A 69,658-nucleotide genomic window follows, 5' to 3' on the forward strand; every position below is an offset into this window, starting at 1 on the left:
ACCAACCCCACGAAGGCCTGATTTCCTCCCTCTTCTGTGGTACCATGGAGATCTCAGGTCTGTGACCTCCAAACCGGCTGAAGATATGATAAATCCTGACCACCCAGGAGTTATTTGATAAGAACTAGGAAGAACAAGACCTGGTTTGGATGTTTGTCCCCTCCAAATATCATGTTGAAATGTGATTCCCAGCTGGGCACAGTGGCTCACGCCTGTAATTCCAGCACTTTGGGAAACTGAGGTGGGTGGATCACCTGAAGTCAGGAGTTCGAGACCAGCCTGGCCAACATGGTGAAACCCCGTCTTTACTAAAAATACAGAAATTAGCTGGGTGTGGTGGCGCACACCTGTAGTCCCAGCTACTCGGGAGGCTGAGGCAGAAGAATCATTTGAACCGAAGAGGCAAAGGTTGCAGTGAGCCAAGATAGTACCACTGCACACCAGCCTGGGCAATAGAGTGAGACTCTGTCTCAAAAAAAAAAAAAGAAAATTAGCCAGGCATGGTGGTGGGCACCTGTAATTCCAGCTACTTGGGAGGCTGAGGCAGAAGAATCACTTGAACCCAGGAGGTAGAGGTTGCAGTGAGCCAGATCGTGTATTGCACTCCAGCCTGGGTGACAAGAGCAAGACTCCATGTCAAAAAACAAAAACAAAAACAAAAAACAACAACAAAAGAAAACATTAGCCAGGTGCAGTGGCACACAACGGTGGTGGTCTTGGCTACTGAGGAGGCTGGGGTGGGAGCATCACTTGAGCCCAGGTATTCAAGGCTGCAGTGAACCATGACTGTGCCATTGCACTCCAGCCTGGGCAACAGAGAGTGACCCTTTCTTTAAAAATAATAATAATTATTATTATTATACATATACATATACACACACACGCACACACAGCATAAAATTTACCATTTTAAGGCCAGGCACGGTGGCTCACGCCTGTAATCCCAGCACTTTGGGAGGCCAAGGCAGATGGATCTCTTGAGGTCAGGCATTTGAGACCAGCCTGGCCAACATGGTGAAACCCTGTCTCTACTAAAAATACAAAAATTAGCTGGGCATAGTGGCGCATGCCTGTAATCCCAGCTACTCAGGAGGCTTAGGCAGGAGAATCACTTGAACCCGGGAGACAGAGGTTGCAGTGAGCTGATATCAGGCCACTGCACTCCAGCCTGGGTGACAGAGTGAGATTCCATCTCAAAAATAATAATAATAATAATTACCATTTTCACCACTTTTAAGTGTACAGTTCAATGGCATGGAGTACATTCACGTTGTTGGGCAATCATTACCACAATCCATTCGCAGAAATTTTTCATCATCCCAGACTGAAAGTCCCTACCCATTAAACCAATAACTTCCCACTTTCCTTTCCCCAGTCCCTGGTAACCCCTATTATACTTCTGTCCCCGTGAATTTGCCTCCTCCAAATACTTCATATAAATGGAATTACACAATATTTGTCCATTTGTGTATGGCTTATTTCACTCAATGTAATATTTTCAAGGTTCATTCTGTGTTGTAGCATGTGTCTGAATTTCATTTTTCATGGATAATATTCTGTTGTATGTATGTACTGGATATTGTTTATCCATTTATTTGTTGATGGACATGCGGCTTGTTTCCACCTTTTGACTATTGTGAATAATGCTGCTATGAACATTGGTGTACAAATATCTGTTTGAGTCCTTGATTTCAATTACTTTGGGTACGTACCTAGGGGTAGAACTGCTTGATCACGTGATAATTCTATTTTAACTTTTTGAGGAACCACAAAACTGTTTCCTATGGCAATGGCATTATTTTACATTCCCAGAAGCAATGCACTAGGGTTACAATTCTTCACATCCTCACCCACATTTGTTATTTTCTGGGTTTTTTGTTGTGATTTGATTTTTAAATAATAGCCATCCTGGCCAAGCATGGTAGCTCATGCCTGTAATCCCAGCACTTTGGGAGGCCGAGGTGGGCAGATCACTTGAGGTCAGGAGTTTGAGACCAGCTTGGCCCACATGGTGAAACCCTGTCTTTACTAACAACACAAAAGTTAGCTGGGCGTGGTGTCACATGCCTGTAGTCCCAGCTACTCAGGAAGCTGAGGCAGGAGAATTGCTTGAACCTGGGAGGTGGAGGTTGCAGTGAGCTGAGATTGTGCCACTGTACTCCAGCCTGGCGACAGAGCAAGACTTCATCACAAAAAAGAAAGAAAAGAAAGAAAGAAGAAGGAAAGAAGGAAGAAGGGAAGGGAAGGAAGGAAGGAAGGAAGGAAGGAAGGAAGGAAGGAAGGAAGGAAGGGAAGGAAAGAAAGAAAGAAAGAAAGAAAAAAAAAGAAAGAAAGAGAGAGAGAGAGAAAGAAAGAAAGAAAGAAAGAAAGAAAGAAAGAAAGAAAGAAAGAAAGAAAGAAAGAAAGAAAGAAAGTTTTAAAAACCAATTGCATTTCTATATCCTACCAATGAAAAACTGGAAATTGAGTTTTTTTAAATGTACAGGGAGTCATAAGACAAATGTGTTTGAGAAGCATTGCTCTGAAGAACATCACTCACTAGAGATCACTGGTTTGGACCACTCTCTTTATGGTGAGGAACCTTTGAACCTTTGCTTCATAAACTCCATCTATGTTTGGCAGAGGCTGATACCTCTTTCCCAAAAATACTTCTGGTTTATCCCCTGGTTCTCTAGAGCAATGTTTCTCGAACTGTTTATGATAGAAGGCGAGTTTTCTCCGAATCTCTCACAAACTGATGTTTTATAAAATACATTAAATTAAAGAGAGTACCAGCAGAAATGAAATTAAGGACAAAGATACACAAAATGAAGCCCCATTTTAACAATATTTATTATTAGATTCAACAGACAAAAAATGACTCCATCAAATTGCTGTAAAAGTATCTAAATGCTTTCCTTTATTTTTTATGCTTATTAGCTGGGCGTGATGGTACACACTTGTAGTCCCAGCTACTCCGGAGGCTGAGGCAGGAGGATCAATTGAGCCCAGGAGGTATAAGCTGCAGTGAGCTGAGAGTGCACCACTACACTCTAGCCTGGGTGACAGCCGGTCTCAAAAAGAGAAAAAAAAAATTATTAGGTAGGTGCAAAAGTAATTGCAGTTTTTGCAATGACTTTTAATGGCAAACCCCACAATTACTTTTGCACCAACATAACAACAATTTTGTGCTTACCTCATCATGAACAAGTACAAAACGGTTTGTGCAGTAGCCTCAATCTGTGGGCCTTATCTCAAGTCTCCCCACCCTGGAGTTTTGCCAGCAAGGCCAAAGACGGTGTGGGGAGCTATTAAAAATGAGGAGCCCGGATCATGAGGTCAGGAGATCGAGACCATCCTGGCTAACATAGTGAAACCCCATCTCTACTAAAATTACAAAAATTAGCCAGGCGTGGTGGCAGGCGCTTGTCTTCCCAGCTACTCGGGAGGCTGAGGCAGAAGAATGGCGTGAACCTGGGAGGCGGAGCTTGCAGTGAGCCGAGATGGCACCACTGCACTCCAGCCTGGGTGACAGAGTGAAACTCCATCTCAAAAAAAAAAAAAAAAAAAAAAAAGAGCTAAGCATGATGGCAGGCACTTGTAATCCCAGCTACTCTGGAGGCTGAAGCAAGAGAATTGCAGAATTGCTTCAGCCCAGGAGGCAGAGGTTGCAGTGAACAGAGATCACGCCACTGCACTCCAGCCTGGGTGACAGAAAGAAAAGAAAATCAAGATTACTCAGGTATGCACACTACATAAAGACTTCTTGAAAATTGTTAAAACTGGCCAGGCATGGTGCCTCACGCCTGTAATTCCAACACTTTGGGAAACTGAAGCAGGAGAATCACTTGAGGCCAGAAGTCCAAGACCAGCCTGGGCAATATAGCAAGACCCCATCTCTACCAAAAAATAAATAAATAAACAAAATAATTAGCCAGTGTGGTGGGGTGTACATCTATATAGTCCTAGCTACTCAGGAAGCTGAGGGAGGAGGATTGCTTGAGCCCAGGAGTTCAAGGCTACAATGAGCTGTAATTGCACCACTGCACTCCAGCCTGGGTGACAGAGCCAGACCCTGTCTCCACAAAAAAAAAGAAAAAACTTGTTAAAACTTTCTTCCAATACCCTGCCCAGGGCACCTTTTAATGTATTGAAATAACCAATCCAGAATTATTTTTCCCTCCCTCTCTCCCTCTTGCTCTCTCTCATACATTTCATTTAAGCGAAACTTGGAAAAGGTAAACGTTGACCTTTGATACGCTCGTTATTCTGAAGTAACCTGAAGTCTTAATTTTCTTATTCTACCATTTTATCAGTGCCTGACAAGTTCCATTAAGCTGCTTACTTTAGTTCTGAAATATCAAATATTCACTGCTCAGTGAGAAGCTGAATGTCTCTGGGCCTGCTGATTATTTTGGAAATAGAACTCTGCTCTTCCATGAATTCAATCAAGGAGAAAATTCCCCCTGACTTGTGCTCATTGACTGTTTTCTGAAAGGAAATTCTTTTAAGATAGTGTTATGGATAAAGTGAATGAGCTGTCAAAGCATGGTTTTGAAAGACGTTGCTTGAGTCTTGTTTTGTGAGTAAGACACTGTCAGGATATAATTACAGTCTCTGAGTGCTGCTGAGGATTTAGAAATACAATTTACATGGAGTTTGACATTTTGCGACTTTACGAACTATATGCTGATGCTAGTCACTGAAATTGCACCAGGGATCTCCTGTTCTTAGTGAGGAACTAAAAATCAAGACTATTGAAAGAGTAAATTCAATACATCATTTTTTTTCCCCGTACAGGTAATTCTATATGTTTCCAAGGGAAAAATTACTTACTTTAAAAAAAAGTATTTCAGAATGCTTCACTAATACAAACCACAAAAAAGAATCAGAATAGATTGATTTCTGCTTCTTTTGGTCTCAAGGGTGGTTTGTAAGGAAATAGGCAACAAGAAGTGAAAGGATGAGATTATGTTTTTTCCCCCATCTTTCATCCCCAAAAAAAGGGGGGGAAAGTTAGTTGACAGTGGTCTCTCCTTATCTCTAGAGTAAGAAGGTCATGAAAGAGGAGAATAAAAATTTGTTTCTCAGATGGGCACAGTGGCTCACACGTGTAATCCCAGCACTTTGGGAGGCCGAGATGGGCAGATCACTTGAGGTCAGAAGCTGGAGACCAGCCTGGCCAACATGATGAAACCCCATCTCTATTAAAAATACAAAAATTAGCCAGGCATGGTGATGTGCACCTGTACTCCCAGCTACTTGGGAGACTGAGGCAGGAGAATCGCCTGAACCCGGGGGGCAGAGGTTGCAGTGAGCCAGGATGGCACCACTGTACTCCAGCCTAAGCGACAGAACGAGACACTGTCAAAAAATAATAATAATAATTGTTTCTCATAGATTCCAGAATGTTCCAGAATGACACATAACACATGAAATCTTCCCTCAAAGAGTCAAACCTGGAGAGAAGAGGAGAAATTTCTTCTGATCTCCCAAACTGCATCCCAGAAATAACTACACCAAGAATTCCTTCCCAGTTCCATAGGTAGGATGGGGTGTGTCTCGGCAGATATAGTGCAATTGAGGCAGGGCCCGGTAGCTCACGTCTGTAATCCCAGCACTTTGGGAGGCCGAGACGGGGGCAGATCATCTGAGGTTGGGAGTTCAAGATTAGCCTGACCAACATGGAGAAACCCCATCTCTACTAAACACATAAAAAATCAGCCAGGCGTTTTGGCACATGCCTGTAATCCCAGCTACTCAGGAGGTTGAGGCAGGAGAATTGCTTAAATCTGGGAGGCACAGGTTGCAGTGAGCCGAGATCACGCCATTGCACTCCAGGCTGGGCAACAAGAGCGAAACTCCATCTAAAAAAAAAAAAAGAAGAAATAGTGTGATTGGGGGTTTAGCATGGCTTTGCCTCCTGAAAAGCAGAGAAGACCCTGTATGAGACAAAGTGTCATTGTATGGTTTCCATTCGGATATAAAACCTTGAAAATTTAATATTATTGTTCTCACAAGTTTTCAGTATCCTTTGCGGTGAATGTGTCTCAGTGATTTAATCCCGGCAAGAAATCCCAGGTCTGAGTCCCCGCTCACAGCATGGCCTTGAGTGAGTCACTTTGCCAGTGTTTTCCAACTAGGAGGTAGGGAGAATGCCCAAATTTGCAATATTTTTGCACCATTTAAGTATTAAACATTTAGGCCAATAAGAAACATAATTATTTGGCCAGACACAGTGGCTCACACCTGCAATCTCAGCACTTTGGGAGGCCAAGGCAGGAAGATCACTTGAGGCCAAGGATTCAAGACCAGCCTGGCCAACAAGGTGAGATTCCATCTCTATTAAAATAATAACAAAAATAAATAAAAAGAAGCATAAATATTCCTTCTTGCTGTTTCTTTTGTTTATTTATTTTGGGTTTGTTTTTGTTTTTCAGAGAAAGGGTCTCGCCTTGTTATTCAGGCTGGAGTGCAGTGGAGCCATCACGACTCTGCAGTCCTGAATTCCTGGGCTCCAGTGATCCTCCCACCTCAGCCTCCCAAGTAGCTGGGACCACAGGCACACACCACCATGTCTGACTAATTTTTTATTTTTTGTAGAGACAGAGTCTCACGATTTCGCCGAGGCTGGTCTTGAACTCCTGGGCTCAAGCCATCCATCTGCCTTGGCCTCCCAAAGTGCTGGAACTAGACATGAACCACCACGTCAAGTTCTTTGTGATGTTTCTAACCAAGACACAGTGCACTCATCTTAACATTTCAACTTATTGTAGAAAAATTTCAAAAACAAAGGGCAATTTCATTGCTGTGTAATATTCATCTTAAGTAGGAAGAAAAACACAAGGTTATTTTTAAACTTATTTTTAAGCAGGATTGTCTCTAAGGTTCTTTGTTTTCAGGGTTTTTTGGTTGAACTTTGTTTTGTTTCATTTCATCTTTATTCCGGAGACTCAAAAAAATTAATGCGTTTGTTTTAAGCTGTATACGATAATGTTGCTACTGCTTTTGTTAATTACAATGTTTGGACTTGTCTTTCTCTCCCTTCATTCTTTAGCTCTAAGTCTGAGGCTTATTGTAAAGTAAATTCAATTACGAACAATGTTCCAAATAGGCAGTGGTTTTATTGGTTGAAAAAGGAAAGATGGCCTCAAGCATGTAACTGCATATATGCCATTTTCCATCTTCTTAAAGCAAACTTTATTGGTTATAAACATGAGAGAAAGCAGACACGATTCAAACCTGTATTTACAAAGGAATGAGAATGAAAAGTATGAAAGAAATAAAAATATATAAATACCTGAGAAAAAGTTTATCTTTATTTCAAAATAGCATTTTAATAATAATTCCCATTTTAGAATGCCTTCCCCAAGGAGATCAAAGGGACTTCAGGGCACTGTAGAATTTTAATAACATGCATCTGAGGTTGAAAGAAAGCATTGTGGTCCTCTAACTCTCACTTTACAAATGAAAAAGATGAAACTGAGAGATGACTTGGTTCACTAAATCTCGCTACTCAGTACAGAATCTTAGAATACATTGCTTTTCAAAAAAATTAGCTGGGTGTGGGGCATGTGCCTGTGGTCCCAGCTACTCAGGAGGCTGAGGCAGGAGGATGGATTGAGCCTGGGAAGTCAAGGCCCTAGTGAGCTGTGATCGTGTCATTGCACTCCAGCCTGGGTGACAGAGAGATCCTGTTTCAAAAATAACGATAACAAGTGTGGTGGCATGCACCTGTAATCCCAGCTACTAGGGAGCATGAGGCAGGAGAATCGCTTGAACCCGGGAAGTGGAGGTTACAGTGAGCTGAGATGGTACCACTGCACTTCAGCCTGGGCAACAGAGCAAGACTCTGTCTCAAAAAGTAATAATAACAATAAATAACAGAAAGAGAAGAAGGACATGAAGTCAGAGCAAAAGGAGGCAGAGTCAGCCAGAGGTGGAACCCCAGAGACGGCCTGAGCTATGGAGACTTGCAGATGGGCAGGAAATAGCAAGTCAACAGGCAGAGTTGAGGGTAAAATATTATCATCAGCAACAAAGGTCATTTCGAGGGAGCAGAAGAAATGGGGTTAAGAGCAAAACCCAGGATGGAAGGAAAGGTTCACAAGCTGGTCTGCTAATGCAAAATGTGCTGGAACTGTCTTCTGGGTCTCATGCTGCAAGTGCGTGCAGGAAGGGGCTGGTGGCTCCTTAAAGGTGCTGGACAGATGTGGGACACACAGATCAATTCCTGGACTTGGGGAAGCCCCATGGATTTGTCAGTATCTTAAGTAACATACACATTAGCCTGATACATGAACACTAAATCACAGAAGCAGTTATGTCTCAGCATTTTTTTTTGAGGGTCTTGCTTTGTCACCCAGGCTGGAGTGCAGTGGCACAATCATAGCTCACTGCAGCCTCAAACTCCTGGGCTCAAGCAGTCCTCCTGTCTCAGCCTCCTGAGTAACTGAAATTACAGGTGCATGCTGCCACACTTGGCTAATTTTTTAGTTTTTGTTTTTTGTAGGGACAGGGTCTTACTATGTTGCCCAGGCTGATCTTAAACTCCCAGCTTCAAGTGATCCTCCTGCCTCAGCCTCCCAAAGTGTTGGGATTACAGGTGTGAACCACTGTGCCCAGCTCCAGCATTTCTTAGTAAGGAACAATAAATGACTAGGTGTTGGGTTTATGATTTATACTACGATTATTAAAGCTGTATTGTGTTTTTAGTCCAGCAATTTTTTTTTTTTTTGGAGACAGCATCTTGCTCTGCTGCCCAGGCTGGAGTGCAGTGGCATGGCCTTGGCTCAATGCAGCCTCCACCTCCCGGGTTCAAGCAATTATCCCACCTCAGTTTCCCAGGTAGCTAGGATTATAGGCACATGCCACAACACCCAGCTAATTTCCGTACTTTTTACTAGAGACAGGATTTCACCATGTTGGCCAAGCTGGTCTCGAACTCCTGACCTCAGTTGATCCACCTGCCTCAGCCTCCCAAAGTGCTAGGATTACAGGCATGAGCCACCATGCCCGGCTAGTCTGGCAAATTTCTTAGAAGCCCAGATTCTCATGAAAACACACCTCACTCGGTTTATGAATTACAAGCATGCTCTAGAAAAACAGCAACAACAACAAATTTAAGAGAAGATCTCGTTCTGTTGCTCAGGAGGGAGAGCAGTGGCACCATCATCTCTCACTGCAGCCTCAGTCTCTCAGGTCCAAGCAATCCTCCTACCTCAGCCTCCTGAGCAACTGAGACCACAGGCATGCACCACCATGCCTAGCTAATTTTTAATTTTATTTTTTGTATAGATGGGGCTTTACCAAGTTGCCCAGGCTGGTCTCCAACTCCTGGGCTCAAGCAATCCTCTTGCCTTAGCCTCCCAAAATGCTGAGATTACAGGCGTGAGCCACCATTCCCGGTCTGGGACAAAATTTTAATTTGCCTCTTTCCTCCCTGTGAGACAAACTTTGCCAGCCCTTCACCTGGACCCCCAAGCAGAAAGACAGTGGCAATGCCAGGAGCTCACACCACCTGTGCTCCAGGCACAGCTGTCGCCTGGAACCATGACTTGGCCCCATCAGCAGAGCAAACAAGCACACTCAACAGCTGTGTATTCATTAATAGGATGTGCAAAAACAGGTATCTGTTGTAACATGGAGCAGATAGCGTGTCCTTCCTGAAGAGTGTTAAACTGTTCTGTGCTGATACCGCACGTCGTAACTGTTCCTAATATGTAACATTTTCCTGCAAGGGATATGGTAGTTTCAATATGTTTAAATAAAAATTAAGTACTTTCCTACTATCTTCAGCAAAATATAATCGTGGAAAGTTAAAGCGAATTCAAGACACTCACATTCACAAATGAAAAAGCTTAAACATCACCGGATCTTTTTTTTTTTTTTTTTTGAGACAGAATCTCGCTCTGTCGCCCAGGCTACAGTGCAGTGGCATTATCTTGGCTCACTACAACCTCCACCTCCCCAGTTCAAGCGATTTTCCAGCCTCAGCCTCCCAAGTAGCTGGGATTACAGGCACACGTCACCACGCCTAGCTAATCTTTTTGTTGTGCTTAGTAGAGACGGGGTTTCACCATGTTGGCCAGGCTGGTCTCGAACTCCTGACCTCAGGTGATCCACCCACCTCGGCCTCCCAAAAATGCTGAGATGACAGGTGAGCCACCGCGCCCGGCCTGGATCTTTGGGTTTACCTGAAGTCCAGTTCTTCCATTTGTAGAGTCAGCGTGGTGACCTCTATCATCTGTGTGTGTTTCCTAGGCATCGTGAGGGCTCATGAAGGAATGATACTTAATAGGAATGGTTAACTTTCATAGTGTTTTTAGGAACTGTGCTAAATCTTTATTTGTATTATCCCATTTAATCCTCACAACAACCCAAAGCGCTAATAAAGCCCAGGGTGGTGGCACAAACCTGTAGTCCCAGCTACTTGGGAGGCTGTGGTGGGAGGATCAATTGAGCCGCGAGTTTGAGGCTGTAGTGAGCCATGATTGCACTAGTGCACTCCAGCCTGGGCAACAGAGCAAGACTCTTTCTCTAAAAATAAATGAATAAAAACTTTAAAAAATAAAGTGCTGATAATATTATTACCTTCATTATGTAAGTGAGGAAGTTGAGAGGTTAATTAGCCCAAGGTCACACCACTAGTAACAGGCTAAGTCTGAACTTGAACCCAGGTCTCTCAGAGGCCGGAACCATACATATCCATAGCAGCTTGTTTTAGTTCATTGTTCATTCTCACACTGCTGTAAAGAACTACTTGAGACTGGGGATTTATGAAGAAAAGAGGTTTAACTGACTCAGTTCCACAGGCTTAATAGGAAGCATGGCTTGGAGGCCTCAGGAAACTTACAATCAAGGCAGACGGTGAAGGGGAAGCAAGTACTTTCTTCTCATGGTGGCGAGACAAAGAGAGACAGAGACAGAGAGAGAAAGAGAGAGAGAGAGACAGAGAGAGAGACAGAGACGGAGACAGAGGGAGGGAGAGAGGGAGGGAGAGGGAGAGAGGAGGTGGAGAGAGAGAGGGATGGAGAGGGGGAGAGAAGGGAAGAGGGAAAGAGGGAGGGAGGGGGAGGAAGAGAGAGGGGGAGGGAGAGAGAGGTGCCACACACTTTTAGATAGGGAATGGGAGGGAGGAGGAGGTAGGGAGAGGGAGAGAGAGGGAGGGAGAGAGAGGGAGAGGTGCCACACACTTTTAAATAACCAGATCTCATGAGAACTCACTCACTATTATGAGAACAGCAAGGGGGAAATCCACCCCCATGATACAATCACCTTCTACCAGGTCCCTCGCTGACAGGTGGGGATTACAGTTTGACATGAGATATGGGTGGGGACATAGAGCCAAACCATATTGCAACTATGAAGGCTTATAAAAACATTAGGATGTGGGCTAGGTGTGGTAGCACACACCTATAATCCCAGCACATTGGGAGGCCAAGGTGGAAGGATCACTTGAGCCCAGGAATTCGAGATCAACCTGGGCAACATAGTGAGACTCCCCATCTCTACAAAAAATTGTTTAAAATTAGCTGAGTGTGGTGGTGCGCACCTGTAGTCCCAGCTACTCATAAGAGTGAGGTGTGAGAATGGCTTCAGCCTGGAAGGTTGAGGCTGCAGTGAGCCAAGATCGCATCACTGTACTCCAGCCTGGGCGATAGAGGGAGATCCTGTCTCAAAAAGAAAAAAGAAATTAGGATAAGCACTTTCAGAAAAAGCTTCAGAAAAAAGGGCAGGTTCTTCTTTAGGCCAGGTGCAAAGGTGTGACTTCCCAGAAGAAACAGGAAGACCAAAAAAAATGGTCAATGTATTTTTCTCCAGATGAGGTATTTGTGTATGAATATTCTGAAGAAAGGGTTTTCTTTTTCCCTCTGGCAGTTGTTTGCTGTCACATGCTCAGGACTAGCCAGCAGAGCCCTAGAGGAACTGCAGGACGTGGTGAGTGGCTTCGCAATAGGTCACCACTGTCTGTGTCAGTCCAGGGAACCAGCAGAGCTCTTCTGCTTCTGAAGCCTACTTGAGTTAATGAAAATCCTGGCGACCCTGTTGAACCCAATTCATTGCTGAGAGCCATGAAAAATAGCTCCATAAATCTGCCTCTGAAGAAAAGGTCGGGCTTCCCAGGTTGGGATAAACAAATTGAGGATTTCAAAGCAACCTGTTAGTTACTCATGCCAATTTGCATACAAATGCCAACAAACAACCTCCCATTGTTAAAGGAGATGGTGAAGGATGTTCGGGTTTTATTGTCCAACTGTGGTGATTGTCACAACCCAGTCCCTTGAAAGAACTACCTCACAACCTGCTTCACAATCAAGTGTCAGGACAGGGAAATGACCCTTGACATTTACCAAACCCACATGGACAGACGATCCTGATCACCCCCGCAGGCCGCCTCCTAAACCAGCCGCACCTTCTTGCTCTGTCCAGGCTGTGAAATTGGTGACCAGATGCCTCCACTTCAAGCGTGATAAATGCTACACCAGGTTTAGCAGAGAGAATGAGATTTCTGACTTCCAGCCAAAACGTTTGCATTTTAAAATGTCCGCAACAGTGTTGCTTTTAAAGAGGGAGATTTTCTCTTTCCCACATTTATTCAATTTTTAGTAAGCACCACTGGAGGGGGATGAAGAGAGCTTGATTAGAAGGTACCAATAGATAGTTTGATAGAAAAAAAAATAAGATTTAGTGTTTGACAGATCAGTGGGGTGACTATAGTTTACAGTAATCTATTATATATTTCAAAATAACTAGAAGAGAATAATTCAGATGTTTCTAGTATACAACAAAGACAAATATTTAAAGTGATAGATATCCAATTACACTGCTTTGATCTGTACAAATTATATGAATGTATTAAATTATCACATGTGCTCCCCAAAATATGTACATCTATTGTGTATCAATTTTTTTAAATCTACAACATTAAAAAAAAAAAGCAGGAAGCAGGTTTGAGCCAGGACTCAGAAAATATAAAGATATGTATAATATTTTTAAATAAATAAATAAATGGAACACAGGAAACTAGAAAAAAGACTGTAAAAGGATTGTGAAGTCAAGAATGACCTTCCCTTCCCTCCCGCTCCTGCCACCCCTGCCCAACATATACATTCTTTTTTCAAAATTTATCTTTGCACTTTGGGAGGCTATGGAGGGAGGTTCACTTGAGGCCAGGAGTTTGAGACCAGGGCGGACATCAGAGTGAGAGCCTCATCTCTACAAAAAATTGTTTTAATTAGCTGCGCATGGTGGTGCACAGCTGTAGTCCCAGTTACTCAGGAAGCTGAGGTGGGAGGATTGCTTGAGCCCAGGAGTTTGAGACCAGCCTGGAGACTCCACTTCTACCAAAAAATGAGAAAAGGCCAGGCGTGGTGGCATATGCCTGTAGTCCCAGCTATTTGGAGGCTGAAGCAGGAGGATCACTGAGTCCAGGAGTTCAAGGCTTCAGTGAGCTATGATCCCACCAGTGCACTGCAGCCTGACCTACAGGCTGGGCTTACGAAAATAAGTAATTTTTATAAAAGAGCACTGTATAATAATGTGATAAAATAAATATAGGCCAGGCGTGGTGGTTCATGCCTGTAATCTCAGCGCTTTGAGAGGCCGAGGCGGGTGGATTACCTGAGATCGGAAGTTCGGGACCAGCCTGACCAACATGGAGAAACCCCGTCTCTACTAAAAATATAAAATTAGCCGGACATGGTGGCACATGCCTGTCATCCCAGCTCCTCAGGAGTTTGAGGCAGGATAATCGCTCAAACCTGGGAGGCGGAGGTTGCAGTGAGCCGAGATCGTGCCATTGCATTCCAGCCTAGGCAACAAGAGTGAAACTCCGTCTCAAAAAAAAAAAAAAAAAAAAAAGAAACATATAAAAGCCTAAATTATGAAACTGCAATGGATTCAAAAGAGCTATTTGGATTTTGAAGTTAAAGGTAAACTCTTCATGAAGATGCTAAGTGTTTGTGAAGGGAAGGGAATCTATAACTTGGTGTGTCCTTGAATGAAAGACGTGAGCTATTTTTTGCTTTTATTCCAGCCTCTGGGCAGAGGTTCATTTCCATGAGAAGAAAAGAGAATTTGCCAGAGTTGCCCTGGTGTAGCAGGGCCTATCAAGCCATTGAGGATGAAATACTAAATCAGGTAGCGCGTTCCAGGTTCTCAACCTTTTTGATCAACAAAACTCTCAGTGGCTTGTTCTTAACTCCTTGGAGAGACAATGGTGAAAACTTTGGATTATCTTTAAATACTAAAATGAAAGTACAACTCTTAGTTCAAAGGAGAATAGTGATAAAATTCTGGGTGAGAATTAGTGTCCTTAAATGAGCTCAGAGCCTGCACCAAATATAAAAGGTAGACTCCGATATTTGACCTTAGCAATGTTTCGTTAATGTTCAGGCCCATTGGAATTTTTTCTCAACTTCCTTCGCTAGCAATTTGTTTTCGTTTAGGCTTTCCGTACAAAAATTATGAATCTGTAAAACAATCAGTTAGGATAGAGGAATAAAAGAGAAAGACAACATTTATTTACTAAAAACCAGAAACAGGTGCCTGAAAACAAAAGGCCTTAATCTGTCCTTCATCTAATTCTCTCCTTTGGATTTTGGATATGTCCAAAGGTTATTGATCATGGCTCCTTCCCACGGGTAGTTCACAGTTTCAGCCCTAAATCTAGGTGAGAAATGCCCTCATTTGCCAAGGCAACTGTGAATTAAAGCTATGGTATCAAAACCACATCCACTAAATTTTGGGGGAAAAAAACACTCTGCCGTCAACTTGTAACACTTAAAAAGTAAGAAACTTGCTTTGAGAAGTGTGGTGTTTTTCCACTGTCCTCATCGGCTCCCTAGGGAAATTCCAAGGGGAAGAAAGCAGGGATAAAGAGCTTTTTGTATTTCTCTTGGTTTTAACTGCTAAAACAATTTTTGTTCCATTAGGTTTGTAATGCGAGATCTTTCAGAGTGAATTGACACAACAGCCTCTGAGTTTATTAATTCATCACAACTAACTTAGTCTTCACGTGTCTAAAAACAAATTGCTGACTTCTCGCAAGTTCCAAACTACCTATGCAACGCCCTGAAAATTGTTAAATGTAAAATTATTCCAGGATTACGAAGTCTATTCAATTAACATGGCATACAAACACACATGCGCACATACACACACACACACACACACACACACACACACACACGCGCGCGGCATGCATAGTTTTCAGCTGATCTTTCCTGAGTTCCATTCAGACTTAGTCCAACATCAATCTAATCTGCAAGATACCGGGAGCTAAACACCATTTGAAATTGCCCGGGAGAGGTCAGCTGGCCATTAGCTCCTAGATAGAAGGAATGTCCTAAAAGTCTCGAGGAATGACAAATGCCTTGAGATACTATCTCACTGCTTACCCAAGGTATCTCCCCAGATTGCTTATCAATGCCTTTCCTGTTACCCTTTTCATATTCAAAGAATGGGAAAAGTTTGCAGAAGTTTGGCTGGTAGACCTTCCCTAGTAATAAATACTTTGAAACTCTAAAAAAGCACATCCCTTGGAAAACTGCTGCCTTGCTGGAAGAAGTAAACCCCAACTGGTTAATCTCAGCTCTGCCACCTTCTTGATTCTATCCTCAAATTCCTGGAATGACAGACAAATGAATTACACCACCACGCTGCAAAACGATGCAATGTTAGCAGATTAACAAGGACATGTCCCGAGTGTAAACCGTACTCCAAATAAAGAGTTGCCAAAATTTGAGAGTTTTTGTCATTCTATGGGATCTCTAACTCCCAAAAAACATCAATAATCTGCTTTTTTAAGGTAGCAGATAGTCATATTGACAGAATGAATTGGGTAGAGGGAAGGGGAGTCCGTTGGTATCTGGAGCAGTCAATTTTTCTGTTATAAATGTTGGTATCTGGAGCATTTAATTTTTTTATTATAACTGTGACCCACAGAGTAACTAAATTAATTTCATCCAGGGTAATTAAATGATTTTTAACTAGTTCCTCCACTTCCAAATTCACAAAGTTCTAAAAACTAGTTCTGGAAGTATTTGTATTTTGTTGGGAGCACCTGTGGGGCAGGTTGTATTTGATTGTGGCATTGAGAATCAATTATTGAGAATGTACCAGTTCCGACACAAGCCACGCAAACAATATGGACACATTATCTGTTACCTGTCAAATCCATTGATTTTCTCAATGGATTGACCATTCAGAGCAGCTGAAACTCCAAGGGAACTTCATTCTATCAACTACTAGAAGTTGAAGTAAGTTTATATGATTAAAACATTCTTATCAGTAGCCATCTGTATTATTCCAGAAGGAAACAATTACAAATGAACCTATTTAATAGACATGAGAGGCCAAAAATAATACATTGAAAATGAATATTTAAAATGCTAAATCCTGTCTGCAGGTGACTGGCAGGTCTGCAAGTCTCAAGTATGCAAAGATCTTAAATATTAAAAAGTAATTTTAATGTACAGTACAAATAATGGGCACAAGTTCTCAGATTTTAAGGAATATTATGTGGGGGCAGTTCATACAAGACTGTTGTGTATATTAATGAAAATAGCTACAATGTCTCTTCACGATAATCCTACAAGGTTTTACTATGGCCCCCAATCCACAGGCAACAAAACTGAATATTCAAAGAACTGACCTAATTTGCCCGAGTTCCCACAGCTGTAGAGGTTTAAAGACATTTGGGCTGAGAGGCAGAGAAGAGGACCAATTAGAGGTTGTAAGGGGAAAAAAAAGCTATCCTGGCCCCAAAAGAGCCAGTTCCCGAGTCATGATACTAGATGCCACTGCTTTCAAGCTTTTAGCCTATAATCAACCCATATTGAAACCAGATTTACGAGCCCTTCAGAGGAAAGCTTTGTGATTTTCTAAAGCAGACATGTTTGGTATTTTATAAGGTCAAACCCCCTGTGGTGCAGTGTTTTTAATAAAATCAGTTCAGCAGAAATTAGAGACACACCAGTCAATTTCTAGGAAGCCTCTAAGCCATTCAAAATAAAAGGAAAAAAAAATAACATAAAAGACACAACCATGCACAGATCAATTTTTTCAACAGTGGTAGAATGTAAGGAGTTGTCGATACAAAATCATCTTGGCAAATTTGGTCCCATGTCTCTAGTTCGGGCAAATTTCCACCCAGAAAGGAATATTCCTTTTAGGGGGAGTTCTATGACAATATTAAGCAAGGGTTGTTCCTGGTTAGCCTGGCCTTGTGACACCTCAAAGTAACAGTAAACATCTTGCAGACAAACCAGTCACCACCACCATTTCCGACATCACTGAATCAGGTAGACCCTGGACCTTATCTCAGTCCTTATCTCTGGCTCCCGGCAACTTCTACACTCTCACAGGGAAGCAAAAGTGAAATCTATAGGTAGTTTTTAGTTACATCCAAAGTTGAGCTGCTGGCAATATTTTCATAAGGCGGCGGATCTGACTTTATGTGCGGGCCTGACTTTAAGACTGGCAGTGAGGACATGTGTAAAAACTAAATGAGTATCAAAAGGGAGAGGATTTTTTTTAGGAAAAGGGGCAGGGCTGGCCTATTATGTGGCTAGAAGCTGAGCCCTAGAAAACTCTGAGAGGCCGTGGGCACAGTGCCACCTCCCCACAGTACAGGGAGCTGTAAACAGCCTCGTGAATATACAATAGGAAGAACAAAGGCACAAGATCAAGTGGAGAGGCTGTGCATGCATCCTCCATGAAGTTTGTGGTAACACCAGCCCCGACATAGGCCTCTCTGGGAGGAAGGGGTTCACTGATTTCAAAGTGTTTCAAAGCACATGACTTTAAATCCTTCATTGTTTTATCTCCTAAAGAATTGCGGAGTTCCTAGTTAACCTGTACTTAGAAGATATGAGGTGAACAGGCCCTCATAACGGCAAGCAGAGAAAAGAAACTTCGACTACACGTAACAGATACAAAAACTGGCCACTTGAAGAATTGCGGAGCTTGCATAATGGCGTATGTCAAATGAGAAAGTACAAGGAGCAAGAAGTCCTTTAATCTCCAAACTACGAACTACTATAATGTGATCAAGAGCCAGAGTGGGGCTGGGCAGAGTGGCTCGCACCTTAATCCCAGCGCTTTAGGAGGCTGAGGCAGGAGGATCACTTGAGGTCAGGAGTTTGAGACCAGCTTGGCCAATATGGTGAAAACCTTGTCTCTACTAAAAATACAAAAATTAGCCGGGCATGGTGGTGGGTGCCTATAATCCCAGCTGCTTCAGAGGCTGAGGCAGGAGAATTGCTTGACTGTTGCAGGGGGACGGAGGCGGGACGCGGTAGGTGCGGGGAAGGGGGTGGAGGTTGTAGTGATATGGATGGCGCCACCAGACTCCAGCCTGGGTGACAGTAAGACTCAAAAAAAAAAACAAAAAACAAAAAAACAAGAGCCAGAGGTGGAGGTGAGGGTGGGAATTTCACCAACGAACAACTTTGATCAATTCTCTTGACAGGTTTGAAGGGTTGGGTTCAACGAACAATTCTTCGGCTTCCTCAAAAACTGACGTACATAAAGCTTAATAACATCTTTTATAAAATATAAGGCATGCATGCAAGAGCTATTCATCTTAAAAGGGACAATGCTTTTATTATGCTTTATATGAATGCTTTTATTAAAATGTTTATTCCACAGCCTAGTTTTCTAGGGCAGGTGGTCAATTAATATTAATAAAAGAAAACCCCCATACTCAAATATGCAGGCTGTAGGTTTTTTATTTTTTTGAGACCGAGTCTAGCTCTGTTTCCCAGACTGGAGTGCAGTAGCACAATCTCAGCTCACCACAACCTCCACCTCCCAGGTTCAAGCAATTCTCCTGCCTAAGCCTCCCGAGTAGCTGGGACTACAGATGCACGCCACCATGCCCAGCTAATTTTTGTATTTTTAGTAGAAACGGGGTTTCACTATATTGGCCAGGCTGGTCTCGAACTCCTTACCTTGTGATCCACCTGCCTTGGCCTCCCAAAGTGCTAGGATTACAAGTGTGAGCCACCACACCTGGCCTACAGGTTAACTTTTAAGCAAAAATTTCAAATATACAAAGGAATTGAGAAGATACTCTCCATGGCATATTATTCTGACATTTAAAATAAGAAAGATCCACTGGGGGCAAGGGAAGTACACAAATAAGTCATACTTTTTTTTGTTTTGTTTTGTTTTTTTGTTTTTTTTGAGACGGAGTCCCGTTCTGTCGCCCAGGTTGGAGTGCAGTGGTCGGATCTCAGCTCACTGCAAGCTCCGCCTCCCGGGTTCACGCGATTCTCCTGCCTCAGCCTCCCGAGTAGCTGGGACTACAGGCGCCGCCACCTCGCCCAGCTAATTTTTTGTATTTTTTAGTAGAGACGGGGTTTCACCGTGTTAGCCAGGAGGGTCTCGATCTCCTGACCTCGTGATCCGCCCGTCTCGGCCTCCCAAAGTGCTGGGATTACAGGCTTGAGCCACCGCGCCCGGCCTAAGTCATACGTTTAAATTCAGGCTGGGCAATGTCACCAGGACCGAAAGTCTTATAGGAGGAAACACTGTTTCCTAGCTGTGTTACTGGCAAAAGCCAGTATCTATTTGGTTCCCTAAAGGATCATTTGGGAGGAGGAAACCTAGTAGCAGTTATTTAAATCAACTGGTATATCATGTTCACTACAGAAAACCTTTCTAAGGAGGAAGTTAAAAAAAAAAAGCATCACACTGTTGAAGTGCAAGGTTTAAAATTAAGAGTGTTGTACGGTAGGGTTCGGCTAACTGGGGAGCCAAAATACTCAATTTGGCTTAGGACAAAATAAACTGGCCAATTAATCAACAGTAAAAGGAGACAGTGACTAACCTGAACAAAAAAAAGTTTTGTTTACTTGGGTTTTTTTTCTTTTTTGGGTGGAGGTAGACACACTGGAAAAGGTATTCCAGAACACTTGGATCAAAATGACCTTTGCTAAGTCAACTCTAGAAATTGATCAATCACATCTGACCTGGTACACACAAATTTCAGATCTCCTTCTTAGATGAAAGCTAGAACTAGAATTATCCTATAACCAGAAATGTGGGTAAGACACTAAAAGATGGTCAGTATACATTTAGAAACTCCATACTGTAAGATTACACAGGCACGTGGAAGAATAAGCAAGATCTTGGTCTTGTTTAAAAAAGAAAAGAGAAAAAGAAAAAATCAAGCCACATCCTGGAGTTGACAACAAGTGAGCAACAGCAAATGGCCATTAGTGTCATTAACATGTACTGTCTCACGCTTCCCAGTTAAATTTATGGAAGACACTATTAAATTTCAGACAAAATATATATATTTCTTTTAAATCTTTACAATAAATCAAGATGTAGAAGCTTACATAGGGCACATTTTTGTTTATTTAGGTACTCAATTCCATCTCCCTTGGATGCAAATAACCCTGGTGACAGTGTGTACAAAGTCTTCTCTTTGCTTTCTATAATTTTAAAGTAACACATTTGACTGTATTTAAGTCTGTGCAAATAATCCTTCAGAAGAAATATCCAAGATTCTGTTTGCAGAGGTCATTTTGTCTCTCAAAGATGATTAAATGAGTTTGTCTTCAGATAAAGTGCTCCTGTCCAGCAGAACTCAAAAGGCCTTCAAGCGTTCAAGAAGTGTAGTTCAGATAAGACTCGGTCATACGAATTCCAGCTTCCCGTGCCCACTGTACATGCCCCAGTGAACGAGCGAGAGGATCTTATCATTGCTGAGGTCTGCTTGTCTCATTTTATCACAGGTCAGACAGCAGTTCTCGTGCCCACTGACCGGCACCATGCATTCCAAGTCTAACTTTGCAACCTGCCCCTTTTTGGAATGGTGTCCGTGAAAGCTGTAGTGCAAACGGGAGAGCATCTGTTGCCGCTGATCCTGCAGCCTCTTGTTTTCACTTCTAAGCATCCTCAGGGCCAACATAATAAGCAACACTAAAATCAGCCCTCCAGCAATGGGCACGGCAATGACTGCGGCCCGGAACCACAACTCTTTGGAAGAAGTCAGCTCCTGCACCTTGGTGATAAGGTTTCTGCTACCATCGTGCTGATACCTGTTTCCTTGTCCTAAAGGAGTACAAAGAAAATGATCAAACTCCATGTTAACTCCTCCTAGGGATATATTCATAATCATCAATTCATTTTATCCAGGAATTCCATTAAAAAGCAGCTTACAATTAAATCAACGATATTTAGAAAACATTGCAAAACTATCTAAAGAAGCTTACAAACGCATTTGTTTACAGACTGTCATTACTGAGATGTAATGGCCTTTTAATGTCTTCAAAATGTTGAAGAAACAGGCAAAACCTATTATGTAGACAGACATCTAATGCTCAGGCAGACATAAAAGCCACTCAATCAAGATGCATCTTTGTATCCAGCCAGGCTTCTCCCTCTGGTGTCTCTAATTACATTAACAACAAAATCAATAGCAGACACACGAAGTCGTGGCTGTCACAAGTCTATAGATCAGGCAGGCATTCTGGTTAGAAACGGCTTCTACCTACCTGAGGCCTCACCCTTGGGAGGAGAGAGAACATCATGCAACCCTCTGTAATTGCACATGTCTTCATGACAGCATTCCAATGTGGGCATGGTGGTGCCAGAGTGGTTTCGGGCCTGTTTGGCTTGGCAGATGTCTGCCGTGCTTGCAAGAGAGTCCAGGCAGCCATGGGTGAGTGGGGAATTTGAGTTCTGAGGATCAAGAAGTCTAGAGAAGCAGGCACTGAGCTCAGATTTACACATATAACCAGTGGCTACACAGTGGGCAGCATCACAGTAGCATCGAATTTCACCTGAAAACAATGAGAGATCACGTCAAACTCTGCTCCAGAAACCAGATAAAGCAACTATTTAGGCAGCTGCTAAATCCCATATTCAAAGGCATGGAACTTTTAGATCATCCAAGCTCAGGGCTCCAGTCCATGGAGCCTGGAGAAGCCCTTCCCTGCAGCCAGTAGGTAAGTTTCAATCCAGTTAAATGTACTTTTGGCAATGTAGTAATCCCAATAGCAGGTTTCTGAGGAGTTTAGAGAGTCATTTTTTAAAAACTTGCTTTTTCAAGGAAATAGTAATGAGTATAATTTCTCCTACCATAACGTAAATCACGTTATTCATTTTAACCCTACATGACCATACAACATAAAATGCTAGGCTTTTTGATTTTGTCAGTATAAATATTTGATCGGAACTACTGAATTGTTTACTATCCCACAGGACTGTGCCAAGAGTTAAGAGCTTTAGCTAACACCTTATAAAGTTATTAACTAGAAACACAACAATCTAGAAATTGCCCAGGTCAGGAGGTTTTAAAACTATGAAACTAGGCAGCTATTTGCAACCTCTCTAGAAAAGGCAAACTTTTTGCCTATAAAGATCTTTTCATGCAGAGGAGCTTTTAGTCAGTATATTGTAAAACAGGAACTAGGCAGTTTACAATTAGTGGTTTACTTGCCAAAGTCAATTTCTTTCAGCCCAAATGGAAAGTCATAAAAGGTGGGGGGAGTATAAAACTGCAAGGCTAACTTCTCCTCCTCCTCCTCACAAGTTTTACATGTAATTTGACATGTGATCTAAAAGGGGAAACATTGAAACTGAAAATCCTCTGCTGGTTGAATGAAAAATCCTTAAGGAAACCTCAAATTTTCTACAGGAAGTGATTAAAAGTTTCCTTTATAAAAACTTATTTTGTGAGTTGCATGGCTTGGTTCACATTTTGTCACAGGGCAAGATTGGAGGCTTTAATATCAGTTTCTAGTTGAAATAATCTGGGTCTTAAAGTTATCACTAATACGATATCTACCTAGTGGACCCTGGTCGCTGTCACATGCCACAGCAAGTAAACTGAACTAATGCAGGAGCCTCTTCCAGTTTCCCGTCTGAAGATCCGAAACCTCCACTCTGAAATTAAACACCAGGATCTGCTGTTTTACAAACCTCTTCCCACCCTTACCTTTCTTCTTCCCCCTCTCTCTGATGCCGAGTAAGGTGTCTCATTTAATTATCTGTCCAAATTCCAGACCACGGTATGGTATGCTCTGCTTTCACCGGACACTGCCAGTGCTTCGGTTCTAAGAAAAACCAGCCCACTAAACACAGATCTTTAGCAACCCCTAACAGTCCAAAGCTGGGGTTCTCGCTCCTAAATCTGCACTCGCCATCCTGAGGTTGGGCCCAAGTTCCTTCTCTGCTTCACGTAAGAACCTCGCTTTGCAGAATCACTTCTCTGCTCTTTCTCCTCCTCGCTCCAAGCTCACTTTATTTTCCACATAAAGCTCACCAGTCTTCTGGGGTGATGACTACATATTCCTAGTTTGACAAATTCCATATACAGATTTAAAGTATAAATAAAACAGATTAAAAGCCCATTTTGACCCTATTAGTTTCAGACTTTGTACAGAAAAGGAAGACTGAATACAAGTAAAATGCTGCTTAAATGTTTATGAGAGCCTATTTAAAATACTGTATTTTCAATGACCTAAAAACAGCCTAATAAAATTTTGACAGGTAACTGGGAAAGTTCTAACTACTTTTTTTTTTTTTAATTGGAGCCACATTTTAAGCAAGGAGAATGGACTTTTGTACCACTGTATTAAAACTATATTTCTGTCGTTCATAAAGTTTCTTCCTGTGGCATGCAAAAGGCCAGAAAGGGGACTGGTATTTTGAAACTGTGGAACAATGCCCTTCTGTTTCTGCCCCCTTCTCGTTACTGTATGTAGTGATTAAACAAAAATGTCTGCTTTAGTCAAGATGGCTACAGGAGAGACTGCTGGCTTCTTTTAAAGCTTTTGAAGTCCGCAGCCGTCAGAAATCTCTGATCCCCTAATTATATCATTATCAGGCACATAGTTTCGGTATCTGTGACTTCATGTCAGCCTCAGTCCCTCCCTGTTCTGCCCGCCTTTGATAGGGCCAGGAGGCTCCCCTCTGCAAGCTGTAAGGGCTGTTATTTAGGGTTAATTACACCCTTCCTTCCAAAATAAATAAATACTGTAGCACATCATCCTCGCTGGGCTAACTTATGCTTTAACCTCATGCCTGCTACATAGCAATTAGAGAGAAGTAGGGGGGTGCAAAGGCTAAACAGTGCTTCCTACTTAAAAAAAAATTATCTGTTCACAGAACAGTAGGTAGATTTCATAGCAGGGAGGTGAGGGGAACCTTGAAATTCAGAGGAAGCTCGGGTTATTTCTATCTAAAAGGTGAAAGCCTGCAGAGGAAAGAAGGAACTGACCCGCTGCCTTTGCCTTTTTTTTTTTTTTTCGTCTTGTTTGTAAAATATGAGGTGAGTAGGAAATGAGACGCTGACAGAGCCTACTCCTCCTGGCTACTGAAAAGCAACACAGCACACACTCCTGCACACCTCGGACACCTTAACTCCCAGGGAAACCCAAACACTCGCTCGCACACACTCAGAGAGACGTACGCAGAGACACACACAGAGACTCAGATACACATTCAGAGATACAAAGACACTTAGAGACAGACATAGAAATGCATTCAGAAAGACACTCAGGGTCACAGAGATACATTGAGAAATACAGAGACTCAGACACATTCAGAGACACAAAGACTCAGAGACACAGAAATGCACTCAGAGATAAATTCAGAGACATACTCAGAGACAGAGATACACTGAGTGATACAAAGGTTCAAACACACATTCAGTGACACAACACTGAGAGAGACACAAATGCTTTCAGAGATACTGAGGCTCAGAGACACACGCACAGAAATACATCCTGAGGCACTCACACAGACACACTGCGGGCAAGCGGCAGCTACGGGCCGGGGTCTGCGATTCCTCCCGGTCGTCCGGGCCCCCAGGGTGAGGAGGCGGCGGCGTCGAGCCGAGACTCCGGCCTCGCTCCCCGCTGGGCTGCAAACGCGCCACTCCCCGCAGGCAGAGCCAAGAGGACCCTCTGATTATCGACTGCCCTGAGATCGGAGTCCGCATCCACGCGCCAGGCCACCGCCGCGACTTCTAAGAACACAGTAACTTGTCGCGACCTGCGGCTCCGGCGCGGGAGGGAGCCTCGCCCACCGCTAACAAAGCCTCTGCAGCGGGCTCCAAAGCCCCGCGACGGGTACGGGACCCCGGGCTCTTGCGCCCCCGGCACCCACCTTTGGTGAGCAGCACGGCCATGGCGCAGAGCTCCAGCTGCAGCCAGATGAAGATGTAGCTGGAGTGGCGATCCATTGACGCCCCGCACAGCCGCGGCGCCCCCGCCGGCTCCCGGAGCCCGGGCTCGGCGGCAGCCTACTACCCCCGGAGCGCGCAGGGCATGGGCCCTGCCCGGAGCGGCGGGCGCCGTCAGCGGCGGGGCTGGGGTTCGGGCCGCGGCCAGAGCATGGAGCGCGGCTACAGGGCGCGCCCAGGAGCCCAGAAAAGTTTCCCGGTCCCGCCTCGGCGGCCACCGGCTCCCTTGCCCCACTCGACTCTAGGGCTGCACGCTAGCCCCGGGCACCGACGCGGGCCAGGGTGGGCTCCCGGCCTTCAGTCCCCGTTAGCGGCCACTCTCCGCGAAGAGGGCAGGGGCTCCCCAGAGCGCTAGCGCATCCACCGCAGCTCCCGCCCGCGCCAGCCCAGGTCCCGCCGGCTCCGCGCCGTAAATAGCGCCCCGCGCGGGGAGCCAGCCCGGGCGGCCCCGCCTCGCCCCGCCCCGCGGCGTCCGATTGGCCGCCGGGCTCCTGTCAATCCACCCCGCAGCTAGGGGCGGGCCCAGACGCGAGCGCTGAGGGACCTGCCCGGCGGCTCCGAGCGGCGCCGGCGTCTGGGGCGCCCGGCTGGGGCGCTGCTGTCTCCCGCGCTCCCCCTTGCGGAGGCCTGCGCGTCCATGACCTTCGCGAGGCTCCGCGGGAGCCCAGCCCCGGGACCCGCTCGGAAACCCGCCTCCGAGACCCTGACGGCTCAGTCTCGGGCGGTCAGCGTCCCCCAGCCCGGAGCTTCTTTTGGGTGCCCCCCAAAACACGCAGGGGGGCTGCGTGGTGGTCCTCCCCGGCCGCACTGCGTTTTCTGGAGCCCCCAGGGGCGAGTGACGACGCTCCGGCCTGTGCAGATGGCTGAAGAGGGTTCGGGTGGGAACCTGGACGAGGCGGCCCAGCGCTGAGGTCTGCGTTCAGCCTTCGCCCCCCACCCCCTTAGCGTGTCCGCCTCGAGCTGCCAGCCAGGGGATCAATAAAGCCCAGACAGACCGACTGTTGATCAGTTAGGAGCCGCTAGGTTCTCCCGGGTACACGGGACGAGTAGCCGGCTAGAGACACTTAACGAAAATTAGCAAATCCAAAAGCACCCGGCGCCAGCGAGACGACACTGGCCGAGACTGACACTCAATTAACCACCCCCCAAACAATCGCTGGCAAACACGCCGGCTGACCCTGATCAATATCAGCCCCGCAGTGATCTCCTCCTTGAGATGCTAATTCATTTATTAGGGATCGCGGGGCTGCCCTTCCCAAGGTACTCAAGGTGGTCTTGCTGTAGTTTTTTCTTCCCTCGGCTCTGGAAGGAATTAAGCTTAAAACTCATTATCTGAGGGAATGTTCTTTTATCCTCTCCCTCCAAAACCTGAGATGAACAAAAGTCAACCATTTGCAAAATTCTTCTTGAGAATCTGCCAGAGCTTCCCTACCCGATATGTCAAAAGGGGGTGGGGCGGGGTGGGGAAAGAAAGAAAGAGAAGCACATTTCATGCTAAGGTGAGAATTATAAAGTCAAATCCTTTAGGACTAGAGTGCAGACATGAGCTTTAAGACTAAGAAAAATGTATCTATGTCTTGAGGACTGAAAGTCAAGGCGAACATACCTCAAACGCCTAACCTTTTAAAGCTGTTGAAAGTCTGCAGAGCTGCAGGATGTACTTAATGAAATTGCCTTTGAAAAATAATGTTTATGTGCAGAAAAATAAAATAATTTCATAAACTGAGGCTCAGACCATTACTTCTCTAGATCAAAATTGCATCTAAAAGGAGAGAAGGAGAAGCCCAGCAGAACTTTTAAAAGAAAATTAATGGCCGGGCGCGGTGGCTCAAGCCTGTAATCCCAGCACTTTGGGAGGCCGAGGCGGGTGGATCACGAGGTCAGGAGATCGAGACTATCCTGGCTAACATGGTGAAACCCCGTCTCTACTAAAAATACAAAAAACTAGCCGGGCGTGGTGGCGGGCGCCTGTAGTCTCAGCTACTCGGGAGGCTGAGGCGGGAGAATGGTGTGAACCCGGGAGGCGGAGCTTGCAGTGAGCCAACGTCGCGCCACTGCACTCCAGCCTGGGAGACACAGCGAGACTCCGTCTCAAAAAAAAAAAATAAAAATAAAAATAAAAAAATAAAATTAAACTGGTTAGGGCACCAGGTAAACAGCAGGTTTCTCAGACAAGTTTCTTAAGGGGCGTGCTGACAAGTCAGTCCTGGGGCCGAGTTTGATTAGAACTTCCTGGCTACTAGAACCTTGACAAGTTAACAATTGTAAGGTTTTTATGCAGGCAATACTTTTTTTTCCGAGACGAGTCTGGCTCTGTCGCCCAGGCCAGAGTGCAGTGGCACTATCTCGGCCCACTGCAACCTTCCACTTCCCCGGTTCAAGCGATCTCCTGCCTCAGCCTCCTGAGTAGGTGGGATTACAGGCGCGCGCCACCACGCCAGGCTAATTTTTGTATTTTTAGTAGAGACAAGGTTTCACCATGTTGGTCAGGCTGGTCTCGAACTCCTGACCTCGTGATCTGCCCGCCTCGGCCTTCCAAAGTGCTGAGATTACAGGCGTGAGCCACCGCGCGCCGGAGGACAATACTTTTTATGTAATGATACACTTTCTTTTAGAGAGTCAATTATTAGCTAAAAGGAAACTTTCAGGGTATATTCGTTCAACCTGGCCTCCCACGGTAGGCCAGGCTTGCAATGTCTGGGGTTATAAAGATGTCAGAAACTAGATAGTAAATCTCAAAACAATGGAGCTGGACAATGATAGAGATTTATGTGCATAATGTTACGATGCCTAAAAGAAAGAGGATAACTAGCCTAGGAAGGTAAAGAGAGCCAGTAAAGTCTCCTAGAAGCAATGATACTAAGGATTAGAAGACCATTACAAGCACAGAGGACCACAGGAATTTAGGCAAGAAATTATTTGATTGTGTAGGGTAGTAGGGGTGGTAAGTAGCGAACAGGTAGTTGGGATGACAAGCAAGTCTTTGTGATTGCAGCATAAAATGTGAAGAAGTGAACAGAGACGTATCAGAAATGAACCATATTTCCCTTTGATGCAGATAAACACTTGTTTAATGGAAGAGGTCTGGGGAATGTGTTGGTGAAAGTTGCATTTTAATAGACACTTTCTGAGTGTCTCCCAGCCCAATTCAGAGAATGTCTCTTTTCCCTGGAGTGGGCGTTGCAACCTGATTAGGAGACTCTGACCCTCTAGCCATAACTAGTCACATGACCCAGGTTAGGTCAGTTAGAGTCTCTCTTCTGTGTCTTTGAACAGACATGCTGCTCAGTCCCTCAAGGTCATTTCACGGGAGACATAAAAATTTTGCTTTGTGGCAGCTGTAGTCCACCTGTCTGCAAAGAAAGAAAAATGATGAAGATATGCAAAGTGGCAAAGACTGAAATCCAAATGGATTTCCAGTCACTCGGCCTCACTTCTTGTCCTTAGGTTAACTCAGTAACCTTAATAAAGTCCCCTTTTTACTTAAGGTTCTTTTCCTTGCAACCCAAAGAAACCAAACTAAGATATTTGTATTTTATTGAATTAATGTTGACTTTGAGCACTCCAGGTTGTATATGTTTTTTGTTCCAAGTCCAGTTCTGAATAAGAACTTGGGATCCATTTTTTAGACAATGATTTCAACTATTTTGTTTTTATTATTAATGGGCAAACTTTCTAAATGACAAGAAATTAAAGAGAAACAAGTCTGCACTTTGTCTAATGGTTCTGGGGAAGACACGGACTTTTCAACTAAATGAATCAGAGTGTTTGAATCAATGTAGAATACCAAAATCATTTTAGGGATAATGTGTCAATTATGAGGCCATATCAATAGCTGAGAGAATAGGCAACAATTTTAATTCAATTTAAGACTCTTAAGGCAAATTGCTTCTCTAGAGAATTTTACTTATGCTTTGCACATAATTCAGTTATTACTTTCCTACATGTAGGTTGATAAGTAGAGGGAAAAAAAATAGTACAATCTACTGTCCTTTTGAAGTTTAAAGCAAGAAATGAAATCAATGACCAAAATTCTTTTTACACCTACAAAAGGATTCTGAAAATACCTGGGAACAAGCTATCTATACCCAAGAACAGAAAACTGATTCTACACTTAACTGAAACATTTAAACAGTATAATAGTTTTTTATTACTTTCAAACAGCATTCAAGATATAATTTATCCATGGGATATATATATACACACATATTTTTTTTTTTCTTTTTTCTTTTTTTTTGAGATGGAGTCTCGAGACCAGCCTGGCCAACATGGTAAAACCCCGTCTCTACTAAGCACAACAAAAAGATTAGCTGGGCTTGGTGGTGCACGCCTGTGACCCCAGTTACTCGAGAGGCTGAGGCACAAGAGGCTCTTGAACCCAGGAGGCGGAGGTTGCACTGAGTCCCGAGATCGCACCACTGCACTCCAGCCTGGGTGACAGAGTGAGACCCTGTCTCTAAAAAAGAAAAATAAAAAAACTGTAGGCGGGGCACGGTGGCTCACACCTGTAATCCCAGCACTTTGGGAGGCTAAGGAGGGCAGATCACTTGAGGTCAGGAGTTCGAGACCAGCCTGGCCAACATGGTGAAACCCCATCTCTACTACAAGTTACAAAATTAACCGGGCGTGGTGGTGGGTGCCTGTAGTTCCAGTTACTCTGGAAGTTGAGGCAGGAAAATCACTTGAACAGGGAGGTGGAAGTTGCAGTGAGCTGAGATCACACCACTGCACTCCAGCCTGGGCAACAGAGTGAGACTCTGTCTCAAAAAAAAAAAAAAGTTTGTAAAACTACAAATTTGGAATACAGTAAGAGTCTTCCCTAGTTAAAGATCATTACTTTAGGAACTTGACAATGGGCATTATTTATAAGCAGATAGTATCGGATACATTCTGTGTCATCCTTGGCTTCTGCATAAGTCTTTGTTCTATTAAGTTGTGTAATATAACCCCCAATTAGGCCAGCAGAACTTCAAAAAATTACTCAGTAGCTGCTAGTTTTGCCTAGCTGATGCCAAATTACCAGTTTGATTCCCTTTGTTTTGCTTTGTTTTAACTAAAATGATGAATTAATCTTTTAAAGTTGACAAATTATCTTAAGCAAATTTCTGCCTAACAGAATGCTATTCAGGAATGCAATGCAAAAGTATTTTTTAGTTTTTTCCCCTTAGCTGATAAGACCTCACTTAATTTTTTAGAATAAAAAAAAAAAAAATGTCATGGTAGTTAGAAATTCAGCCAGTCATGGTAGTTAGAGCCTGTAATCCCTGCACTTTGGGTGTCTGAGGTGGAAGGATTGCTAGGGTTCAAGACCAGCCTGAGCAACATAGTAAGACCTAACGTATTAAAAAAAATTTTAATTATTAATATATAAACCATTGAAATCCAGAAGCTTTGATATTTTTATTAGAGAACCAAATATTTAGACCTTTCCTTGAAATGGGATGAAATCTTTCATCCTTCCTCAGCACCCACCCATGCTTCTCCCTCTCCCCACTCTCGCTGCCTTTGATGGTCCAGTAATGGCTCCTATTATCCTATCCTGTCCTTTAGAATCTCAAACTCAAATCTCAGTGACCCAATTGAATAAGGTATTTTGCAGCGGAACTTCAGTATTCTATTTGCTATTATATTCTGGCCACGGTCACTGTTTTTACTTCATAATAATTCCTGAGAAAATAACTAACTATATAGTATTTGTTTTATCATTTACAAAGTATCAAGACACACATTATATTTGATGTGTGAGTTCAAGCCATGAAACAAAATGCCAGCCAAACGTGCATATCTTCAAATATTTAATGCATTTCAACGAGATTTATGGACAGAAGTTATAAAGAGAGTACACCCTAAGTGAGGTCATCAATGAACAGAATTCTTGTTCTTATCCTTGGTATTAAGGGAAGAACTTCTTATGCATTTTTCTCAGATTGAATAATCTTCCTTTGTTCTATCTGGTCACCTAACAAATGATCTCCTATTCTGCTATGAATCCCTTAAACACAAAGAACTCTCTGATAAGGTAGGCCGGCTCACAACTATAATCCCAGCTACTTGGGAGGCTAAGGTGGGAGGGTCACTTGAAGCTAGGAGTTTGGGACCCGCCTGGATAACATAAGGAGACTCTGTCTCAACAAAAAGTATAGCAATTAGCCCCATGTAGTGGGGAGCACCTATGGTCTTAGCTACTTGGGAGGCTGGGGCCAGTGGTTCAAGGCTACAGTGAGCTATGATTGTAGCACTGTACTTCAGCCTGAGTAACAGAGTGAGACCCTGGTCTCTAAAAAAGCAAAAGCAAAACCAAGTAACTCTCTACTGTCCCATTCACAATTTAGTGCCATTTAGTTACATGTTTAGCCTATGCTTTCAAAGACATCATTTAAAATCCTTTAAAACATCTATGTGGCCGGCATGATGGGTCACACCTGTAATCCCAGCACTTTGGGAGGCTCAATCAGGAGCATTGCTTGAGCCCAGGAATTTTGAGACCAGTCTAGGTAACATAGGGAGACCCCTATCTCTACAAGAAAATTAAAAAATTAGTCAGGCGTGGTGGCTCACACCTGCAGTCCCAGCTACTTGGGAGGCTGAGCTGGGAGGGTCTCTTGAGCCAGGGAGGTAGAGGTTGCAGTGAGCCATGATTGCACCACTGCACTCCAGCCTAGGCCACAGAGTGAGACCCTGTCTGAAATAAATAAATAAGTAAAAATAAAACATTTATAGTACAACGTTAGTCAACTTGTTGGAAGAAAGAGGCACTAAAGATTAATTTAGGAGGGGTTTGTGGTGTGGACACAATAGGCTTACGGTATGGTTACTACTAACTGGTGATTGACAAGCACCGCTTATCACCTCAGGTAGCCAACCTTCCTGGGGCCGAAGCCAGAGACTTGGGCCTCTTTCTCTCAGGGTTGTCTTTGCTTCTCGCCTCTCTGCCATTGGGCTGTCATCCTCTCCTTATTTGTAGGTTTTACTTTCATAATTTCTGCTTGTTTTTGTCCAATCATAAGTCCCCTATACAGAGAGATACTGCCCAAGAGATGGTTTCACCTTCTATCACTACTGCAAACTATCACAGTCGTTTGTTCAGCTTACGGAGACACCATCCCCAAATACTCAGTCTGTGACCTCTTTAGCTTGGGTAGGGTTCTGGCTGATATGAAACCTGGGTACTGCTCTCAGCAAGGGTGTGAGCCAGAAAGAACACACGGAAAGAGGTATGGGCAGGCTGGCACCATAAAGCATGCCATATTATATAAAGTTAATTCACCTATAAGGAAAAATAAAGTAGGCCAGGCTCAGAGGCTCACACCTGTAATTCCAGCACTTTGAGAGGCTGAGGTGGGAGGATCACATGAGTTCAGGAGTTCGAGACCAGCAGGCCCAGTAGCAGATGCCTGTAGTCTCAGCTACTTGGCAGCCTAAAGTAGGATTACTTGAGCCCAGGAGTTCCAGGCTGCAGTGAGCTATGATCACACCACCACACTTCAGTCTGGGCAAGAGAGAGAGACCATCTCAAAATAAAAGAAAAATGTTAGTGAGTGAATTTTGACGTTCGCCAAAAGGCTGAGAAGTGATTAGTGAGTGGAATTAAGATCAGTCCTCCAAGTCAGGCGCGGTGGCTCATGCCTGTAATCCCAGCACTTTGGGAAGCCGAGGCAGGTGGATCACTTGAGGTCAGGAGTTTGAGAACAACCTGGCCAATATGGTGAAACCCCATCTCTACTAAAAATATAAAAATTAGGTGGGCATCGTGGTGCACACCTGTAATCTCAGCTATTGGGGAGGCTGAAGCAGGAGAATCTCCAGGAGGCAGAGGTTGCTGTGAGCCGAGATAGCGCCACTGCACTCCAGCCTGGGCAACAAAGTGAGACTCTGTCTCAAAAAAAAGAAAAAAGAAATCATTCCTTCAAATTATTACTTCTGTGTGACTTTATCACTTGAGTGTTTGCTATCATCTAAAATAATATAGCCATTTGAAGACAGCCCATTTTAAACAGACTGAAGACTCAGAACCTTGCAGAGTCCAGGACCATTTTGAACTCCTGGATCATTTTTAATATACAACAAACTTGAACAGCTCGTCTTCTTAGCGGGGCCATGGCAACGAGCAGAGTTTTTATTAGCTTCTTGAGAAAGATGAGTATTTGGAGTGAATAGTCAACCTGGCATTTTCCACATATAGTGGAGGGGGAAGGAGCAGGCAAGATGCCTGTGATGCAATGTCTATGAGCAATGACATTGCTTGCCAGTCTGTATGGAATACATGAGCAAAATCCATCAACATTACAGCCAAAGAGTCAAAGTAGTCACTTGTTTCCTTGGAGGTCCATCCACTCGACTCCACCCCGTACCACTTAGTTGATCCTCATTAAATCATAGGAGTATATAAAAAGAGTTCTCTGGGCCTGGCATGGTGGCTCGTGCCTATAAACCCAGCACTTTGCGAGGCCAAGGAGGGTGGATCACTTGAATCCAGGAGCTCAAGACCATCCGGGGCAACATGGTGAAACCCCATCTCTACTAAAAATACAAAAATTAGCTGGGTGTGGTGGTGCATGCCTGTAATCCCAGCCAATCAGGAGGCTGAGGCTGGAGGATCACTTGAGCCAGAGATGGGGAGGCTGCAGTGAGCCAAGATTGCACCACTGCACTCCAGCCTGGGTAACAGAGCAAGGAAGAAGTAACACTAAAGTAAGAAACTGAAGTCCTGCATTTGTATCCACACTCCATTACTCAATATTTTGTTTATTTGTTTGTTTGTTTTTTGAGACAGGGCCTCGCTCTGTCACCCAGGTTGGAGTGCAGTGGCACAATCTCAGCTCACTGCAGCCTCCACCACCATGGCTCAAGTGATCCTCCCACCTCAGATTCCCCAGTAGCTAGGACTACAGGTGCATGCCACCACACCCCGCTAATTTTTAAATATTTTGTAGAGACAGGGTCTTACCATGTTGCCCAAGCTGGTTGTTTATTTTATTATTATTATTATTATTATTGAGATGGAGTCTCGCTCCATTGCCCAGGCTGAAGTGCAGTGGAGCAAGCTCACTGCAGCCTCTGCCTCCCGAGTTCAAGCCATTCTTGTGCCTCACCCTCCTGAGTGGCTAGGATTACAGATGTTTGCCACCATGCCTGGCTAATTTTTGTATTTTTGATAGAGGCAGGGTTTCACCATTTTGGCCAGGCTGGTCTCAAACTCCTGGCTTCAAGTGATTCACCTGCCTCAGCCTCCCAAAGTACTGGGATCACAGGCATGAACCTCCATGCCCAGTATACTCAATGAGTTTTTATGAGCCAATCAATTGGCCCCTTGGTACTCAGTTTTCTTGCCCATAAAATGAGAACAAGAGTGTTTGGTAGCCTGCCTGCTCCAGAGATCGCTACTAGTGTAACTTGAGGTCTTCATGTACGTTTTGTTAACTGTGAATCTCTATAGAAATGGTGACCAATTTGCCTTAGAAATTGGTCTAAGGAAAAATTTGTAATCTTTGAATGTATTTATGATGACTTCAGGACTTCCCAGGTGGTTTCAGGATCTTCTCCTCCCTGGAGCTGAAGATTTGAAGTGCAAATAATGTTAATGCCAAGTCAGCCCGTGGCCTGGGCAGGGTGATGGTATCTCTCTGAAAACGCAGGAATCTTGCCAACAAAGGTTTGCTCCCATGACTGGTGATAGTCCAAGAATCAGCCGAGGCAAATTGGTTGGCTAACTTATCATTACGCAAGAAACTTAGCTGCTCTCATGGAACCATAACTCGTGCCTCTAGTCTGCTGGAAAAACACAAGAAGTATCTTCCACCCTGCAACATGACACCTTTAGATAACCCATCTCTAGTCCGATGGCATTTTTCGAAGAAGTCTGATGTTGCTTACTCACTTTCAAACGGAAGCATTTCCTAAGAAAATCCTGATTAATTATGGATACACTTGCCATGAACTGTACTCATGAGCTGTCCTTTTTTTTTTTAGGGATAATCAAGAGATTTCTGAAACAGCTCCTGTCCTCAAAATGCTTCTAAGAATCCACCTGCCTTTTTTTTTTTTTTTTTCTTTTTCAGATGACTGCTTAATTTTAACAGAGGTCTGTAGGAATGATGGGAAGGGGCACTGGTACTTCTCTCTTTTCTAATCCTTCAAGTCATCCCTGAAGATCCGCACTGTTTTTCTGGAGACAGGTGAGGTCCAGCCCCTGAAACAGGCAGACAGTGCAGAGAGAAGAGCCTATGTTTTTGCATTTTTGTCAGAGGTGATATATCAAGGTACAATCAAAGCCTTTTCACATCTGAAGTCTTTTCGTTCCCATCAGCCAGTACGACTCCAGCGAAGAGAGAGGGAAGAGGGAGAAGGGGGTGTCCAGGAAGATTCACCTTCCTATTGACAGATCGGGAAGTTTCGGGAAAATGTACTCCAGGCTCCACACATTGTTACTGATTCCCGGTTCGTTGGAATACATGTAGAAAAGTACTTAGAGAAATTAGTTTAAGTATAAGATAAATACTGATCCCCGGGTCCCTCTAAGTTTCCACTGACAATAGCAAAACAGCAGCCGCAGCGCCATTTCGGTTCAGTCGGAGATATTAGCATCCGTTTTAGGCAGGGAGAACATCCAAAAAGATCGATACCGAGGGGAGGGCGAGGCTGGGAGAGCGATCGGGAGCCGAGAGCGAGTGAGCGAGAGAGGGCGAGGAGAAGGAACGGGAACCAGCGAGAGATCCCTCGGGGGAAATGCAAACGCTGGAGAGAGGCACCAATTATGATAATTGAAGGTAATGGTGCTGAGGCGCCAAGGAGCTCTGCGCTGTTTTACATCATCCAGCTCCAACCCAGACGCGCCCGAGCCCGCCCCTCCCCGGCCGGGCCCACGCCCTCCCGGGCTCTCTGGGGCCCCTGCCCCGGTCCGGCCGCGCGCAATTCGGGTGCCTAGCGCGTCCCAGCCGCTTTCTGCCTCCCCTACCGCCTCCTCTGTGCTGACTTATGGAGCGACCCCGACTTGTCGCAAAATAAAAGGGGGGCACAGACACTTGTGGGCTGGACAGACTTCCCCAGGCTAGAGTCTGTAGTGACTGGAGACATCCCTGTCCCGATCCTGGTACCAATGCGCCCCTGTTTGCGCTGTAGTTCTCAGTCTCGCTCCCACCGTAACCTCCTTCCCCCTTTCCCCTGTAACTTGGGAAATTTAAACCAGCGTCTTAAAAATAAGCTGCGTGGGAGCCCGGGAGTTCGTGAATGTGGCGGACAGGATTGGAAAAGATTTTATTGTTGTTGAACTTCTGACCAAAATGGGATCTTTGAATCACTGAATTTTAAGGAGTCAGGACAGATGAAACAGCAGTTTCCCCGACCTAGAGATTCAGAGAAGAGACCCAGGGACTTTAGGGGCCGGCCTCGGTATGAGTGAGGTGTGTTTTTCAAAGCTACCGGGTTTTGTTTGTTTGACTGATTTCCTTCCTTCTTTCTTTCTTTCTTTCTTTCTTTCTTTCTTTCTTTCTTTCTTTCTTTCTTTCTTTCTTTCTTTCTTTCTTTTCTTTCTTTCTTTTCTTTCTTTCTTTCTTTTCTTTCTTTTTCTTTCTTTCCTTCCTTCCTTCCTTCCTTCCTTCCTTCCTTCCTTCCTTCCTTCCTTCCTTCCTCTCTTTCTTTTCTTTCTCTTTCTTTCTTTTCTTTCAATATGTTTCCCTTTATTTTGAAATTGAAACAGCAAAATGAAGTGGTTTGTAGCTGAAACAAACTTCACGGGAAGGAAAACTGGAGTGTTCCCTCATCTATCAAAGAACAAACGCCAAGGTCTGCACCAGCTGCCCCACCTCCCCCAGACAGAGCAATGAACAGATTAAAGGATGGGAGGAAGGATACAATCAAAATCGGGTGGTCATGGCTGGCAGATAAAAATATGGAACGCTTCACGACTTTGCGTGTCATTCTTGTGCAGGGGCCTTGCTAATCTTCTGTGTATCGTTCCAATTTTAGTATATGTGCTGCTGAAGCGAGCACCCCTTTTTTGTTTTGTTTTGTTTTGTTTTGAGACGGAGTCTCGCTCTGTCCCCCAGGCTGGAGTGCAGCCGATCTCGGTTCACTGCAACCTCCGCCTCCCGGGTTCACGCCATTCTGCCTCAGCCTCCCAAGTAGCTGGGACTACAGGCGCCCGCCACCACGCCCGGCTAATTTTTTGTATTTTTAGTAGAGACGGGGTTTCACCTTGTTAGCCAGGATGATCTGGATCTCCCGACCTCGTGATCCGCCCGTCTCGGCCTCCCAAAGTGCTGGGATTACAGGCGTGAGCCACCGAACCCGGCCTTTTTTTTTTTTTAAATAGAGACAGGGTCTCGCTATTATGCACCGCCTGGTCTCAAACTCCTGGCTTCAAGTGATCCTCCTGCCTAAGCCTCCCAAAGCCCTGGAATTACAGGCTTGAGCCACCATATCTGGCCAATTGATTGCTTGCTTGCTTTTTAAAAAATTTTTATTTTTGAGATGGTGCCTCACTCTGTTGCCCAGGTTAGAGTGCAGTAGTGCAATCTCAGCTCACTGCAACCTCTGCCTGGCTTCAAGTGATTCTTCTGCCTCAGTCTCCTGAGAAGCAGGGATTACAGGCATAGGCCACCACACCCAGCTAAGTTTTGTATTTTTAGTAGAGACAGGTTTTTGCCGTGTTGGTCAGGCTGGTCTCAAACTCCCAACCTCAAATAGTCTGCCCGCCTGGCACTCCCAAAGTGCTGGAATTACAGGCATGAGCCACCTTGTCCGGCCCAACTGATTGTTTTCTGATTGTAAAAGTAATGGATCACTGTAGAAAACTTGGAAAATACAAAAAAGAATTATGAAAACGTCTGTGGCTGCGGCAGGTGGCAGGGAGTCTGTTTCTAGGCCAGTTCCTGAGGCAGAACCAGACACAAGGAAGCAGTGGTGAGGTGGGCTCCTGCACCTGGGGTCCAGCATTAGCTTGGGGCTCAGTCACTTACCAGTGTGTGACTTCGGGCAAACGTTGTTAAACCTCTCTAGACCTCATTTTGTCACCTGTAAAATATGACTAATAAAATGACCTCTAAGATTCCTTCTCAGCTCTGTGAAAGCAGCCTCAGAAATAAACTCTGAGGCCAAAACAAGTGTCATTAGCTTCTCCAAATAAAGTGGAATTACTATTTTCGAGAAATGCTTTAAGAAAGCCCTTGAAAAGCAGATCTATGACTCCATCTGTCTTTCAGGAGCACTGTCTCTTAAAAACAGATGTGAATAATAATACAAATATTTGGCAGGTGCCAATACATGTTAAAAGTCCAGCTCAAGGTGATGACCATTCTGATCAGACCATTCTAGAACAGTCAACCCAGTGGAAAGTGTGGCATCTTTCAAAGTTCTGTGATGAAACAGAGTGATCAAGTTGGTAAAAGCACTTAATATCACATTCAAACAGGGAATGTGAAGGAGGGACTTACACGATACGAAAGGAGACTTGCTTTGTGTAATTGCAGAGGTCACAACAAGGACTAGTGGGTGCCAGGGAAAAGGCACCACATAGGTTTAAGATAAGGAAGAACTTCCAGGAATTAATTCTGTCTGAAGACAGCACAGGCTGTGGTTCCCAAGCAGCAGGAGAAGTCCAGCAAGGGACGCATGGACTAATTGTTGAACCAAGTGACCATATAAAATCTCAGTGTCAAGATGTTGTCATAACAGCGACAACTTCTGGTTACTATTTCCTTTAATATTAGAGATGACAATGCTGTATGATTTTTCACAACTAGGGAAAATGCTGTGCACTGGATCTCATCTAAGGAGTAAGAACCTGAGTGTCAACTCGGACTTTCCTGAGCTGTTCAAGACCAAAGATGCCCAAATAGAGAAAAATGAGGGCAGGTGCGCAACTCACTTCAGAACAGGCTGAGCACCAGGGCTGGCTGCGACTGCTTAAGAGAAACAAAAAAAAGCATGGGATGGGGCCATCACATTCCTATGACCCAGCCCTCCCTAACCTAGCAGGCCTGCTCATGAGTGAGTAATTACGGGAAGGGCTGCAGAGGGCAGAGGGGCCACAGAAGACAGCTGTAAGCAGGATCTTTTTTTTTTTGAGACGGAGTTTCGCTCTTGTTGCCCAGGCTGGAGTGCAGTGGTGTAATCTCGGCTCACTGCAACCTCCAAATCTCTGGTTCAAGCAATTCTCCTGCCTCAGCCTCCCGAGTAGCTGGGATTACAGGCATGCACCATTATGCCCAGCTAATTTTTGTATTTTTGGTAGAGACGGGATTTCACCATGTTGGCCAGGATGGTCTTGATCTCCCGACCTCACGATCTACCCACCTTGGCCTCCCAAAGTGTTGGCATTACAGGCGTGAGCCACGGCACCCAGTCCATAAGCAGGATCTTGATTCACATTTAAGATCCATTTTAAACCAATAGGGAGTCTCCCAAACCTGTATTCTGTATGACTGAAAGGCACTTTCTATCTCCCTTTTCTGACCAGTCTCTAAACAATGCCTCATGTCCATTTTGTTTTGGTCAACAACTGGACAGATTTAACTTTTGGTGGGATTAAAGGTAAATCGTGTTTGGCAGGCTCTACCAACCTTCCTTGTAAGTCATTTCATATCAGGGCCAGGCGCAGTGGCTCACACCTGTAATCCCAGCACTTTGGGAGGCCGAGGCAGGTGGATCACTTGAGGTCAGGAGTTCAAGACCAGCCTGGCCAACGTGGTGAAACCCTGTTTCTACTAAAAATACAAAAATTCACCGGGCATGGTGGTGGGCACCTATAATCCCAGCTACTCGAGAGACTGAGGCAGGAGAATCGCTTGAACATGGGAGGCAGAGGTTCTAGTGAGGGGAGATCATGCCACTGCTCTCAAGCCTGAGCAATAAGAGCGAATCTTCATCTAAAAAAAAAAAACGTCATTTCATATCATATTATAATTCCAGACAAAAAAGGCAGAGAAAAGAGGTGGGAGAGAGAGGAAGGAAAACCCAAGCAGATCTGATATCTTTCTTTAAGGAACAGTCATAGTTTATTTTCCCAGCTTTTGCCAATACTGTTCCTTGGTAAGTACCTCTTGAGGTGTGCCTCCTGGAGGTGTACTGGACCCTCCAGTACCAGGAATAGAATCACCATATCTCAGCCTCTTGGCTTTTCTTCTCTTGAAAACACCATCCTCCCCAGTCCCCTCCCAAGTTTTCTGCACATCACATAGGCTGGTAGCAAGAAAAGCAACTTATGCTCCAAACCATCAAACCCTCTTTTTTTTTTTTTTTTTTTTGTTTGAGACAGAGTCTCACTCTGTTGCCCAAGCTAGAATGCACTGGCACAATCTCGGTTCACTGCAGCCTCCACCTCCCAGGTTCAAGCGATTCTCCTGCCTCAGCCTCCCCAGTAGCAGGGACTACAGGCACGCACCACCATGCCCAGCTAATTTCTTTTGTATTTTTAGTAGAGACAGGATTTCGCCATGTTGGCCAGGCTGGTTTCGAACTCCTGACCTCATGATCCACCCGCCTTGGCCTCCCAAAATGCTGGGATTATAGGTGTGAGCCATTGTGCCCGGCCTCAAACCCTCTTTTATCAAATGTTTGGATTCTTACACGTACATCATTCAAGTTACTTAATGTGTTCAGGCCAGGCCTGGTGATTCATGCCTGAATTCCCAGAGCTTTGGGAGGTTGGGCTGGGGAATTGCTTGAGGCCAAGAGTTAAAGACCAGACTGGGCAACATAGCAAGACCCCATCTCTGCAAAAAATATAAAACTTACCCAGGCATAGTGGTGCATTCCTGTAGCCCCTCAGTTGGGAGGCTGAGACAGGAAGATTGTTTGAGCCCAGGAGTTCAAGGCTGCAGTGAGTTATGCTCAAACCACTGCCTCCCAGCCTGGGCAACACAGTGAGGCCCTGTTTCTAAATAATAATAATAATAAATAATAATGCTGTGTTCATTCTCTAGAAAATAGTTATGTTCCAAGCTCTAAAAGATTGGGGTGGGGGGAAGCAAGCAAACAAACAAAAAGCCCATCAGGGTAGCCACTGTTTCTTACGCCAGCACTGGAACTTTAGCATCTCTTATTACTTTTATTTTCCAGAGCATAAAATGCCTTCTTCTTCTTTTTTTTTTTTTTTTTTTTTTTTGAGACGGAGTCTTGCTCTGTCGCCCAGGCTGGAGTGCAGTGGCGTGATCTCGGCTCACTGCAAGCTCCGCCTCCCCGGTTCACGCCATTCTCCTGCCTCAGCCTCCCAAGTAGCTGGGACTACAGGCGCCCGCCACCACACCCAGCTAATTTTTTTTTTGTACTTTTAATAGAGACAGGGTTTCACCATGTTAGCCAGGATGATCTCGATTTCCTGATCTCGTGATCCGTCCGCCTCGACCTCCCAAAGTGCTGGGACTACAGGCGTGAGCCACCGCCCCCGGCTAAAATGCCTTCTTAATGGCAGCCCAGAGCTTTGTCTTCCATCCTCCCGCAGAGAGGGAAAGGTCCTGTCGCGGGTCTTTCTCGCCCTCTTGTGGTGAGAGGGAAGCAGCGCTCAGCTGGGAAGACAGCAGCTGCTGTTTGCTGTTGATGCAAGAAGCAAGGTCGTTCTAGGGAATATTTAGACTCGATATTTTAATGACTCTGTCTCCATGTCATGCAATGATCTCAGTAAAAGAGGACTGTGAGTCTTGTTCCCAGAGTCTTTTTAAGGCTTCAAACAATAATAAGCCAGATTCCCTTTGTACATAAGACTGAGAGGAGGTGGTGTTACCTCTAGCGGGTGCATATATGCCGTGAATTGCAGCAGTGACCGTTGTTCTAAACAAATCACCCTTGCCTGAGAGTGTGTGTCACCCACCAGAAAAGAGAGTTTCTATTCTGGGCCATCCGAGTTCATTTCTGGTTCTTAATATTTTTGAATGGAAATGTGCTAACTGAACAGGACAAGGCATCACTCCTAATCTCTATGATCTAAACATGGGCTTTTTTTTTCTTCCTACAAATTTACAAACCTTTTTGTTTGTTTGTTTTGAGATGGAATTTCACTCTTGTCGCCCAGGCTGGAGTGCAGTGCAGTGATGTGATCTCGGCTCACTGAAACCTCTGCCTCCCGGGTTCAAGTGATTCTCCTGCCTCAGCCTCCTGAGTAGCTGGGATTACAGGCATGCACCACCACGGCCTGTCTAATTTTTCTATTTTTAATAGAGATGGGGTTTCAACACGTTGGTCAGGCTGGTCTCAAACTCCTGACCTCGTGATCCGCCCACCTCAGCCTCTCAAAGTGCTGGGATTACAGGCGTGAGCCACCGCATCCGGCCGACTCTGACTTTAAAAAGCAAACATACAGGAAGCCCCCAAACAGATGAATTAAGAAATGATCCCCTCCTTTCCTGATCTGTATAACACCACATGATGGGTGACTGAATTTTTGTCCCTAACCAAACTCTTATCCAGTTGGAGACCAAAGCCAAGAGACTAACAAGAAAAATCAGCCTCCAACTCTACATTAATCACCAGTCTATACTAGTCATATTAATCAAATAGTTCATGTGGATGCTAAGAGCTATGTGAGACCACATAAGCCACTCTTTAAATTAAATAATGGGGGCTGGATGCGGTGGCTCACACCTGTAATCTTAGCACTTTGGGAGGCTGAGGCATGTGGATCACTTGAGCCCAGGAGTTTGAGATCAGCCTGGGCAACATGGTGAAACACTGTCTCTACAAAAAACGCAAAAATTAGCCAGGAATGGTGGCATGTGCCTATGGTCCCAAATCCCTGGGAGGCTGAGGTGGAAGGATCGCTTGAGCCATGGAGATTGAGGCTGCATTGAGCCATAATCATGCCACTATACTCCAGACTGGGCAACAGAGCGAGACCCTCTCTCAAAAAACAAACGAAAATTAATTAATTAATTAGTAAAAATGAAGCTGGGCATGGTGGTTTACACCTGTAATCCCAGCACTTTGGGAGGCTGAGGTGGGTGGATCACTTGAGGTCAGGAGTTCGAGACCAGCCTGGCCAACATGGTGAAACTCTGTCTCTACTAAAAATACAAAAAGTTAGCCAGGCGTGGTGGTGGGAGCCTGTAATCCCAGCTACTCAGGAGACTGAGGCAGGAGAATAGTTTGAACCCAGGAGGCGGAGGTTGCAGTGAGCAGAGATTGCGCCATTGCACTCCAGCCTAGGTGACAGAGTGACAAAAAAACTTTCTTTTTTCCATCTCAGAAAAAAGAAAGATCACATCTATCTCTGATTTTACAATTGAGGGGACCAAGACTAGGTTAAATGGCTTCCTCAAAGTCACACCAACTGCAGCGAAGCTCTGAGTTCAGGACACCACCCTCCATCTCAAAGGCTGGGAAGCTGTGAAGGGCTTGTCACTGGCAAACAGTGGTTTGTTTCTCCTTGAACAGGATGTGGCAAGAAATTGTTAAGAGAGGGAGGAGAAGGGAAGGAGAGGAAGGGGAGAGCATTTTTAGCTGAAAATATGGGCTGTTTTTGAGTTGATTAAATAACTACCACTCCCAAACTTCTCTCAGTTTCTATGAGCCTAAAGTAAGCAATTCTGGGAATGAGTTTTAGGTCATTCTTGGATTTCAGCTTTCAGTTACAGGAAGCAACCTGTCTAGGGAACTGCCAGTGGCTGCTTTCTCCAATGCTTCATTTTATTTGCAAGGTCCTTCTGTTCAGAGTTTGGCCTTCTCCTATGGAAAAATGCTCTATGGGGAGTTCCTGACCCTCACACCAGTCAGGGAAACAGCTTCCACGGAAGGCATGCCCCAGGGCCCCTGGGGTCCATACCTGGTTCCATTTCAAGGACCATAAATGGGAGACCCACCAATCACTAAGGACCTGGAGATGATTTTATCTTCCAGGCTGAAACTGCCTTAGAAAGATAACGACAGTGAGGAAGTCTAGCATGGTTGACTCCATCTTGCTTCCAGTCTCACAGGCTGACTCTCTTTGCTCACACCTTGACGTAGGCCAAGTTAACCATGGGAGGAATTTAGTTTATAGTTTAAGTTGGAAGCAAGAATGATAATAGTCCCTCCCTCAAAGTAACCCCTTCCTTGCTCAGGGACCAAAAACTAATAAAGGCAATGAGATTAAAATTATGGGAGGGTCCTGAACTCTGCTAAAATGTAGGAATAGTTTCTATAATCCCTTACTGCTCAGGAGTCCTGTGGCCAGAAGCCACAAGATTTGTGACTTCCCCAGTTGCTCCTATAGATAACACCACTGGTGTAGTACCTCAGATTGGTCTTTTGAGATATTTTTCAGATATTTGCATTCTGGCAACCGACTGGCCCCAAACAGGATCGTGACTCATGACTCAACCAGTCCTGTGGCCATCAGCCAGAGGCAGACTCGGTGAACAAGAACCATTTTTCCACACACTATGATTTCATCACCAACCAGTTAGCAGCACCCATTCCCTAGTCCCCAGCCCACCATACTATCCTTGAAAAACCCTAACCCCAAGTCTTCTGGGAGATGGATTTGAGTGACAGCTCCAGTTCTTTCATGTGGCCAGCCTCAAGTCAGTTCAACTCTTGCTTTTGCTCTGTCGCCAAGGCTGGAGTACGGTGGTGTGATTTTGGCTCACTGCAACCTCTGCCTTCTGGGTTCAAGCAATTCTCCTTCCTCAGCCTGTCTAGTAACTGAGATTACAGGTGCAAGCCAGTATGCCTGGCTAATTTTTGTATTTTTAGTAGAGACAGTTTTGCCATGTTGGCCAGGCTGGTCTCAAACTCCTGACCTCAATTGATCTGCCCACTTCAGCCTCTCAAAGTGCTGGGATTACAGGGTGGGCCACCGCACACAGCTTAAACTCTTTCTTTACTGCAAATACCACAGTCTTAGTGAACTGGTTTTGTCTGTAGCAGGCAGGAAGAACCCATCAGGCAATTTACAAGCCCAAGAACAAGGAAGGTAGCTGTGACTTCCCCTGGGGCCCTGCCCTCTGGGCTGGAACTAAGTGGGTCTATCATAACCCAGCTTCTCCACCCGACCTTGCTCCTTCAAACTCTACTGCTTTCAAATCACAACTGCATGGTGCTTTTGCTCTGGATACAAGAGAGGAAGTGGACACACAGGAAGGGCCCTGGGCTGAGAGTCGCCTTGACTTCAGCTGTTGGCCTGGCTCTGGGTCAGATTTCACTTAGCCCCATGGGTTGCCAACTCCTCAGCTACAAGACAAACTGACCTTTGAAATGGCTTCTCAAGTCCCTCCTGGCTCTAGGATTTGAAGCCTGTTTTGTGCAGCTTGCTCACACTGTGCGAGGTAATGAAAAGGCTGTTATAGTGCAGTCCTTGTTCTTGGTTCTTGCAGAGGCTTCAGAGACCTAGGTCAGTGATTCTCCAACTTCGGCATAGAATCATCTGGACCGCTTGGAAAGACAGATTCATCGGCCCTGTCCCACAGTGTATGATTTAGTAGGGTTGAGGTAGGGCCTGACAGTTTGCATTTCTTCTTTTTTAAAAGTGTTTGCAATTTTTATTCCAATTACATAAAAATAAAATATATTTGAATAGAAGTAGAAGACTAGAAGGCACTAACAAATAATAGTAACAGTGGTTATCTTTTAAGATAATAAAAGAGGTGGGGCCAAGGCATGGTGGCTCATGCCTGTAATCCTAGTGCTTTAGGAGGCTGAGGTAGGAGGATCGCTTGAGGTCAGGAGTTTGAGACCAGTCTGGGCAACCTAGTGAGATGCCGTCACTACAAAAAATAAAAATAAAAATAAAATAACATTTTAATAAGCAACGGAAAATAAATTTGTTTTGTTTTTGAGATAGAGGCTTACTCTGTCGCCCAGGCTGGAACGCAGTGGCACGATCTGGGCTCACTGCAACCTCCTCCTCCCGGGTTCAAGCAATTCTCTCAAGTAGCTGTGATTACAGACGCGCCACCACTACACCCAGCTAATTTTTTGTATTTTTATAGAGATGGGGTTTCACCATGTTGCCCAGACTGGTCTTGAACGCCTGAGTTCAGGTGATCTGCCCACCTCGGTCTCCCAAAGTGCTGGGATTACAGGCCCAGTGTTTTCTTTAATGCTGAAAATTTCTGCTAATAATTCTTTTCACAAAACATCCTTTGTTGACATTCTACAAATACCATCCCACAATGTTCCCAGTATTTTCTTCTTGTGGAGGGAATTTATGTTTCTTTTTGACTTTTGTGATATTTATTATTTCAGGAAGATTTTTCAGAGAAACCTGCTGGCCTTCTACTTGGGATATTAGATATCCTTGATTTATTTGTTTTGCTCCCTCGTTAGTGTAAACAATTAGAATTAAAGGGTCATTTGCTGAGATACCACATTTTTTCAATGCCTCTGAAATATTGCTATTTGGGGAAAGGTTGAAAATAATTTCAGTAGATAGAGCTCTTGACTTCATTTCTCCCAGTTTGTAGAAGCAAACTGCTTTCTTTGCGGCTGCAAATATCTCAAATGGATTGACAGTCACTGCAGGATGTATCAGTGAGCCATCAATGATACCTTCCATGGCTTTCTTTCTCAAGTTCCCCGCATTTTTTTGCATCTTTAAATAATATTAATAGAAGAGTTAGCCGGGCACGGTGACTCACTCCTGTAATCCCAGCAATTTGGGAGGCTGAGGCGGGTGGATCAACTGAGGTCAGGAGTTCGAGACCAGCCCTGCCAACATGGTGAAACCCCAGCTCCATTGAAAATACAAAAATTAGCCAGGCGTGGTGACACATGCCTGTGATCCCAGCTACTTGGTAGGCTGAGGCACGAGACTTACTTGAACCTGGGAGGCAGAGGTTGCAGTGAGCCGAGATCGGGCCACTGCATTCCAGCCTGGGTGACAGAGCGAGACTCTGTCTTAAAAAAAAAAAAAAAAAGGCTGAGCACAGTGGCTCACGCCTGTAATCCCAGCACTTTGGGAGGTTGAGGCGGGTGGATCACCTGGGGTCAGGAGCTCGAGACCAGCCTGGCCAACATGGCGAAACCCCATTTCTACTAAAAATACAAAACCTAGCTGGGCATGGTGGCATGTGCTTGTAGTCCCAGCTACTCAGAAGGCTGAGGCAGGAAAGTTGCTTGAATCCAGGAGGCAGAGGTTGCAGTGAGCCGAGATGGTGCCACTGCACTCCAGCCTGGTGACAGAGTGAGACTCCGTCTCAAAAAAAATAAAAGAAAAGAACGGTCACCCGTCCGGTCTCTGCTGCATCTCCTGCATGTCTTGTAAGTTCCCAGGTGATGCTGATGCTGCCAACTGGGGACCACCCTTTGAGAACCTTTGGCCTACAGCTAGAGGCACCAAGTATTCTCCAGTTCTTACAAAACATGCCAAGAGATTGGAACCCTACTCTGCCAGCAATAAGAAGGCTCCTACAGGCAGACACCTAACCCTATACCTGACGACAGATTCCGACATAACCTGTTTCCCAGGGTCGGTCTCATGGAGACCGTTCAATGATAACCAATATTCACAGAGTGTGTTATAGTTTTCAGAGAGCTTTGCTTTACTTCATTTGTTTCTGCTCACAATTCTATGATATGGATACCGTATCTTCATTTTTGGAGAAAAACAAATCAAGTGAAGTCTTTGATGAATGTCGTGGTCAAGACTTTGATGAGTGTCATGCAGCTACAAAGAGGTGCAGTGGGGACCCAGGACTCACCAGGTCTTTTGAGTCTTCCGTGATCTCTGTACTTTACCAAGCTGCACTTCCATCTACTCTTCTGGTTTATTGGAGCACTGGGTTTTTTGTTGTTGTTGTTTTGTTTTGTTTTTATTGAGATGGAGTCTTGCTCTTTCACCCAGGCTGGAGTGCAGTGTCACCATCTCAGCTCACTGCAACCTCCACCTCCAGGTTCAAGTGATTCTCCTGCCTCAGCCTCCCAAGTAGCTGGGCTCACAGGTGTGTGCCACCACACCCAGCTAATTTTTTTATATTTTTAGTAGAGACGGGGATTTACCATGTTGGCCAGGTTGGTCTTGAACTCCTGGACTCAAGTGATCTGCCCGCCTCAGCCTCCCAAAGTGCTGGGATTATAGACATGAACCACTGTGCCCAGGCTGTGGCACTGTTTCTTTTCTTTTCTTTCTTTCTTTCGTTTTTTTGTTTTGTTTTGTTTTGTTTTGTGAGACAGAGTTTCTTTCTTGTTGCTCAGGCTGGAGTGAAATGGCACAATCTCAGCTCACTGCAACCTCTACCTCCCAGGTTCAAGCAATTCTCCTGCCTCAGCCTCCCGAGTAGCTGGGATTACAGGCATGCGCCACCACGTCTGGCTAATTTTTGTATTTTTACTAGAGACGGGGTTTCACCATGTTGGCCAGGCTGGTCTCAAACTCCTGACCTCAGGTGATCCACCCCACCTCTGCCTCCCAAAGTGCTGAGATTACAGGTGTGAGCCACCGCGCCCAGCCCTGGGGCACTGTTTCAAACTAGAAAATTCCTTCTGGAGGTGCTAATTAGGGATCATTTTAACACGTGCAAAACTGTGTTATTCAGATTGCCATTTTTTCCTGGTTCCGACGCAAAACCCAGTAGAAATCTGAGTTGGAAGCCCTTACTCCTGCATTAGAACATGGCATGGAAATGATCTGGTGAAATAGTGAATTAATTTTCATTGTGTTTCAGTCATTGTAGTCAGTAGTATCAGTTTTCCTGTACTGTCCAATGTGCTGGAGAAGGACTCTCTGGATAGGATTGTCCAAAGATAAATTTTGATACTTAGTTCTCAGTTTTGATTTTTCAAATCTCTGATCACTTTCTTTTTTCTTTTGTTCTTTTTTTTTATTTTTTGAGACAGAGTTTCGCTCTTATTGCCCAGCCTGGAATGCAATGGCGCAATCTCAGCTCACCTCAACCTCTACCTCCCAGCTTCAAGCGATTCTGCTGCCTCAGCATCCCAAGTAGTTGGGATTTTAGGCATGCGCCACCACACCCAGCTAATGTTGTATTTTTAGTTGAGACACGGTTTCTTCATGTTGGTCAGGCTGGCCCTGAACTCCCGACCTCAGGTGATCCACCTGCCTCGGCCTCCCAAAGTGCTGGGATTATAGGCTTTTTATTTTTTTAGAGATGGGGTCTCGCCCTGTTGCCCAGGCTGGTCTTGAACTCCTGGGATCCAGTGATCCACCCACTTTGGCCTCCTGAAGTGCTGGGATTACAGGCATAAGTCACTGCATCTGGCTCTGATTACTTTCTTAATTCCTTTCTGTCCGCAGCAAACATAATGAACAGCAAGTTCTTAGACATATTTGGCAGAGAGTTAACATAAAGTGATGACTGCAAGCAGAATAAGGTCATTCTCCTCTGTAGGTAACTCTTCTGCATTGACTATTAGGAACTTCCTAAATAATGTTACTAAAGTAATGTATCGGGCTCATTCTTGATCAGTCGTTCAGGGAATGCCAGCTGTGGAGAGGATGCTGCTGCTGTCTTTCATGATGAATGACCCAGTACAGTTAAAGGGAATTCAGGCCTATTTAGTAGGATGGACACACACACGCACTCACACAAACACGCTCACAATCACCTGTCACCTTAAATGTTTCTACTTTAGGACAAATGGGCTATCTTACAATGACTTAACTATGCTTGTGCTATGGTGAAACATTGACTCTTGACATAGGTTTTATGTTTGTTTGTTTGTTTTTCTTTTGGAGACAGAGTTTCGCTCTGTCGCTCAGGCTGGAGTGCAGTGGTGGAATCTTGGTTCACTGTAACCTCCGCCTCCTGGGTTCAAGCAATTCTCCTGCCTCAGCCTCCTGAGTAGCTGGGATTACAGGCACCTGCCACCATACCTGGCTAATCAGCCGGCTAATTTTTTTGTATTTTTAGTAGAGATGGGGTTTCACCATGTTGGCCAGGCTGGTCCCAAACTCCTGACTCAGGTGATCTACCTGCCTCAGCCTCCCAAAGTGTTGGGGTTACAGGCATGAGCCACTACGCCTGGCCAACATTGGCCTTTGGAATGAGAAATTAAAAACCATGTTCATTCATCCTGAGATTGTCCCCCCATCACAGGGTCCTACATTCCTCATCAGTGATGCTGAGAGATGAGTGGGGCATGGGGCGTCAGTTCTGACCAGTGGGAGTCTCCCAAGCCACAAGAGATGGAGACAATTGGGCTTTCTGGTCTTACAGTCAAAACCCTATCCTCCCAAGTCTATTTCCCTGAGACCAGACTCTAAGGAGAGAGGAAAGGGAAAATGCTGTGGCCTCAAGCCCTCTGGACAATGTGAAGTTTGGACAGTTCGTCTTGAGCAGCAGCTAGACAGAGATGAGCCCAGAACGACAGTAGTGGCTGAGCAGAGGGAGGGGGAAAGGACAAAGGCTGCCCTGATGCATGATGAGGGCATGGACAGGGGCACCAGGGCCAGGGGCAGGAACCAAACTTTCCCAAAGTCCTTAGTGAGTTGACAGATACGTTTTTTAGTAAACTGGTTGAGAGTCATCCAGAGCAGGATGATTCTCCCTTGATATCTTCCTCGCTTGAATTTTTTTTTTTTTTTTTGAGTTGGAGTCTCACTGTGTCACCCAGGCTGGAGTGCAATGGTGTGATCTCAGCTCACTGTAACCTCCACCTCCCGGGTTCAAGTGACTCTCCTGCCTCAGCCTCCTGAGTAGCTGAGATTACAAGTGCTCACCACCACGAGTGGCTAATTTTTTTGTGTTTTTAGTACAGAGACGGGGTTTCACCATGTTGGCCAGACTGGTCTCGAACTCCTGACCTCAGGTGATCTACCCACCTCGGCCTCCCAAAGTGCTGGGATTACAGGCATGAGCCAACACGCCTGGCCCCATTCTTGGATTTTATGCACTCAATCAACTACCTTCTCACCTAAATTTGGTTGCATAGCTTTGGTGAAAGGCCTCTCCTTCAGTGAAAAAATAATTTTAATACCTAATTATTCATCTTACATAGTAGCACAATAAAATGCACCACATTCTGAAGAAATTTCAGAATTATGGGAATAAGAGTGAGGAAAATTCAAATGGACTACAATATCCATCACCTTAAACTCCAAAGACAGGTTGATATTTGCATGTTTGTGTCTGAGCGTAGTGATTCACATCACACCTGTAATCCCTAGCGCTTTGGGAGGCTGAGGCAGGAGAATTGCTTGAGGCCAGGAGTTCGAGACCAGCCTGGGCAACATAGTGACATCTCATCTCTACAAAACAATTAAAAAATTAGCCAAATGTGATGACGTGCACCTGTGGTCCCAGCTACTTGGAAGGCTGACGTGAGAGGATCACTTGAGCGCAGGAATTCAAGGACACGGTGAGCCATGATTATAACATTGCCCTCCAGCCTGGGTGACAGAGGGAGGCACTATCTCTAAAAATTAATTAAGTAATTAATTTAATTGATTTAAAAAACCATTTGGAGTCTGGGCACAGTGGCTACACCTGTAATCTCAGCACTTTGGGAGGCCAAGGCAGGCAGATCACCTGAGGTGAGGAGTTCAAGACCAGCCTGGCCAACATAGTGAAACCCCGTCTCTACTAAAAATACAAAAAATTAGCCAGGCATGGTGGCGGGCACCTGTAGTCCCAGCTACTCAGGAGGCTTAGACAGGAGAATTGCTGAACCTGGGAGGTGGAGGTTACAGTGAGCCGAGATCGCACCACTGCACTCCAGCCTGGGTGACAGAGCAAGACTGTCTCAAAAACAAAACAAAAACCATTTGGCAAGCTGTGAAGATCCATTACTGGTATTCTATGGCACGGGTATCCTAGAAGGGACCGTGAATGGGAGAATGAGCTCAAAGGAAGAACAACGGGAAGATGCTGAACACAGACTTCTCCTGCTCACAGTCGTGCCTAAAGGCTACCATCGCTGTCTTTGGAATATCCAGCTCCTCAAATACAGTTCTATTGCTGGTGTTTGGTGTGTTCTATAGGCAGCATTTCAGTATGACTTACTCTAAACTGAAATGTTTCGGACTCCCTGCTCATGTTCCCTGGGTTGCTGACAAACAACCTACAGATAATCCCAGATGCTACCAGCACTTGGGATGCCAGGCCACTAGGCTACCGGGTCCCCGCCCATGCTAGGGAGCCGTCTTTCCCCACCCCCAGCTCATCAGCACTGGAGAGAGGAGGCAGGGGAAGGAATTGCCCCTAATGCACTGCTTTTGGTTTTTTCTTTTTTTCAAAAGTTGCACGAAGATAAAGCAAAGCTGTAGTTGATGCAGGCGTGTTGTGTAGACGCTTGCAGTTCCACCGTCACTGTGCGCTCATTGGATAATAACACAACCCCAAGTAAAGGATGGTGGTTGCCGCTAATGTACTTCCATTCCACCGGGGTGAGGCCCACCAAGCAAATGGTCTGTTTGGAAAAAATATAAGGACATTTGCTCTCCTACCCGGAAATGACCTTTGAACTTAGAAGAAAATGAAAACACATAAAAAGAAAAAAAAAAGAAAATGAATAAACATAACAGAGTTAGGTTATTGCACAGTGAGGTTCATTTTCTTCTAAAGTAACAAGAGTCACAACATGCATGCTGAAGTCTGATACACTCTTGATTCCTCCTTCCTGCGACGGGTTCCCCACTAATAACTTTATGAGCTCAGGCTGAAATGTCAACTTGAACTTTAGCGCTTGTGGCACAATCAACTATAACTCAGTTTAAGCATACTTATTTTATTTGATTGAGTGTTTCAATTTACTCTGCACTTCCTGAGGTTCTTGGGTTAAAACAACATGATCTAATGCAATAAAAACTAGCAAAAATATATATTTATTCTTTATTTCCAGGAGCACAAGGCCAATTGAATCTACCCAAAGCATACCTAAACAGCGTTAATAAGCCTGCACGCTAAATGATTTTCTCTCCTTTCTTGGTGCCCACACATTCAATTGAGAAGCCCCTTGGTTTTGCAATGGCATATCAACCTACACAATTTCAGGACTAACCAAGCATGTCTGCAAGCTAAAAGGTGGTGTTAATAGTGAGTGCATAAGGAGGTTTCTGAATAGTTTTGAGGCAGATTAGGCCAAGGAGAAACAAGGCTTATTCTTCAAGGATTAATATTAATTTTGTAACTCCTGCCAGTAGTGTGGAGCATAAGAACTTTACAATTTTTTTTTTTTTTTTTGAGATGGAGTTTCACTCTTGTTGTCCAGTCCGGAGTGCAGTGGAGCAATCTTGGCTCACTGCAACCTTCGCCTCCCAGTTTCGAGCGATTCTCTTGCCTCAGCTTCCCGAGTAGCTGGGATTACAGACATGCGCCACCAGGTCCAGTTAATTTTTGTATTTTTAGTTGAGGCAGGGTTTCACCATGTTGGCCAAGCTGGTCTCGAACTCCTGACCTCAAGTGATCCACCTGCCTCTGCCTCCCAAAGTGCTGGGATTACAGGTGTGAGCCACTGTGCCCAGCCTGAACTTTATAATATTCTTGAAGACATAAAACCAGGAAAGGGGCCAGGGAGAAGCTGGTACTTGACTTGGACCTTAAAGCAGGAACAGAAGATTTAAAAAGAGAGAGAGTGAAGGCAAGACAGCACAAGTGAGAGTGCCATGCATGCACTCAACAAATATTAATAGTGCATGAACTGGCCGGGTGCGGTGGCTCACGCCTGTAATCCCAGCATTTTGGGAGGCTGAGGTGAGTGGATCACTTGAGGTTGGGAGTTGGAGATCAGCCTGACCAACATGGAGAAACTCCGTCTCTACTAAAAATACCAAAAAAATTAGCTGGACCTGGTGGTGCACATCTGTGATCCCAGCTACTTGGGAGGCTGAAGCAGGAGAATTGCTTGAAGCCAGGAGGCAGAGGTTGCGGTGAGCTGAGATCACACCATTGCACTCCAGCCTGGGCAACAAGAGTGAAACTCTGTCTCCAAAAAAAAAAAAAAAAAGAAAGAAAGAAAAAGAAAAATAGTGCATGAACCATGTGCCAGGACCTGGACTAGATGCTAGGATACATCCGTGAATACAAATATCTCCTGGAACTTACATTGTCACGGAGGGAGACACACAATGGACAAGTAACATGTAGAGGTTACAGATGGTAATAGGTCCAATAGAGAACAGAGTTAGGAAGAGAGGGGATGGGGGTCCCAAGTGAGTTAAAACAGAGTGACCCGGTGATGCCTCTCTGATAAAGTGACCATTTTAGTAAGACCACAAGGAATTAAGAGAGTGGGTTGTCCAGCTATAAGGGGGAAGTGTTCTGCAGAGGGTACAGTGAGTGTAAACACCCTGTGGTAGAACTATGCTCAAACAGAGAAAGCATGCATTCTCAACAGGCAGACAGCATCCCCGAGGGAGTGAAAATTCATTCTTGGAAGATGAAGAAAAACTTACTCTTTTTTTTTTTTTTGAGATGGAGTCTCGCCTGCCCAGGCTGGAAGTGCAGTGGCTGATCTTGGCTCACTGCAAGCTCTGCCTCCCGGTTCAAGCGATTCTCCCGCCTCAGCCTCCCTAGCAGCTGGGATTACAGGCACATGCCATCATGCCTGACTAATTTTTTGTATTTTTAGTAGAGATGGGGTTTCACCGTGTTAGCCAGGATGGTTCTATCTTCTCTGGACTGATCCTCCCCGGGCCTTGGCCTCCCAAAATGCTGGGATTACAGGCATGAGCCTCATCACGGTGTTTTTTTCTGGACAGTGTCTCACTCTGTTACCCAGGCTGGAGTGCAGTGGCGTCATCTCGGCTCACTGCAACCTCTGCCTCCCGGTTCAAGTGATTCTCGTGCCTTGGCCACCTAAGTAGCTGGGACCGCAAGCATACGCCACCACACCCGGCTACTTTTTGTATTTTTGGTAGAGATGGGTTTCACCATGTTGGCCAGGCTGGTCTCCAACTCCTGACCTCAAGTGATCCACCTGCCTCAGCCTCCCAAAGTACTGAGATTACAGGCATGAGACACCACATCCTACCAAAACTTACTCTTTTAATGTATATAGCACAGATATAGATTCAGTAGATAACCAAACATCATATATTCATGGTATTAAAATTACTTGCCCCTGACAGGAGTGATAATTTTAAAAGATTGGAAAACACTGAGTTAGGGAACTAGTAAGGAAGCCAAAGTGGCCACAATGAAGTGAGCAAGGGAAAGTATAGAAGAAGGCAAAAAAATATTGGGAAGTGGCTTTTATTCTGAGTAACACTGGGGATGATTGCAAGATTTTTAACAGAGCAGGGATGTGACTTAATTGAGATTTTAATAGCATCTCTCTGGCTGCTATGGTGAGCATAGACTGTAAAGAGACCAGTAGGAGGTGATTGCTGTATCCCAGGTGGAAGATGATGAAGCTTGGTCTGCAGTGGTAGAGGTGGAGGTGGTGAGAAGTGGGGGACTCCATATATATTTTGAAGATAACGCTGACGGGATATGCATGTATTGAATCTGGGGAATAAAAGAAAGATAAGAGTTGAGTATGACTCCAAGTTTGGCCAGAAGAACTAGAAGGATGGAGCCGTCATTGACTTAGATGGAGACCATTGGGAGAAGAGTAGGGAGAGGACTGTTAGCAGTTCAAATTTGGTGTGTTAAGTTTGAGGTGCCTAGTACATATGCAAACACAGATGCTGAGTAAGCAATTGAATGCAGGAGTCTGGAGTTCAGGGTAGAGACTCAGGCTGGAGATACAAATCTGGGTGTTATGCATGAGACATTAAATCTATAAATTGCTTTAGGTAGTATTGTCATTTTAACAATATTAATTCTTTCCATCCATGAGCATAGGGTGTTTTTCCATTTGTTTCTATCCTTGGCAATTTCTGTCACCAGTGTTTTATAGTTTTCCTTGTTGGGGTCTTTCACCTCCTTGGTTAAATTTATTCCTAGACACTTTCCTGTAGCAATGTTAGGAATGGCCCTCTGATTTTCTCCTTCAGCTAGTTCATTGTTTGTGTATAGAAATGCCGCTGATTTTTGTTTTAAAATTTTGTATCCTGCAATTTTCCTGAATTTATCAATTCAAATAGTTTTTTGGTAGAGCATTTAGGTTTTTCTACATATAAGATCATGTCATCTGCAAAAAGGGACAATTTTACTTCCTACTTTCCTATTTGGATGCCCTTTATTCCTTTCTCTTGCTTAGTTGCTATCGCTAGAACTTCTATTAATAATACTATATTGAATAAGAGTGATGAGAGTGGGTACAACATTAAAAGGAGGGGGGCTGGAAAAGAGGAATAGAGGAACAAAAAGAGAAAACTAATCAAATGAATGATCCAAACCCAGACATACCAGTAATTATATTCAAGATGAATGAACTAAACACTACAATTAAAAGGCAGAGATTGTCAGAATGGAAACTTACTCTATTTTTTTCTAAAAGAAATGCAGTTTAAATATAGAAACACATACATAGGCTAAAAGCAAATGGAAAAAGATGTACCATGCAAACAGTAAGCATAATAGGATTTGAGTGGCTGTATTAAGGCCAGATAAAATAGACTTCAAGAAAAAAATATTTCTAGAGATGAAGAGGGACATTTAATTATAATTAAAATTATTCCACAGCTAATATTTTATTGAATGGGGAAAAACTGAAAGCTTTGCCTCTAAAAACTGAAACAACACAAGTATACCCCTCTCATCACTCTTATTCAACATAGTATTATTAATGGAAGTTCCAGCCATAGCAACTAAGTAAGAGAAAGGAATAAAGAGCATCCAAATAGGAAAGTAGGAAGTAAAATTATCCCTTTTTGCAGATGACATGATCTTATATATAGAAAAACCTAAATGCTCTACCAAAAAACTATTTGAATTGATAAATTCAGGAAAATTGCAGGATACAAAATTTTTAAACAAAAATCAGCAGCATTTCTGTACACAAACAATGAACTAGCTGAAGGAGAAAATCAAGAAGGCAATTCTATTTCCAATAGCTACAGGAAAGTGTCTAGGAATAAATTTAACCAAGGAGGTGAAAGACCCCAACAAGGAAAACTACAAAACACTAATGATAGAAATTGCTGAGGATACAAACAAATGGAAAAACACCCCATGCTCATGGATGGAAAGAATTAATATTGTTAAAATGACAATACTACCTAAAGCAATTTACAGCTTTAATGCAATCTCTATCAAAATACCAATGACATTCTTCACAGAAATAGGGAGAAAAAATCCTATTATTTGTGTGGAACCACAAAAGACCTTGAAGCAATCCTAGCAAAAAGAACGAAGCTGGAGTCAGAACACTGCCAGACCCCAAAATATACTACAAAGCTGTAGTAACCCAAACAGCATGGTACAGGCAGAAAAACAGACACATAGACCAATCTAACAAAATAGAGAACTCAGAAATTAATGAGTATATCTACAGGCAACTAATTTTTGGCAAAAGTGCCAAGAACACTCATTGGGGAAAGGACAGTCTGTTCAATAAATGGTGCTGAGAAAACTGAATATTTATATGCAGAAGAATAAAACCAGACCACCACCTCTCAGCCTATATAAAAGTCAACTCAAAATGGATCAAAGCAGGTGGAAGGGGTGCATAAAAACATAAAAATAAAAATAATGGATCAGAGACCTAAGTATAAGACCTGAAACAATAAAAATACTAGAAGAAAGCATAGGGAAAATCCTCCAGGACACTGATTAGGAAAAGATTTTATGAATGAGACCTCCAAAAACACAGGCAACAAAAACAAAAATAAACAAATGGGATATATCAAACTAGAAAGCTTCTGCACAGCAAGGGAAGCAATCAACAGAGTGAAAAAGCAGCCTACAGAATGGGAAAAATATTTGCAAACACCGTATCCAACAGGTAATTAATATCCAGAATATACAAGGAATTCTAACATCTCAACGGCAAAAAATAATCTGAGGTTGGGTGCGGGGGCTCACACCTGTAATCCCAGCACTTTGGGAGGCTGAGGCGGGTGTATCACCTGAGATCAGGAGTTTGAGACCAGCCCGGGCAACATGGTGAAACCCCGTCTCTACTAAAATACAAAATTAGCCGGGTGTGGTGGCACACACCTGCAATCCCAGCTACTGGGGAGGCTGAGGCAGGAGAATCACTTGAACCCAGGAGGCGGAGGTTGCAGTGAGCCAAGCTTGCACCACTGCTTTCCAGCCTGGGTGACAGAGTGAGATACCATCTCAAAAAAAAAAAAAAAAAAAAAAATAGGATTAAAAAATGGGCAAATTATCTGAACAGACATTTCTCAAAAGAAGACATATGAATGGTCAACAAAGACATGGAAAAAAATGCTCAGCATCACTAACCATCAGGGAAATGCAAATCAAAACCACTATAAGATATCATCTCACCCCAGTTAGGAGGACTATTATCAAAATGACAAAAAGTAACAAATGCTGGCTAAGATGTAGAGAAAGGGGAACTCGTTACACATTGTTGGTGGGAAAGCAAACTATACAGCCACTATGGTGAATAGTATGAAGGTCCTTCAAAAAGCTACAAATGGAACTACCATATGATCCAGCAATCCTACTACTGGAAATTTATCCAAAGTCAAGGAAATCATTAGATCGAAGAGACACCTGTACTCCATGTTTATTGCAGTACTATTCACAATAATCAAGATATGGAATCAACCTAAATGTCCAACACCAGATAAACGGATAAAGAAACTGTGATATTTATACACCATGGAATACAATTCAGCCATAAAAAAAATGAAATGTTGTCATTTGAGGCAACATGGAAAGAACTAGAAGACATTATGTTAAGTGAAATCATCCAGGAACAGAAAGTTAAACACTGCATGTTCTCACTCACAGGTAGAAGCTAATAAAAGTTGATCACATAGAAGTAAAAAGTAGAACAGATCCTACTAGAAGCTGGAAAGGGTAGGGGAAAGAGAGGGATACGGAGATTTGTTAAAGGATACAAAATTACACTAGGAAGGAGGAATAAATTCTAGTGTTCTATAGCACTATAGGATGACTAGAGTTAACAATAATATATTAATATTACATAGTTTCAAAGAGCTAGATGGAAAATATTGAATGTTCCTACCACAAAGAAATGATAAATGTTTGCGAAGATGGATATGCTAATTGCCCTGATCTGATCACTATAAATTGTATGTATCAAAATATCACTATGTACCCCATAGGCATGTGCAATTATTATTTGCCAATTTAAAAAATAAACTAAATTTCAAAATTGTCCATTCATCAGGAAGACATAACCATATGTGTGTATATATATCTAATAATAGGTGTTTGAAACACATGAAGCAAATATTGATATAGTTAAAGAGAAGAGAGGCATTTTCACAATGATAGTTAGAGGTTTTAATATCTCTCAGCAATTAACAGAACAACTAGGTAAAGAATAGAAAATACACAGAAAGACCACGCATGGTGGCTCATGCCTGTAATCTCAGCTACACAGGAGGATTGCTTGAAGCCAGCAGTTTGAAACCAGCCTGGGCAACTTAGCAAGATCCCATCATTATAAAGAAATAAATAATACTTAGAAGTTCTGAACACCATTGACTACCTTCCTAGAACACTATATCTAATAAGAACAGAATACAGATTATTTTCAAGTATATATGATACTTACCAGGATAGACTATATATATACATATATATATGCTGGGTTATTAAAAAAAAAAGCCTCAATAAATTTTAGTATGCAAAGTATATTCTCTGACTATAATGGAATTAAATCGGAAATTAATAACAGTAAAATAATTAGGAAAGCCACAAATATTTGAAAATTAAACACAGGCTGGGTGCGGTGGCTCATGCCTGTAATCCCAGCACTCTGGGGGGACGAGGCGGGCGGATTACCTGAGGTCGGGAGTTCAAGACCAGCCTGACCAACATGGAGAAATCCCATCTCTACTAAAAAATACAAAATTAGCCTGGCGTGGTTGCGCATGCCTATAATCCCAGCTACTCGGGAGGTTGAGGCAGGAGAATCGCTTGAACCCGGGAGGCGGAGGTTGTGGTAAGCTGAAATCACACCATTGCACTCCAGCCTGGGCAACAAGAGCTTGACTCCATCTCAAAAACAACAACAACAACAACCAAACAAAAACAAAAACAAAAAAACAACAACAAAAAGAAACAAAAAACACGCTTCTGAAAAATCTATGGGTCAAAAGAAAAAATTATCAGAGAAATTAGAAAAGATTTGCAACTAAACGATAATCAAAATAAGCCAGGCAGAGTGTTTCACGTCTATAATCCCAGCAATTTGGGAGGTTGAGGTCAGAGGATTGCTTGAAGCCAGGAGTTCCAAGACTAGTCTGGGCAACATAGTGAGATACTGTCTCTACAAAAAAATAAGAAAAAAACTTAGCCAAGTGTGCCTATAGTCTCAGCTACTCGGGAGGCTGAGTGGGGAGGCTCACTTGAGCCCAGGAGTTTGAGGCTGCAGTGAGCTATTATTGTACCACTGTGCTTCAGCCTGGGTGATACAGCAAGATGCTAACTCTAAAAAAAAATAAAAAATAAAAATAAAAAAAGTGAAATACAGCCAAAGCCATGCTTAGAATCTAGATGCCCAGCATAGCTCACCCTAGTCTATATTTTGAATATTCCCGATCTTTTAATCCTGCCTCAACCAGGGAGAAGGTCTCACTGAATGCCTGGAGCTCTGCGAAGCCAAAGCTTCTTCAGGTACACACCCTCTTTTACAGGAGGCCTCGGAGCGGAAGGAGAAAGGAGCAGGCTGGCTGTGGTACAGATTTACAAAAGATCCGTGATCAAAGGCCATAAAAGACAGCCGGTTTCTGCCAAGTCCGAGCACTTTAAACATCACCATTCTGAATAAACGACATGAGGAGATGCCCCAATAAGGTGCTGAAAACTGGAAAGGTAATTTTTCCCCACTCCCGTGTAGATACGTCACAGTCTTCTGCTTTTCAGTCCAACTCTGATTTAGTTTTCTAGATAAATAAACCCCCCCCAAGACCTGATTCTGTAGCTTCGCCCGAGTGGATGTCATTCGACGTCAACGGAAGGTCTGCCAGCATAAAAACTTCTTGACTGAGGCCTGAGCTGGTATTTGCTCAGGTACCTCCAAGCCTCTGTCATGGTACCTCCAAGCCTCTTTTTTTTTTTTTTTTTTTTTTTTTTTTTGCTAAAAAAAGGCGGTTGGGGGGCTCAACAAGAGTTCTGGTTACGTGTCACCAGTAAAAGTCATTTGCCAAGGCATGAATAGTTTATAATCACAGTAGCATGGCAAGAGAAGTAGCTCTCACTTCTCTCTTGATTGACAGGTGTCAGTGTTGAAACTCATTTTGCCACCTCACACACCTGAACTCTCATTTCGCAGCTGCCTGTTGGTCTCCATGTTCTTCTGTTCCCTGAACCCATTTCTTGGTTAACTCAGATCACAGACACTCCCCTCCCCCAGGCTAGAGAGAAGCTCCTCGCTTCAACAGTCCACACTCACACCAGGACCAGTCTTGAGGCTGTGTCAAGAAGGCCCCACTTCCCTCTGTGTTCCTTTGGGCTTAGTGACCCCCACTATCTGGGAAGTCTTCCCTTTGTCAAACCCATACATTTTGCAAAGTTTTAAAATTTCATTTCCCGGCCGGGCACAGTGGCTCACACATGTAATCCTAGTACTTTGGGAGGATGAAGCGGGCAGATCACTTGAGGCCACGAGTTCGAGACCAGCCTGGGCAACATGGAGAAACCCTGTCTCTACAAAAAATGCAAAAATTAGCCGGACGTGGTGGTGCACTCCTGTAATCCCAGTTACTTGGGAGGCTGGGGCAGGAGAATTGCTTGAACCTGGGAGGTGGAGGTTGCCATGAGCCAAGATCGCACCACTGCACTCCAGGCTGGGAGATGGAGCAACACTCTGTCTCAACAACAACAAAAAAAAAAAAAAAGAAAAAGAAAAAAAAAATTCCCGTTGAATCAGCCTTAGCTGAGACAAAGAGAGTTGACTCCCATTCCTCCCATGATGCTCCTTTGTGTATTTTTTTTTTTCACGATGGGGGTCTTCTTCTGTCCCCCAGGCTGGAGGGCAGTGTCACAACCATGGCTCACTGCACCCTCTACCTCCCAGGCTCAAGTGATCCTCCCACTTCAGCCTCCCTAGTAGCTGGGACTACAGATGTGCACCACCACATCCAGCTAATTTTTATTTTTGTTTTTTGGTCGAGATGGAGTCTTTCTCTGTTTCCCAAGCTGGTCTTGAACGCCTGACCTTGAGCGATCCTCTTGCCTTGGCCTCTCAAAGTGCTGGGATTACAGGCATGAGCCAGTGCACCCAGCCAATCCTTCATGTATTTGAGGACCCTTGAATGACATGGACTAGCCCTATTAATGACATTAGTCACTCGAGTTCCTTTCTCAAGATTAGTCACCAATGTAGCTGTCCCATGGCCTCTCTTCCATCTCCGGGTACTGCTCCCTTTTTGCCAAGGTCAGCCCTGAATGGTCAGTCTGCTGAAGGCCTGACCAAGACAGCACACTGGCAGCCCTCAGCTCACTCGTCAGTTCCCTAGCAGTTCTGAGCCTAGGCTGTGTGCTGCTGTTCCTTCCTCCATGCCACCTCCCTTGGTGACTCTGCTTTCGCAGAGCATTGAGAAGCGGAGCTTATGGCAGGGCTTGAAAGGCGGGGACTCTACACTGATCGCATCTGTGTCACTCCTTGGCACGCTGGATGGGGCAAGACGGCTTCAGTAGCTGCCTCTGCCTCCTCTGCCAAGAATAAATGCCCAGACCTTAACTTTTGTTTTTTTGTTTTGTTTTGGTTTTGTTTTTGTTTTGAGACGGAGTCTCGCTCTGTCGCCCAGGCGGGAGTGCAGTGGCGGGATCTCGGCTCACTACAAGCTCCACCTCCCGGGTTCAAGCCATTCCCCTGCCTCAGCCTCCCGAGCAGCTGGCATTACAGGCGCCCGCCACCACGCCCAGTCAATTTTTTGCATTTTTTAGCAGAGATAGGGTTTCACCGTGTTAGCCAGCATGGTCTCCATCTCCTGACCTCGTGATCCACCCGCCTCGGCCTCCCAAAGTGCTGGGATTACAGGCGTGAGCCACCGCGCCCGGCCCCACACCTTAACTTCCGTGAGAAGAACTTCCTGCACCATGTTCATCTCAGAGTGTGCCTCTTCTACTCACAAGACAGGGCTCTCCCCCAACTGCAGCAGCAGCCTCAGGGCCACCACCTCGGATTCAATGTGGAGACTCCAGACGCACAAGGCAGGGCCTGGAAGGGGCTCCAGGAGACAAGGCAGGGGGGATGGAGCACATGGGCAGCCTGCCTCTCTCTGCCAGTTTCATCCACCTCCGCCTGGGCCCCGCCATTCCGCAGGAGGAGACGAGCTGGGTGTTGACGGGGAGAGACTTTACCTGCTTGGCACTCCAACCCGTGGCTAAGGATCCTTCACCCACCAAACTTCACAGCAAGAAGGGTGAATGCAGCAGGACTCACCCTCCACCCCCCACAGCCAGGAAGTAAAGGGAGGGCCCCCCAGTTCTGCACCCAAACTCCCTCTGGGAGCACCCTAGGCTCAATAAAGGGTTCTCCTTCCATCTTATTTTACTTCCAAATACTTATTTCCTTTTTATTTACTATTTATTATTATTCTTAGAGACAGGATTTCACTCTGTTGCCCAGGCTGAAGTGCAGTGGCATAATCACAGCTCACTACAGCCTCGTCTTTCCGCCTCAGCCTCATGGTAGCTGGGACTACAGGCACACGTCACCACACCTGGCTAATATTGGTATTTTTTTTGAAGAGACGGGGTCTTGCCATGCAGCACAGGCTGGTCTCGAACTCCTGGGCTCAAGTGATGCAACCGCCTCGGCCTCCCAAAGTGCTAGGATTACAGGTGTGGTGGCTCATGCCTGTAATCCCAACACTTTGGGAAGCCTAGGCAGGTAGATCACCTGAGGTCAGGAATTCAAGCACAGCTTGGCCAACGTGGTGAAACCCTGTCTCTACTAAAAATACAAAAATTAACCAGGCATGGTGGTGGGCACTTGTAATCCCAGCTACTTGGGAGGCTGGGGCAGCAGAATTGCTTGAACCCGGGAGGGAAAGGTCGCAGTGAGCTGAGATCCCACCACAGCACTCCAGCCTGGGCAACAAGAGCAAAAACTCCATCTCAGAAAAAAAAAAAAAGTGTGTTAAGAAGGCAGATTTCACATTAGGTGTTTTTTTTTAAAATCACAATACAATAATGAGGGTTAGCTTGAACACCTAATTTTTCACCTATTTTCCCCTTATTATTGAATTGTAAGCAATTTTCTTCTTGTCATTAAATATCTTGGAAAACAAAACAAACAAGTCATAAATTGTGAAGTAATGTTTGTAATACACACATCAATAAAAAAGAGCATCTTCCCTATAGAAAGAGTTTCCTAAAATCAATATTTTATATGATCATTTTTCACTCATCAGATTACCAATATATAATAAGAATGACAGTGCCTGGGCCAGAAAAGGTGTGACAAAGGGCATTCTCTTCAATGTTGCTGGCCAGATTAACTGGTCCATAATGTTGGAGGTGAGTTTGGCATTGTCGAAAGTCTTAAAAATAGATATTCCTTTTGGCCCAGCAATTTTGCAGCTCAGAATTTCTCTTAAATATTAAACAATCAAGTAATGTTACAGGTACAAGAATGTTATCTAAAGCACTATAAAAAATTAAGAAAAGCCTTCAGACCAGCTTATTGAAGTAGGCCAAAAAAATTTTTTTAATTAAAAAACTTAAAAAAAAACAAACTTGATGTCTAACAACAGATGGTTATCAGGAAATAAATGATGATATTACTGTACTTAGAATAATATGTGGGCAGTAAAAATAATCATGTGGTTCTATGTTCCTTGACATGCAATGATATCCATCTATATGTTAAGTGTAAAGAGAAGTTAACAAAACAATATGGATGGGATGATTCTAGTTTTGTAAAGATATATTTTGTTTGTATAAGTTAACTAATTAAAAAATCTGGAGATATGTGTGTGTGTGTGTGTGTGTGTATACATACATATATAAACAGTGGTTATCCTTGAATAGAATAAATAAAGCATATTTTATTTTCCTCCTTACATTTCAATATTTTCCAAGCAGATTTTTTTCTTTGTTGATACAGGGATCCTGCTCTGTTGCCCAGGCTAGAGTTCCATGGCACTATCATAGCTCACTTTAGCCTCGAACTCCAGGCTAAAGTGATCCGCCCACCTCAGCCTCCTGAGTAGCTGGGACTAAAGGCATGCACCACTATGTCCAATTTTTTATTTTTGTAGAGATGAGGTCTAATGATGTTTTCCAGGCTAGTCTCAAATTTCTGAGCTCAAACGATCTTCCTGCCTTGGCCTCTCAAAGTGTTGGGATTACAGGTGTGAACCACTGCAGCTGGCTTTTTTTTTTTAATGAGCATGTGTTAACTTTAAATTGGGGGTGGTTGCAGTGGTGGTAACTTTCCACTTTGAAAAAAACATTTCACGAAAACGTAATAAAATAGTTGTGGTCCTTCTACACGAAATGACTGAGCAGTTACCAAAAGTCCAATTTTGGTTTTGCATTTTCCCCCTAAGACAGAAAGCTCTGTTTTGTCCACAATGCTCCTGGCAGAGGCTATGTTCCCTGCGTTCCCCTGCGTCTTCTCCCCAGCCCTTCTGAACAGGTTGGCTTGGTTCAACCTAAATAACAATCAGCTAGTTTGACTCTAAGTTAAGTCCTTGGAGCAGAAGGTGCAGATTAGTTTAATCTTATAAATAAACTAATTCCTCTGGAAGCAAAGACAAGTCACAGCTTCATTCAGATCTTCTTCCAATCAATGAAATCCTCGCTGGTGTGGACCAGGCGATCAGCTCAGGCTAGCAGCTGGATGGGCAAGGACGCAGATGTCTGGCCAGGACCCTGGGACCCCAGCCAGTAACATACAGTACTAGTACCCTCACAGTGGCCATGTAATTTATCATTCAGACAGAGACCTTTTTTTTTTTTTTCTTGAGACAGAGTCTTGCTCTGTCACCCAGGCTGGAGTATAGTGGCATGATCTCGGGTTACAGGTATGTGCCACCATTCTGGCTAATTTTTGTATTTTTAGTAGAGACAGGGTTTCACCATGTCAGGCTAGTCTTGAACTCCTGACCTCAGGTGATCTGCCCGCCTCAGCCTCCCAAAGTGCTGGGATGATAGGTGTGAGCCACCTCACCCAGCACAGAAACACTTTTGAGAGGGATATTTAGGGTTACTTGAGGTGCCAGTTCAACAAACGTAAGTAGAACATTGCCAAGAAAACCAGGCTGTAGGGTCGCCCTCCCCAAGGTGCTCATGGCTTTTAAGCTGAGATGGAGGCCTGCAGTCAGCACCTACACAAGCACAGTCCCACCTGCTCTGCCCTACTCAGGAATTCCTGAGAAATGAGAACAGTCAGCCTCACTGGATTTATGGGTGACTTTAGGGTCTAACAGGGAGGGCTGAAAAAGAGCTCAGAAAACAAAGGTGGGTTCTTACTTTCTTTTTTTTTCTTCTTTTTTTTCCAAGCCAAACTGTATCCAGCTTTATTAAAGATACTTTCCATAAACAATCATGGTATTTCAGGCAGGACATGGGCAGAAAATCGTTAACAGTATACAACAACTTTCAAACTCCCTTCTTCAATGGACTACCAAATATCAGAAAGCCACTATAAAACCCAGTGACATCTTCATCTGATGCTCTGAACAGGGAAAGTTTAGAGTGAGGGTTGACATTTCACATTTAACATGTTGTTTAACAACTTTTCACAAGCCGACCCTGACTTCCAGGAAGTGAAATGAAAATGGCAGAATTTATCTGAAGATCCACAATCTAGAAATGGAACCACTGCTGTTTTGACAGGTGCCATCTCAGTGGCATCACTGGGAAGTCTAGATTGCCGGACACACTGGTAACCAATGACTAGGGGTCAGTTCCCAACAGATGTCTGGGCTTAAGGGAGTTAAGTCTATGCTGAAAGATGGAAAGGGAGAAGAGGACATAAAAACAAATTTGTTTTTCCATAGCACAAGGCTTTTGTGCCAAGGTGGCCATGTGTGTCAAAGTCAGGGAGTCCCTCCTCCTGGGAACCAAGAGGAAGTCTCCCAAAACCAGAAGGGAAAGGTGTTTTCCCCACCTCAATCCAGCTTTGAGATATTCTATTAGTGACATATGCCCCTTCCCCCAAAAACAACAACGAAGTGTTCGGTGTGCTAACAACATAGCTTTAAAAAAAAAAAAAAGACAGAATTCTGCATTTTTATAAAACTTGATAAAAAATAGTATTTCAAACTGTGCAGTCACCAGAAGTACACAGTTACCAAAAAGGCACACACGTCACTTGGCATCTCCAGCACCTTCAGCTTTCTCTGCCTGGTCTGTTTTGGCATCTCCGTTTTCTGCAGGGTTATTCCCCTCCTTGCCAGCATCAGCTTTTCCCTTTTTCCCGTTGGGTACCTTCTCTCCCTTCTTTGCAGGGGCCTTTTTAGGCTTGGGCTCTGGCTTTGGAGGAGCAGGTTTAGCAGACAACCTCGCGGATCGTCTTTGTGGTTTGTCCTTCACCTTGACTTTATCTTCTTTAGCATCCCCTTCAGCCTTTCTCTTGGGCATGGTGGCCTCGGCAGCGGGACGTAGGTGCTGGACGCGGGATGCAGCTCACGTGGGCTTTGGTCGGTCTGGGGGTCGTTCTTGCCTCTTCTTCTTCACACTGCTCGGGGTTCTTACTTTCTTATTTCACAAGCCTGGTTTTGCGTGTTTGGCAGGTGTTGCAGAAACCCCCTGAGCGGAACAGCCCAGTAGCATGCCTGGATAGAGAAACCCTGCTCCGTGCACACTTGCACGGAGCCGCCCTGAGTCCTTGCAGGCCTGCAGGCACAGACAGGGCGGCTTGGAAGGTCACTCCTGCAGCTTCCTGGGCGCTGTTATCTCCAGTCTAAGGCTGGACCCTGCTCTCTGAAACCTCACTCAGTCACTTTCTTTTTTCTTTCCTTTTTTTTTTTTTTTTTTTTTTTTGAGACAGAGTCTTGCTCTGTTGCCCAGGTTGGAGTGCAGTGGCACAATCTCGGCTCACTGCAACCTCTACCTCCCAGGTTCAGGCAAGTCTCCTGCCTCAGCCTCCTGTGTAGCTAGGATTACAGGCGCCTGCCAACATGCCTGGCTAATTTTGTATTTTTACTAAAGACCAGGTTTCACCATGTTGGCCAGGCTGGTCTCAAACTTCTGACATCAAGTGATCCACCCTCCTTAGCCTCCTAAAGTGCTGGGATGACAGGCGTGAGCCACCGCACCTGGCCACACTCAGTCATTTTCTAAAGGAGCTTCTCTGAAAGACTAACATCACTGCTCCTCCCAATGACTTGAGGGATACCAAGACTGGAGGTGGAAATAGGGTCCCTCCATTGGATCACTGGGCCCTTCATGGATGCTGTGCTGCCCCCAACAGCCCACGGTGCTGCAAAGTGCCAAGAGCGACCTGTGCCATCCGCAGCCTCCAATGCACCAAAGCTATGAGGTACCCCGTGCAGAACCGGGCAACCACCCATCTCACTCACTGCCAACTTTATTCTTCTAAAAACCTTGGAGTCACCCTCAACTCCTTTCTCTGAAACCATACATCCCATTCATCAGGCAGTTCTATTGAGCTGCCTTTAAAATCTCCCAGGACCCTGCGTCTTGTCACCATGTTGCTGCCTTGCCCTGGTCCAAGCTACCAGCAGGTGTACCTCGGTTATGGCGGTAGCCTCCTGAAGGGTATCCCTGCCTCTCTCCTCACCACCACCCCCCATTCAATGTGTTCTCAAGACATAGCCCTTGGAAATGTAAGTTAGATCATGTCACTGCCATGATCAAAACCCTCCAATGGGCACATGTCGCTTAGGGTAAAAGCCAGCGTTCTTACCAGGCCTCCAGGCCCTTTACCATCTGCACCATGTGTGCCCTGTTACGTTTCTCTCCTTCTCTCCTCCTTGTCTCCACACTGGTCACTCCATTCCTCCACACACTAGTAGTCCTGCTGTAACCTGGGGACCTTTGTGCCAGCAGTCTCTTCTTCTTATGTATGTATGTATGTATTTATATATTTATTTTTAGAGACAGCATCTCCCTCTGTCACTCACACCGGAGAGCAGTGGTGCAATCTGAGCTCACTGCATCCTCGAACTCCTGGGCTCAAGCAATCCTCCCACTTCAGCATCCTCAGTAGCTAGGACTACAGGCATGCCTAGCTGATTTTTTTTTTCTTAAAATTTTTTGTAGAGATGGGGCCTTGCTGTGTTGCCCAGGCTGGTCTGGAACTCCTGGGTTCAGGTAATCCTCCCACCTCGGCCTCCCAAAGTGCTGGAATTACAGGCATGAGCCACTGTGCCAAGCAGTTTCCTCTTCGTGACACTCCCTTAGCAATGGTCAAATCAACTCTTGGCATCAGTGTCACCTCTCAACCAAGTCTATTCTGACCACTCCATTTAAAACGGCGGTTGGTTCTTCTGGCAACATGCATGTCTGAATTTTCTTATCTGTCCCACTCCATATCACTTCCCACCTCCTAAATGACCACATAATTTACTTATCTATTATATTTACCATTTATTGTCTAATCCCCCGCCGTGGAAGCTTGTGGGTTTCATGATGG

The 69,658-nt window shown here is 44.5% G+C and overlaps 1 protein-coding gene, 2 non-coding genes and 2 pseudogenes across 4 annotated transcripts; all 5 read right to left on the reverse strand.

The window, feature by feature from the left end:
- Window positions 1-20,262: 20,262 nt before the first annotated feature.
- BAMBI (BMP and activin membrane bound inhibitor) lies at window positions 20,263-25,592 on the reverse strand. The gene is made up of 3 exons (XM_003903505.4): window positions 25,111-25,592; window positions 21,492-21,779; window positions 20,263-21,048 (listed from the first exon to the last, which is right to left on the reverse strand). The coding sequence occupies exons 1-3, from the start codon at window positions 25,184-25,186 to the stop codon at window positions 20,630-20,632; spliced, it is 783 nt and encodes a 260-aa protein (XP_003903554.1). The 5' UTR covers window positions 25,187-25,592; the 3' UTR covers window positions 20,263-20,629.
- An 11,475-nt stretch (window positions 25,593-37,067) lies between these two features.
- LOC116269647 lies at window positions 37,068-37,174 on the reverse strand. The gene has a single exon (XR_004177254.1). It is a non-coding gene; the product is annotated as a U6 spliceosomal RNA (small nuclear RNA).
- An 8,960-nt stretch (window positions 37,175-46,134) lies between these two features.
- On the reverse strand, window positions 46,135-46,762 carry LOC101021998 (annotated as a pseudogene).
- Window positions 46,763-52,278: 5,516 nt separating this feature from the next.
- Window positions 52,279-52,404, reverse strand: LOC116269607. The gene has a single exon (XR_004177226.1). It is a non-coding gene; the product is annotated as a U4atac minor spliceosomal RNA (small nuclear RNA).
- Window positions 52,405-66,545: 14,141 nt separating this feature from the next.
- Window positions 66,546-68,008, reverse strand: LOC110744089 (annotated as a pseudogene). The gene has a single exon (XR_002524215.2). The product of XR_002524215.2 is annotated as a non-histone chromosomal protein HMG-17 pseudogene (transcript).
- Window positions 68,009-69,658: the final 1,650 nt, after the last annotated feature.

Source organism: Papio anubis, chromosome 11, assembly GCF_008728515.1.
Source record: "Papio anubis isolate 15944 chromosome 11, Panubis1.0, whole genome shotgun sequence".
Lineage (NCBI taxonomy): Eukaryota > Metazoa > Chordata > Mammalia > Primates > Cercopithecidae > Papio > Papio anubis.

Bases quoted from the DNA above. Each gene is read 5' to 3' on its own strand.
- BAMBI (XM_003903505.4), bottom strand. From the start codon at position 25,186: ATGGATCGCCACTCCAGCTACATCTTCATCTGGCTGCAGCTGGAGCTC. The intron at 21,780-25,110 runs GTGGGTGCCGGG...CATTGTTTTCAG, and splicing joins GGCCGTGCTGCTCACCAAAG to GTGAAATTCGATGCTACTGT. The intron at 21,049-21,491 runs GTAGGTAGAAGC...GTACTCCTTTAG, and splicing joins TCCCAAGGGTGAGGCCTCAG to GACAAGGAAACAGGTATCAG.